The sequence below is a fragment of the Salmo salar genome, chromosome ssa03 (assembly GCF_905237065.1).
Source record: "Salmo salar chromosome ssa03, Ssal_v3.1, whole genome shotgun sequence".
Classification (NCBI taxonomy): domain Eukaryota; kingdom Metazoa; phylum Chordata; class Actinopteri; order Salmoniformes; family Salmonidae; genus Salmo; species Salmo salar.
This window is the reverse complement of record NC_059444.1, coordinates 59,243,369-59,314,675: the sequence shown is the minus strand read 5'-3', so window position 1 is coordinate 59,314,675 and position 71,307 is coordinate 59,243,369. Positions and strand designations below refer to the sequence as shown.

At 47.4% G+C, this 71,307-nt stretch overlaps 3 protein-coding genes across 4 annotated transcripts in view; 2 read left to right on the top strand and 1 right to left on the bottom strand.

Annotated features, from left to right (window-relative positions):
• Nucleotides 1-16,919: 16,919 nt before the first annotated feature.
• Nucleotides 16,920-61,846, top strand: LOC106600788 (rho GTPase-activating protein 23). Its single transcript, XM_045716055.1, has 26 exons — nt 16,920-18,223; nt 25,236-25,433; nt 31,623-31,647; nt 32,162-32,248; nt 33,125-33,203; nt 35,775-35,829; nt 37,481-38,743; nt 38,911-39,061; nt 50,658-50,813; nt 51,545-51,656; nt 51,790-51,829; nt 52,082-52,219; nt 52,457-52,765; nt 53,004-53,065; nt 53,182-53,300; nt 53,428-53,546; nt 53,773-53,925; nt 54,232-54,310; nt 54,451-54,524; nt 54,695-54,784; nt 55,016-55,141; nt 55,298-55,339; nt 55,685-55,778; nt 58,237-58,268; nt 58,497-59,950; nt 60,420-61,846. Exons 1-26 carry the CDS (start codon nt 17,996-17,998, stop codon nt 60,493-60,495), a joined length of 5,361 nt encoding a protein of 1,786 aa, XP_045572011.1. The 5' UTR covers nt 16,920-17,995; the 3' UTR covers nt 60,496-61,846.
• Nucleotides 61,847-65,560: 3,714 nt separating this feature from the next.
• On the bottom strand, nt 65,561-67,515 carry LOC106600790 (protein HEXIM1). The gene has a single exon (XM_014192448.2). The coding sequence runs from the start codon at nt 67,151-67,153 to the stop codon at nt 66,023-66,025; it is 1,131 nt and encodes a 376-aa protein (XP_014047923.1). The 5' UTR covers nt 67,154-67,515; the 3' UTR covers nt 65,561-66,022.
• Nucleotides 67,516-71,186: 3,671 nt separating this feature from the next.
• Nucleotides 71,187-71,307, top strand: part of LOC106600791 (1-phosphatidylinositol 4,5-bisphosphate phosphodiesterase delta-3-A) — a 25,176-nt gene continuing 25,055 nt past the window's right edge. The window contains exon 1 of one of the 2 annotated variants that reach the window (XR_006769177.1): nt 71,187-71,307. This exon is cut by the window's right edge and continues 629 nt beyond it. The gene's annotated coding sequence lies outside the window, so the exon portion shown is untranslated. The other variant, XM_014192451.2, reaches the window with a different exon arrangement.

The window sequence follows — 71,307 nt, the reverse complement described above, 5'->3', positions numbered from 1 at the left end:
TCAAAGTGTGTTGGGTCCTGTATGGCTCAGTTGGTAGAGCGTTGCGCTTGCAACACCAGCCCTGTGGGTTCAATTCCCGGGGCCAACCATACGTCAAACTCTTAACTTTCTGCTAAATGGCATATATTCTATAATGTCGTGACCTGGATGTCTTGTTACTCCCACATTTTCAGTGACCAGAACGATCCCTCCCAGTGTGTCCCATAACTGGCATGTAGAAGACCTTCTGTTAGTAGTTTGCTGAATGGGAAGTTTGTGTACCACACGGATCAGGGAGGATCCTCCTGGTGTGAATATGCCAGATCATCAAAATGCTGTTGGAAGTGGATGAAGTGTGAGCTGTAGACAGTGAATTACTCTCTGTCTGTGGTACTGATTTCCTCACGGCTAGTGGACTCACTGACCCCAATCAGCATTTCATCCATTGGTCTGGCTCTAACACACACACACACACACACACGCACAAACACTCACACACAGCACTGCTGCAGGATATACTTATATACTGCACGTGTGCAAACACAGAACATGCTCATACACTTTCTCGCTGTCTCTATCTCTCGCTCTCTCTCTCTCTCTCTGTCTCGTTTTCTTGCTCTCGTCATGTGTTCTGTAATGCTTGTTGTCCCTGCAGTGAGCCAGTGAGCTTGTTCTGACAGGCGGGTTGACAGTGTGGAGCAAGGGGCTGGGATGAGCAGGCAGGCTGATGAGAAGATTAGGAGGCTGGGCAGAGAGAGCCTACTGAGCTGGGCTGGTTGCCTGGGGGTAGGGAGGATAGGAGAGCCTTCCAGGCAGGCAGACAATTAACTCCTCTTTCTCTCTCCTCTCTCTCTTTCTTTCTCTCCTCTCTCTCTCCTCTCTCTCTCTTTCTCTCCTCTCTCTCTCCTTTCTCTCCTCTCTCTCTCTTTTCTCTATTCTCTCTCTTTCTCTCCTCTCTCTCCTTTTCATCTCTCACTCCTCTCTCTCTCTCTTCTTTCTCCTCTCTCTTCTCTCTCTTTTCTCTCTCTCCTCTCTCTTTCTCTCTCTCTCCTCTCTCTCCTCTCTCTTTTCTCTCTCTCCTCTCCATTCTCTCCTCTCTCTCTTTCTCTCCTCCTCTCCTCTCTCTTCTCTCTCTCTCTTTCTCTCACTCCTCTCTCCTTTCTATTCTCTCCTTCTCTCCTCTCTCTCACTCCTCTCTTCTCTCTCTCCTCTCTCTCTTTCTCTCCTCTCTCTCACTTCTCTCTCTTCTCTCTCTCTTACCCCTCTTCTCTCTCTCTTTCTCTTTTCTCTCTTCTCTCTCCTCTCTCTCTTTTCTCTCTCCTCTCACTTACTCCTCTCTTCTCTCTCTCTCTCTCCCCCTCTCTCTCTTAATTCAATTCAATTCACTTTATTGGCATGACGTAGCAATGTACATATTGCCAAAGCTTATTTTGGATATTTACAATATAAAAATAAATAATAATGAGAATCAAAATTGTCAACGGGACAACAGTAACAACAATAACCAAGGGTCAAAATAACCCTACATTCAACAATAACAATAAGCATACAGTAGAGGACATGTGCAGGTTGATTGGTCTGTCAGACACTGTCCCTCATCTTATGGCAGGCAGCAATGTAGTGCGCTGCCAACCCACAGCTCTCTGCATCCTCCCTCAACAGGACGGGTAGCCTATCCTCATCATCCTCATCTCGCTCTCTCTTCTCTCTCTTCTCTCTCTCTCACTCCTCTCTTCTCTCTTTCTCTCTCTCTTCTCTCTTTCTCTCCTCTCTCTCTTTCTCTCCTCTCTCTTCTCTCCTACTCCTCTCACTCCTCTCTCTTCTCTCTTTCTCGCTCTCTTCTCTCTCTCCTTTCTCCAATCTCTTCTCTCTCTCTCTTTTCTCTCTTCTCTCCTCTCTCACTCCTCTCACTCCCCTCTCTCTCTCTCCTCTCTCTTTCTCGCTCTCTTCTTCTTGTTCTTCTCTCTCTCTCTCCTCTCTCCACTCTATTCTCTCTCTCTTCTCTCTCTCTCTTTCTCTCCTCTCTCCTCCGTCGACTTTGATCTCCTCTGTACTGCCTTATTTGGTCATCTCTAAATGCCCACATTTTTCAACTTGATGTCCGTGTTTGTGTAGTCCTGGCAAGTCTCTTCTAAAGGGCTCAGTTGTCACAGTCTAAATAGTCTTTTAGGTGGATGTTGTGGACTGTATTCCATCTTTCTGTTCTATACTCAGTGTTGAGATGTAACTTAGCTTGAGTTTTGGAGCTGTACAGACAGAGCTCTCCTAAAACAGACTGAATGCTATGCATTGGACTCTCTCTGTCTCATGCTCTGGTCTGTCTGTTGTCACACATGGTCTTCAATTATTACATTTGAGATGTTGTCAGAGCTAAGGTTACTGTGAGTGAGTGAGTGAGTGAGTGAGTGAGTGAGTGAGTGAGTGAGTGAGTGAGTGAGTGAGTGAGTGAGTGAGTGAAAGTGTGAGAAACCAAATTGAGACACCAAATAATGCATGCAGAGCAGAATTAGGCCGATACCCGCTAATTATCAAAATCCAGAAAAGAGACGTTAAATTCTACAACCACCTAAAAGGAAGCGATTCCCAAACCTTCCATAACAAAGCCATCACCTGCAGAGAGATGAACCTGGAGAAGAGTCCACTAAGAAAGCTGGTCCTGTGGCTCTGTTCACAAACACAAACGGACCCCACAGAGCCCCAGGACAGCAACACAATTAGACCCAACCAAATTATGAGGAAACAGAAAGATAATTACTTGACACATTGGAAAGAATTAACAAAAAAAAACGAGCAAACTAGAATGCTATTTGGCCCAAAACAGAGAGTACAAAGTGGCAGAATACCTGACCACTGTGACTGACCCAAACTTAAGGAAAGCTTTGACTATGTAGAGACTCGGTGAGCATAGCCTTGCTATTGAGAAAGGCCGCCGAAGGCAGACCTGGCTCTCAAGAGAAGCTTTAGTTTTGGAGCTGTGTGCACACTGCCCACAAAATGAGGTGGAAACTGAGCTGCACTTCCTAACCTCCTGCCAAATGTATGACCATATTAGAGACACATATTTCCCTCAGATTACACAGACCCACAGACCACGAATTTGGATAAACTCCTATATGTACTGGGTGAAATACCACAGTGTGCCATCACAGCAGCAAGATTTGTGACCTGTTGCCACAAGAAAAGGGCAACCAGTGAAGAACAAACACCATTGTAAATACAACCCATATTTATGTTTATTTATTTGAACTATTTGCACATTGTTACAACACTGTTTATAGCCATAATATAACATTTTAAATGTCTTTATTCTTTTGGTGTGTAATGTTAACTGTTAATTTTTTATTTGTTTATTTCACTTTTGTTTATTATCTATTTCACTTGCTTTGGCAATGTAAACATATGTTTCCCATGCCAATAAAGCCCCTTGAATTGAATTGAATTGAATTGAATTGAGAGAGTCTTGTATCTGACCTTTGTCTGCTGTGTAGAACATAGAGACTTTCACGATCTGAAGGGGCTGACTGCTGGAGGGACCCGTCTCTCTGAGTCTATGCCAGCCTCCATCTTCTACCCACAGCTAAGCTCTTCTCTGGCATGCAGGAAAGGCCACTAACACACAGTGACAGAGGCTAAAGACACAGAAAGACCATCAGGCCTGGCATATGTATCTCATCAAATTACACATGGAAATATAAGGCAGAGCCTGTGGCGTGTAGAACCGGCAGGGGTGGTGTGTACTGGTCTGGACACACACACACACACACACACACACACACACACACCCACGGCTGGCTGGGCTGTACAGCGTTCCTTCTAACAACAGGAAGGAGCGCGCAGCTCTACTGAAGATGAGACGATAGTGAGGACGAGGAGGGCTTATCCTGCCGTTTTCAAAACATGCCCAGGGAGAAGGACCTATCTGGGTGCCATCTCTGTGCCAGTGGAGGATAGGGCACGGCTGGATCAGACGCTGGATCAGGGGGGCGGAGCCCCGAAATCTCTGTGTCATCTCTGCATCGTCTTGTCACAGTGTCCAGTGTGGGTAGTGGGAGCTGCAGCAGCTCAAGTCCAGACTAGCACAGCGTAGCACGATCACGTTCCTCTTCGTCCTGGTTGCCCTGGTCTCTGCTTCCTTCTCCCTTGGTCTGCTGTGGAGTCGCTTGTGAACGACAATGAAACTCCAGCTCTGAGTTTTGGCAGATAGGTTGACGGGTCACTTAATTAGAGAGCGAGAGAACAGAATGTTGAATGGGGAAAAGCCTTGTGAAGAGGAAAGGGCAGCGAGTTGTTCGAGTTTAGTGGTGTGTTCTGTTCGCTGGCTGGGCGCTGTGCTGTTGTTGCTGTCCCACACTCCCTAGGAGGTTGTCCTCCACTCCAGCAGATGTGCTGATAGAGAGAATGTGTGGACTGGTGCAGTGAATGAAAAACAAAGAACTGAGAGAGATGGGAGGACTGGATATGGTAGAAAGAGACAGAGAGAGATGGGAGGATTGGGTATGGTAGAAAGAGACTGGGAGAGATGGGAGGATTGGGTATGGTAGAAAGAGACTGAGAGAGATGGGAGGATTGGGTATGGTAGAAAGAGACGGAGAGAGATGGGAGGATTGGGTATGGTAGAAAGAGACGGAGAGAGATGGGAGGATTGGGTATGGTAGAAAGAGACTGGGAGAGATGGGAGGATTGGGTATGGTAGAAAGAGACTGGGAGAGATGGGAGGATTGGGTATGGTAGAAAGAGACTGGGAGAGATGGGAGGATTGGGTATGGTAGAAAGAGACTGGGAGAGATGGGAGGATTGGGTATGGTAGAAAGAGACTGAGAGAGATGGGAGGATTGGGTATGGTAGAAAGAGACTGGGAGAGATGGGAGGATTGGGTATGGTAGAAAGAGACAGAGAGATGGGAGGATTGGGTATGGTAGAAAGAGACAGAGAGATACAGTTGAAGTCGGAAGTTTACATACACTTAGGTTGAACTAGTTTTTCAACCACTCCACAAATTTCTTGTTAACAAACTATAGTTTTGGCAAGTCAGTTAGGACATCTACTTTGTGCATGACACAAGTCATTTTTTCAACAATTGTTTACAGACAGATTATTTCACTTATAATTCACTGTATCACAATTCCAGTGGGTCAGAAGTTTACATACACTAAGTTGACTGTGCCTTTAAACAACTTGGAAAATTCCAGAAAATGATGTCATGACTTTAGAAGCTTCTGATAGACTAATTGACATCATTTGAGTCAATTGGAGGTGTACCTGTGGATTTATTTCTAGGCCTACCTTCAAACTCAGTGCCTCTTTGCTTGACATCATGGGGAAATCAAAATAAATCAGCCAAGACCTCAGAAAGAAAATTGTAGACCTCCACAAGTCTGGTTCATCCTTGGGAGCAATTTCCAAATGCCTGAAGGTACCACGTTTATCTGTACAAACAATAGTACTCAAGTATAAACACCATAGGACCACGCAGCCGTCATACCGCTCAGGAAGGAGACGCGTTCTGTCTCCTAGAGATGAACGTACTTTGGTGCGAAAAGTGCAAATCAATCCCAGAACAACAGCAAAGGACCTTGTGAAGATGCTGGAGGAAACAAGTACAAAAGTATCTATATCCACAGTAAAACGAGTCCTATATCGACATAACCTGAATGGCCGGTGAGCAAGGAAGAAGCCACTACTCCAAAACTGCCATAAAAAGCCAGACAATGGTTTGAAACTGCACATGGGGACAAAGATCGTACTTTTTGGAGAAATGTCCTCTGATCTGATGAAACAAAAATAGAACTGTTTGGCCATAATGACCATCGTTATGTTTGGAGGAAAAAGGGGGAGGCTTGAAAGCAGAAGAACACCATCCCAACCGTGAAGCACGGGGGTGGCAGCATCATGTTGTAGGGATGCTTTGCTGCAGGAGGGACTGGTGTACTTCACAAAATAGATGGCCTCATGAGGGAGGAAAATGATGTGGATATATTGAAGCAACATCTCAAGACATCAGTCAGGAAGTTAAAGCTTGGTCGCAAATGGGTCTTCCAAGTGGACAATGACCCCAAGCATACTTCCAAAGTTGTGGCAAAATGGCTTAAGTACAACAAGGTCAAGGTATTGTGTGCGAGCAAGGAGGCCTACAAACCTGACTCAGTTACACCAGCTCTGTCAGGAGGAATGGGACGAAATTCACCCAACTTATTGTGGGAAGCTTGTGGAAGGCTACCTGAAACGTTTGACCCAAGTTAAAGAATTTAAAGGCAATGCTACCAAATACTAATTGAGTGTATGTAAACTTCTGACCCACTGGGAATATGATGAAAGAAATAAAAGCTAAAATAAATAATTGTCTGTACTATTATTCTGACATTTCACATTCTTAAAATAAAGTGGTGATCCTAACTGACCTAAGACAGGGAATTTTTACTAGGATTAAATGTCAGGAATTGTGAAAAACGGAGTTTAAATGTATTTGGCTAAGGTGTATGTAAACTTCCGACTTCAACTGTAGATGTTAATGAGAGAGTGTGAGAAAGGAGAGTGAGCGGTAAGAAATGTGAACATGGGCCTTTTTCCCACCTAAAAACAGTGCTCACACCCACCCTCTGCTCACGCTGTGTGTATGAGTGTGTGCGATAGCGGGAGTGTGTGTGTGTGTTGGATATATGTCTTCCTGTGTGTACAGTAAGGACAAGGATCTCTCCTCTCCTCCATCTTCCTCCTCCAGTCTTTGGTGCGTGGTAGGAATGTAAAAACCATCTGATTTCGAATGGAAACTCCAGTGGTGTGTGGTGTGATTGACCATCAAGCTTGACTGTATTAACATTCAGACCCTGCCTGGCTCAGAGTATTATACACTCCATCCATCGGTGCGAGTCCTCCTCCATCTTGGCTCATTGCTGGCTCCACCACGCCCATGCCTTTGGCCCACTGCCCAGTGTGGCTCCGTGATGAGCCAGGCAGGTCCAGTTTCAGTCTCTGCCCATGCCGTGGAGGGAAACAGAAACGTCATCCCCAGCCCAAAGTTATAATTTCCATCTGTTAATTACATAGAGGCTCAGATGGGCTAAATATACCGGCAACCGGGGCCTGGGGGAGGGGGGATCCCAACCCTCTTCCCAGACACAGAGGGGGTTGGAGGGGGCACAGAGGCCTGCTGGAGCCCTGTGGCTTTGGGAGCTCCACTCTACTTCTGAAACACGCTGGGAAAAAAGAGTGAGAGAGAGAGAAAGAAAGAGAAAAGGAGGGGGGTGGGGGGCTGTGATTGCAGCGGAGGCCAATCGTGATGCTCTGATTGCTCCCAGTGGTTGGGGGGGGGGGAGTAGCTCTTTGCCAGATGTTGTCGTTCCTCTGTTTAAGTTACATGGTACAGTTACATGGTACATAGAATACACACAGGGAGACGGATGTTAATGCTGAAACATAATCAAGGCAAGACAAGGTTCTGTACCTGACAAGACCCAGCCGCTGCCTCTCACAGCAACCTGCAGACAGTACTAGATGTAGACTCTAGTGGTGCACGGGTTCTGGAAGAGAATGACCTGTAGACTTATTGATGGGAGAGCGAGTTGGTAGATGTAATGTTATTGATGGTGGTCGGGGTGAGAATTGTCATTGTGCCTGTCACTGTTGCTATGGCGACTCCAGAGATTGATGGCCTCCAGAGGTGTAGTAGCAAGAAGTGATGTGGATGGTCGTCAGGCGAGATGGTCACCATGGTGATGGGCAGGGGTTTGCAACGTTGTCGACGGCGACCACAAGAAGAGCAGCCGCTGCACTCAAGTGGAAAAACGAGCACCGAGAGAAACAGAACGAAAGAAAGACATGCTCAGAACATGGGTGTATTTTTAGAGCAGAATCATTTCACAGTTGAGTAAAAACAGGTCAACTTGGACACGTCCCGTCTTGTGCCTTTCCAGTTACCCCTTCATCTCTTAGATGTGATCGTCTCGGTGAACGTGACCAAACTCTCCTCATAAACAAACCGCTTCAAATGAGGAACCAGTTGGCTGAAGTGTATCACTCTCTCTCCACTTAGTGTGCGGTAGTTGTTGGGGAGAGATGGAGAGAGAGAGAGAGAGAGAGAGAGGGAGGGAGAAGAGGAAGAACGAGACAGGAAAGCCCAGGAGGGTTGTAAAGGGAGAATGAAATTCTCATATCATCTCCTTTCTCTCTCTCTCTGTTTCTCTCTTGTCTGTCTCTCTCTCGCTCTCTCTCTCTTCTTTCTCTGTCTGTCTCTCTGCATGTGTGTGTATATGACTAATGAGAACATGGAGTCAGATGATTCGAGCACCAGAACTCCCTTGGTGGCATTGAAGTGCTGCTCAGCCAGGGAGAAGGTTGATGTGGCTGGGTCTCTCACCTCAGTCTCCTCCCCCCCCCATCCTCCTTCATGTACCAACAGCTCATACTAGTTAATTATTCATCAACCTAATGATAATGCTCCATGGGGCGAGGCCTGCACACCACATTTAAGTGCAGTGGGTGTGCCGTAAAGCAGGGCTTTTCAAACTGGGGTCTGTGGCACCCTAGGGGGAATTTTTTTTAATGCTCGCTGCAATAGAATACCATCGTGCATGCCATTTTTATGTCTCTGCATCCAGTATAAGAGAAGTTAGAGGTAGTTTCACGTGCCGATGCTAGCTAGCGTTAGCGCAATGACTGGAAGTCTGCAGGAACAGTTAGCAAGCTATCCGACACTGGGGAAGTAGACAAATGACTTCATTGCAAAATCTCAAACTATCCCTTCAATATGGAGGAAAGTACAGTCATTGGAGCTAATTACATGTTTTTTTCTATATAAAAAATTCTAAGTGGTCATTTTCGGGATGGAAAAACGGATAGAATACCATCTTAGAGAACTAACAATCAAATCTAGACAGTCAGGGAGAATTGAAAATTCAGGGCACATGGCCATAGATGTTGTTATAATGTTTGAGCAGAGGAACACAGCATTAGCCATGGCAAAATGCTTAGAATTTCTGGAAATTAGCTTTAAAACTGTAAAATGTCTCTCAGCTCCATGTCAAACGGTGTAGAATTGCTTGAAATTTGCTTTAAAACTGCAAAATGTTCTCATCTCAATTGAATTTGTTTTCGAAATTGCTTTACTAAAGCAACATTTTCTCTACACTGCCAAGATACCTCTCTAGCTAGTTTAGAGTTTACACTTCCTTTATAAAACTGTCTACCAAATCTATTCATTTTTAAAATGTTGATTACTTCTACTTGCCAATAGCATTCACCTGATGATAAGAAAATATGTGATTTATTTTTTGCTAACATATGATGGGGGGGCCCTGGGTCACTGGTTTGGCTGGGCGGGGGCCCTGGGTCACTGGTTTGGCTGGGCGGGGGCCCTGGTTCACTGGTTTGGCTGGGTGGGGGCCCTGGATCACTGGTTTGGCTAGGTGGGGGCCCTGGATCACTGGTTTGGCTGGGCGGGGGCCCTGGATCACTGGTTTGGCTGGGCGGGGGCCCTGGGTCACTGGTTTGGCTGGGCGGGGGCCCTGGGTCACTGGTTTGGCTGGGCGGGGGCCCTGGGTCACTGGTTTGGCTGGGCGGGGGCCCTGGATCACTGGTTTGGCTGGGCGGGGGCCCTGGGTCGGGGGCCCTGGATCACTGGTTTGGCTGGGCGGGGGCCCTGGGTCACTGGGTCACTGGTTTGGCTGGGCGGGGGCCCTGGGTCACTGGTTTGGCTGGGCGGGGGCCCTGGATCACTGGTTTGGCTGGGCGGGGGCCCTGGATCACGGTTTGGCTGGGCGGGGGCCCTGGGCTAGAACAGTTTGAAAACCCCTGCCATAGTGTGGATGTGTATCTTCCCAATCACGGCACACATCCTCCAAGCTATTCCAACCCCAAGTCATCATGCAGGCATCTTCCAGTACAGTACAGCCAGTCGAGGAATTCTGACCACACTGAAGGCTATACTTAACAAACCCAGCCACAGGAGAACTCCATATTTAGGGATATTAGTGCCCTGTGTGTGTGTGTGTGTGTGTGTGTGTGTGTGTGTGTGTGTGTGTGTGTGTGTGTGTGTGTGTGTGTGTGTGTGTGTGTGTGTGTGTGTGAGTGATCATATCTGTCTCATTCTGCTCTCCATCTGCCTGCTACTTCTCCATCTTTTGTTTCTGCTTTACATCTCTCTCTCTCTCTCTCTCTGTCTCTCTCTCTGTCTCTCTCTGTCTCTCTCTCTCTCTCTCTCTCTCTGTCTCTCTCTCTGTCTCTCTCTGTCTCTCTCTGTCTCTCTCTCTCTCTCTGTCTCTCTCTCTGTCTCTCTCTGTCTCTCTCTCTGTCTCTCTCTCTCTGTCTCTCTCTCTGTCTCTCTCTCTGTCTCTCTGTCTCTCTGTCTCTCTCTCTGTCTCTCTCTCTGTCTCTCTCTCTCTCTCTCTCTGTCTCTCTCTCTGTCTCTCTGTCTCTCTCTCTCTGTCTCTCTGTCTGTCTCTCTCTCTGTCTCTCTCTCTGTCTCTCTCTCTCTCTCTGTCTCTCTCTCTCTCTCGCTCTCTCTCTCTGTCTCTCTCTCTGTCTCTCTCTCTGTCTCTCTCTCTGTCTCTCTCTCTGTCTCTCTCTCTGTCTCTCTCTCTGTCTCTCTCTCTGTCTGTCTCTCTGTCTCTCTGTAATCACTGTATGTGTGGCAATGCGTGCATTTGGTGGTTTGTGCGCCTGAATATGTGTCATTGCTTGTATGAGTAAGGGGAATCCGGGTGGGATGGATGTGTCTGTGAGAGTGTGGATCAGTCTGGGTTGGCCCAGGTTAGAACTCACATGGTCTCACATGGTTCAACTATTAACAGCATGAGGTCAACACACACACACACACACACACACACACACACACACACACACACACACACGTAGAATGCATCCATAATGTGCTGTCTGCGTTCCTGTGGGGGAGGTCGAGGGTCAGGTGGGTCTGATTTGTTTCTTCCCAGTCTGCTGGAGAGGTGGGGCGTGTTGTGTCAGTCAGACAGTCATGCAGTCGGACAGGGCCGGGCGGGGAGGGACCACCTAGCACCTCTCAGCTGTGTAGATGGGTTAGAGGGGAGGGGGAGGAAGACGTAAGAGGACTCTGCTCTTGTTTCCCCAACTTCACCTGCCGCTGGCCTCCTACCACTCTTTCCTCCTCACAACAGGTGTGACCTCACCCCTGATCTCCCGTCAGAGTACCCTGTCCCAGCCCTAGCCGTAACCATTAGAAAGGGAACCTAAAACTGATTGTAGACCAGTGCTTACATCCTGTGCATTACCTCACACCTTCAGACTAACATCATCTTTTCCAAGCACATCCAACCCCTGCACTGAAAACACTATAATGACACAGCCATCCTACTACAGTAGAACTAACTGTGTGTGGCTTTCCACTCTGTTCTCACTGCCCCGTGTCCCTGTCCCTGTCCTGTCCGTACCACCTGCCATTGAGCTGCATGGTATGTCTGCCCTCTAGTGGTTAGAGAGCTGTAACTGCGCCCTGCGGACACTCAGCCTTTGGCCTCTGTGTGTCGTGGATTTGCAGGAGATTAGAGTTAAAATTAACCTGCTTAAAAGAGGCCGGTCCTTTTTTATCCGTCCACTGCTGGGAGTAATGGTCGTCTGTCTAGACTGTTCTGCTATCTAATGTTTTCTGGACTGATGGGCAGAGTCCACCAGTCAGCCAGCCTCTCTCGTTCTCTCTTCCTCTCGTTTTCACTGTGCTTACTATACGTCTCTAGCTACACACAGGGAGTTATAGTGACAGTGGAAGGCTGTGTAGAGTGGTGGATTCCTCTGGGCTGGCCATGACTCTTACCTGGAAACATAGACCTAGAGCAAACCTCTCAACACACACACACACACACACACACACACACACACACACACACACACCTTCATAGCCACCTTGTCCTCAGTGACCCTAGTTTCTTCTTGTTAAACTCTTGTCTCGGTGTCTGTGTTTACTGAAAACATCCCCCTGTTTTGTCCGCGTAGTCATTTGTTTGATCTCTCTCACTGACACAGAACGTCTCACTCTCTCTTTAACACAGCTCAACGGCTGGGTCGGCAGGTAGCTTAGTGGTTAGAGCGTTGGACTAGGAACCGAAAGGTTGCAAGATCGAATCCCCGAGCTGACAAGGTAAAAATCTGTCATTCATAGGCCGCCATTGTAAATAAGAACTTGTTCTTAACTGACTTGCCTAGTTAAATAAAGGTTCCAAAAAAAATTGCACACACACACACTGTTGGTATCTCTATGTAGCTCTCCAGTGGTGGAAAAAGTACCCAATTGTCATACTTGAGTAAAAGTATAAAAACTTGTGAAAGTCACCCAGTAAAATACTACTAAAAGTATTTGGTTTTAAATATACTTAAGTATCAAAAGTAAAAGTATACATTTCATTTCAAATTCCTTATAATAAGCAAAGCGGACGGCACCATATTCTTGTTTTAAAATGTACGGATAGCCAGGGGCACACAATTTGTGTTTAGTCAGTCCTCCAGAACATAGGCAGTAGGAATGACCACGTGTTCTCTTGATAAGTGCGGGAATTTCACAATTTTACTGTCCTGCTAAGCATTGAAAATGTAACTTTGGGTTGTTAGGGAAAATGTATGGAGTAAAAAGTGCAATATTTCTTTAGGAATGTAGTGAAGTTAAAGTTGTCAAAAATGTAAAGTATTTTTACTTAAGTACTTTATACCCCTGCATCTCTCTGATATAGATCCTGCCTGATGTCTTGCTCGGCTAGCTGTGTGTATGAGGGTTGTTTTGGCTGGTGGTTCTCAGTCAGTCAGTGAAGAATGGGAGTGGGCCTGCTCTGCTCTGCTGTGTCCCCATCGGACTGTGTCCCCATCGGGCTGTGTCCACATCGGGCTGTGTCCCCATCGGGCTGTGTCCCCATCGGGCTGTGTCCCCATCGGGCTGTGTCCACATCGGGCTGTGTCCCCATCGGGCTGTGTCCCCATCGGGCTGTGTCCCCATCGGGCTGTGTCCCCATCGGGCTGTGTCCCCATCGGGCTGTGTCCCCATCGGGCTGTGTCTCCATCAGGCTGTGTTAGTTAATCTGCTGGCCGGTGGTGTCGGCGTCACTATGAAGGGGATTATCTACTAACTAATCTGTCTGTGAGCAGCCGCTCCCTCCGCTTTCTCTCTCTCTCTCTCTCTCTCTCTCTCTGTCTCTGTCTCTGTCTCTCTCTCTCTCTCTCTCTCTCTCTCTCTGTCTCTGTCTCTGTCTCTGTCTCTCTCTCTCTCTCTCTCTCTCTCTCTCTCTCTCTCTGTCTCTGTCTCTGTCTCTGTCTCTCTCTCTCTCTCTCTCTCTGTCTCTGTCTCTGTCTCTGTCTCTGTCTCTGTCTCTGTCTCTGTCTCTCTCTCTCTCTCTCTCTCTCTCTCTCTCTCTGTCTCTGTCTCTGTCTCTGTCTCTGTCTCTCTCTGTGTGTGTGTGGTGCTCATGGCGGGGAGGACGTTGGGCCAGGGCGGCTGTATGGTAGGGTGGGGGCAAGAGGCGAGCAGCGTGGCGTCTCTCCAGAGATTAGCGGCGTGTGCCGTTTGAATCTCACACTCTTTGATTTCAGGACTTCAAGGGCTTTAGGGGCGGATGAGAGGTTACGATGACGAAGAAATGAAGACGACGAGCCACAGACAGACAGGTGTTCCCTTTCTCCCGGGATGTTCAGGAGCTAGTGGTGTTTAGGCCTCATCCAACCACAACGTAGCAGGAATGTTTACCTGTGCGCCAATCGGCAGCCAGCATGGGTCTCTGGAGACAGCGGTGGTATTGTGACAGCGCACGGTGTGTGACTACTTTGTCCTCCGTGTGAACTGTAACTCAACACCTTTTCTCTCCGCTCTTTTGTTGCTTGCTTCTCCTTCTCCTGTTTTTGTAAATATCTCCACAGGTCACTAGAGAGAGGGAGAGGGGGAGAGGGGGAGAGACAGTGATCTTTTGTTCCCAATTGGGCTTGTCTGTTATTGGCAAAACTCCACAGCAAAATTCAGTACGAGTCTCTCACAATGCTGCACTTGTGATAAGCAGATCGCTTTCATTGATCGAACCAGGTAAGCTCATCGTAGGGTGGCACCAGCTTATGATGTCATACACACAGTATCCCCTATCAAGGCCAGTCCTCTTCTGACGCTTCCATCTGGCTGTGGTCTTTTTCTGAATGGGACGTCCCCCCTGAGTGATCTGCTCCTGGTGTCTCTCCTTCCGCTCCTGGTGTCTCTCCGTCCGCTCCTGGTGTCTCTCCGTCCGGTCCTGGTGTCTCTCCGTCCGGTCCTGGTGTCTCTCCGTCCGCTCCTGGTGTCTCTCCGTCCGGTCCTGGTGTCTCTCCGTCCGCTCCTGGTGTCTCTCCGTCCGGTCCTGGTGTCTCTCCGTCCGCTCCTGGTGTCTCTCCGTCCGCTCCTGGTGTCTCTCCGTCCGCTCCTGGTGTCTCTCCGTCCGCTCCTGGTGTCTCTCCGTCCGGTCCTGGTGTCTCTCCGTCCGGTCCTGGTGTCTCTCCGTCCGGTCCTGGTGTCTCTCCGTCCGCTCCTGGTGTCTCTCCGTCCGGTCCTGGTGTCTCTCCGTCCGGTCCTGGTGTCTCTCCGTCCGCTCCTGGTGTCTCTCCGTCCGGTCCTGGTGTCTCTCCGTCCGGTCCTGGTGTCTCTCCGTCCGCTCCTGGTGTCTCTCCGTCCGCTCCTGGTGTCTCTCCGTCCGCTCCTGGTGTCTCTCCGTCCGGTCCTGGTGTCTCTCCGTCCGCTCCTGGTGTCTCTCCGTCCGCTCCGGTGTCTCTCCGTCCGCTCCGGTGTCTCTCCGTCCGCTCCTGGTGTCTCTCCGTCCGCTCCTGGTGTCTCTCCGTCCGCTCCTGGTGTCTCTCCGTCCGCTCCTGGTGTCTCTCCGTCCGCTCCTGGTGTCTCTCCGTCCGCTCCTGGTGTCTCTCCGTCCGGTCCTGGTGTCTCTCCGTCCGCTCCTGGTGTCTCTCCGTCCGGTCCTGGTGTCTCTCCGTCCGCTCCTGGTGTCTCTCCGTCCGGTCCTGGTGTCTCTCCGTCCGGTCCTGGTGTCTCTCCGTCCGGTCCTGGTGTCTCTCCATCCGCTCCTGGTGTCTCTCCGTCCGGTCCTAGTGTCTCTCCGTCCGCTCCTGGTGTCTCTCCATCCGCTCCTGGTGTCTCTCCGTCCGCTCCTGGTGTCTCTCCGTCCGCTCCTGGTGTCTCTCCGTCCGGTCCTGGTGTCTCTCCGTCCGCTCCTGGTGTCTCTCCGTCCGCTCCTGGTGTCTCTCCGTCCGCTCCTGGTGTCTCTCCGTCCGCTCCTGGTGTCTCTCCGTCCGGTCCTGGTGTCTCTCCGTCCGGTCCTGGTGTCTCTCCGTCCGGTCCTGGTGTCTCTCCGTCCGCTCCTGGTGTCTCTCCGTCCGGTCCTGGTGTCTCTCCGTTCGGTCCTGGTGTCTCTCCGTCCGCTCCTGGTGTCTCTCCGTCCGGTCCTGGTGTCTCTCCGTCCGGTCCTGGTGTCTCTCCGTCCGGTCCTAGTGTCTCTCCGTTCGGTCCTGGTGTCTCTCCGTCCGGTCCTGGGCGGGTTCTGCTTGGCGGTCTGTCAGAACCCAAACCTCCGGTCTGACCACAGGCTGAACACAACCCCTCACAGTCACAGCCCACAGTCACAGCACAGCCCACAGCCTATAAGATTTTAGTCTTTATGAGAGCGTAATTACACCCCAGCAATGTATTTATACACATGTGTGACTCAATGGACCACGTGTGTGTCTGTGTGTGGAAGGAGCGTTCCCTTTTGTGTAGTGTGTTTGTGTACAGTTTGTACGTCTGCACATTTTGTATTGTGTATAGCTGGTGGGTGTTTTGTATTGTGTATAGCTGGTGGGTGTTTTGTATTGTGTATAGCTGGTGGGTGTTTTGTATTGTGTATAGCTGGTGGGTGTTTTGTATTGTGTATAGCTGGTGGGTGTTTTGTATTGTGTATAGCTGGTGGGTGTTTTGTATTGTGTATAGCTGGTGGGTGTTTTGTATTGTGTATAGCTGGTGGGTGTTTTGTATTGTGTATAGCTGGTGGGTGTTTTGTATTGTGTATAGCTGGTGGGTGTTTTGTATTGTGTATAGCTGGTGGGTGTTTATCACAGGAGGTTGGTGACACCTTAATTGGGGAGGACAGGTGGTAATGGCTGGAGCGGAACAGGTGGAATGGTATCAAATAGATCAAACATGGTTTCCATGCGTTTGATGCCATTCCATTCGCTCCGTTCCAGCCGTCATTATGAGCCGTCCTCCCCTCACCAGCCTCCACTGATGCTTATTGTATTTCAACATACACTAGGTGAGCCTGCAAAGTGTATTTTCTGTGTGTGTCTGGAGAGCACGGTGTGTGTGTGTGTGTGTGTGTGTGTGTGTGTGTGTGTGTGTGTGTGTGTGTGTGTGTTTTAGAGAGTGTGTACCATGTGTGTGTGTTCCGGTGTTGTGGTCGTGTTGGTGCTTGCCCTGCTGTATGGCAGCAGGTGAAACCAGTCTAACCTCATCTGTAACAGGTCTATGCAGTGAGTTTCTAGAGAGAGGATCAGGGCAGGAAGCCTTAGCTCTGTCAAACTCACCATGGTCACCTGCCTGCCACTCAGGACCCCTGGATGTTTGGTGAGAACTCTGCTGTGTGTCTCACTGTTTGTTTTAGTGTTTGTGTGTGTGAATTCATGACTTAGTGTGAGGGAGGGTGGGGGGGGGTCGGTATCAAATTGATGTCCAATTGCAGCTGTTTTATTCTGGTCTGCCTGGCTGGCGGTGGGGCTGCTGGGGTGAAGCGGCAGCCTGTTGCTCTCTGTCTCATTTCTTTGTGTTTGAAATCTGACTTTTTGAGGGGGGGCCCCTGAGGGGGGGCCCCTGGGGGGGGGCGAGAGGTGGTGGGGGGGGTTGAGTGCTGTGTCACTGTGTCTGTGTCTCTTTCACACATACATACACAAGCGCCACTAAATACCCTGTACACACACAGGGCAGGACAGAGCCACAGGGACCTGCTGTTGGATTTAGGCAGACCACATCACCAGCCTACAGTTAAACTCCATCCGGACTTCAAGAGTGGAGCACAGTGTCGGGGCCCGGCCCTCAGTGTTCACAGTGTACATGTTGGATGTGTGTGTGTGTGTGTTTTTGGCTCTCTCAAAGTGGATTTTGAGTGACAGATTGGAATGATCGTGGAGTGACGGATCACACGGAGCGGAGTACAGAAAGGAGGGAACAGAGGAGGGAGAGCGTGAACGAGGGACAGAGACGGAGCGAAGGATGAATTGGTAGAAGTGAAGCCGGACAACGAGCTGGAGGCTGACAAAAGAAGGGGAAAAAAGAGATTTGAGAAGAGAGAGACGGGGAGGGCGGGAAAGAGAGCGAGGGAGGGAGGAGAGACAGAGGAGCCAGCCCTCTAGCTGTGACAGTTTGTGTGTTAGGGGGGTTGACAGACACAGTGGCTTTGTGTCCTGCTGAACACCACTGAACAGGACACTGCTGTGCTGGGAGAGGAGAGGCACTGTCGTTTAGTCTGTCAGTCGCTCTGTCAGTCAGTCAGTCAGACCGTCTGTCTGTCTGTCTGTAGGGAAACTAGACCTCTCTGCTACCACTCTAGCGTACATCTGCTCTCCAGGACTTCTTTAAAATCATTTCAGGGCCCAGGACGCCCCACCACGGCATGCGTGCACCCCCCACCGTGTGTGTGAGTGTGTGTGCCTTGGAAAGCTCCTTCACGTCCTTGGAGGCCAGGAGTTTGAGACTGTGATGTGGAACTAAAAGCATGCATCTTGGAGATGTGCCAGCATCAGGATGGAGAGGAACACCGAGGAGAACAGGGGACTAGACTGAACTGAATTGGTTGGAACTATTGGGATTTTTTCTTTTTTCTGGGATGATCTTGGTCCATCTGAAGAGCTACTCAGCCCTCTTGGCTTCTGCTTTCACTGATTGTTTTATCTCAATGGAAGTATGACTTGGTCAGAGAGGATGCAGGTGTTACACTGACACCTGCGTCGTTTACTGGAAAAGAGCGTGTTTGTGCGACAGTGTCAAGACTTTTCCCCCTCCTGTGTGTGGCCCATGTTGGGTAATCTCTGTGCCCCCATGCCCGCGGCTATGCCCCCCTACCCTGCTCTACCAGCTAGGTCAGAGTGGTGCTTCCAGAATCCCGTAGGGGTGGACTGTAGTGCCGCCGAGCCTCGCTGTATCTGGTTGGCAGTGCTGCGTGGTGCCCCCTTGCCCTCGCCCCCCACCATGAGGCCAGTCCCGGTCGGCAGCCGTGCCCAGCAACGTTCTCACCAGCCGAGGGTAAGGACTGTGCCCAGTGCTCACCACACCCCTGTAAGGTGGAGGTTTGTGGGTCTACCTCAGAATCTCAGTTGAGGTATCCATATAGTTATGTGGAACTGGGGTTTTGCTAATTGTGCAATGTGTATGCTTGTTTATGTGTTAGCGAGAGAGAGCTTCTCCTCATGTGTTTTTCTCTGTCTGTCAGAGGAGGTTGGTGGCACCGTAATTGGGGAGGACGGGCTCGGGGTAATGACTGGAATGGAATGAGTGGTTTCCATGTGTTTGATGCCACTCCATTCGCTCCGTTCCAGACATTATTAAGAGCCGTCCTCCCCTCAGCAGCCTCCACTGGTGTGTATGTGGCAGTGTGATGCTGAATGTGAGCGACAATAATGCAGTAATCATTAAGCATCAGCTATAGTTGTGTTGTCCTCTTTAGGGGGTTGTGCCATATTGACTGTTTCCCCCTGGAGGGGCGGTACTAATTAGTGAGTTAAGGCAGATGAAGGGGCTTGTTATGTGGCAGTTTGAGAGGGGGTGGAGGGGCAATGCGCCCTCCAGGCCTGCAGAATCTCTCATCCATGTGCACTCAGTGTGTGTGTGTGTGTGTGTGTGTGTGTGTGTGTGTGTGTGTGTGTGTGTGTGTGTGTGTGTGTGTGTGTGTGTGTGTGTGTGTGTGTGTGTGTGTGTGTGTGTGTGTGTTGAAGCGCAGTGTGTGTTTGCGTTCTCTCTCTGTCTCTCTCTCAGACGCGCAGTTGAGAAATGGCGACTTGGGGAATGTGGGCAGGCAGGGGAAAGGGCAGCCAGGGCCAGGCTATAGTATACAGACACAGCTGGAGTAAACACACTGTCTGTGTACAGTCATGTGTACAGCATCAGTCCTGGAATCTCAGCCTGCTCCCTCTGTAATTGTGTTGACCAGGATAGTAACACCAGTAATGTGTGCAGCATCAGTCCTGGAATCTCAGCCTGCTCCCTCTGTAATTGTGTTGACCAGGATAGTAACACCAGTAATGTGTGCAGCATCAGTCCTGGAATCTCAGCCTGCTCCCTCTGTAATTGTGTTGACCAGGATAGTAACACCAGTAATGTGTGCAGCATCAGTCCTGGAATCTCAGCCTGCTCCCTCTGTAATTGTGTTGACCAGGATAGTAACACCAGTAATGTGTGCAGCATCAGTCCTGGAATCTCAGCCTGCTCCCTCTGTAATTGTGTTGACCAGGATAGTAACACCAGTAATGTGTGCAGCATCAGTCCTGGAATCTCAGCCTGCTCCCTCTGTAATTGTGTTGACCAGGATAGTAACACCAGTAATGTGTGCAGCATCAGTCCTGGAATCTCAGCCTGCTCCCTCTGTAATTGTGTTGACCAGGATAGTAACACCAGTGCAACAGCATGTGGCTAAGGCCAGTTAAATGCCACAGCGATGATGTCATTCTAATGTTGCTCAATGGCCAGGTTAGTGAGGCCTTAACGCACAGCACTCTCAGTATCTCTCTCTGATGGGAGTAGGCACATTTTGACACATCCAGTACCCTGATAGACTTTACTGTTGCCTGTATGCCACCGAGTGTAGGGTTTAAGGAGAGTTTGGGTTATTATGGCTAGGATCTGTGGACGTATACTGAACAAAAATATAAATGCAGCATGCAACAATTTACAGTTCACTTGGCAGCCAGGCCTAGCCAATCAGAATATGTTTTCCCCCAGAAAATGGCTTTATTTCTGTCACGAACGTTTAAAGGAGTGGAACAAGGCGCAGCGTGATTTGAGTTCCACATATTTTATTAAAGTGAAACTGAGAAAACAACAAACGTGAAGTCGTGGTGCTCAACACACTAACACGAAACAATATCCCACAAAGCAGGTGGGAAACAGGGACACCTTAAGTATGATCCCCAATTAGAGACAACGGACATCAGCTGCCTCTAATTGGGAACCATACCAAGAGCACCAACATAGAAATGAAGAGACTAGAACACCCCCTAGTCACGCCCTGACCTACAACACCAAGGGCTCTCTATGGTCAGGGCGTGACTATTACGGACATGCAGATTAAAAGCTCAAGTCAGACAATTGCATTGGTTAGACAAACAAAAGAGGATAATTATGCAGATAGTAATGTAGTGCTAGCCTCGGCACTCCAGTCCTACCTATTTCCCCCGTGGGGTGTAGGTTAGAGATCGTTTTGGGGAGGGTGGGTGAGGGGGGTGTGTGTTACTGGAGATTCATATTCAGCAGAGTTGCTCGAGGAGAAAACCCTGTTTAACTGATGTGACATCAACTGACTTGATCTGACAGAGGGCTCAGACAGGTTATTGAGCGCACACACACACACACACACACACACACACACACACACACACACACACACACACACACACACACACACACACACACACACACACACACACACACACACACACACACACAGACACACACACACACACACACACACACACACACACACACACACACACACACACACACACACACACACACACACACACACACACACACACACACACACACACACACACACACACACACACACACACACACACACACACACAGAGACAGTGGAATTCAGGCGGTTGTGTAAAAGACAGAGACGTTATTGTTGAAGCTGTGCGTCAGGTTTGCTGAATGACTGTTTATCCTCTATTGTGAAATACTGTATGTGTTTAAGTGGCTTTCATGGTGCGACTGGCCTTTTCAACTGTACCGACACACAGTCAGATGTCGGCTGTCATGCTAGTTTGAACTAGGATGTATTCAGACTTGGAGAGGAGCCGGAGTAGAGACAATGATACAGGTGGGAGGGCCTTTGATACACAGTAGATGTGGCTAGGGCCCCTGGGCTCTTCCTGATCTGACCAGGAAGAACTATTGAACCTTAAAGTAGCAGTGCTTGTCACTTCAGTTTGTATCCCTTTCTCTTCTCCCTTCCCCCATCCACCCATCCGTCCAGCTCTCAGACCAGTGCTACGGAGCGGACAGTGGGTCTCTGGATTAAAAGCGTGTCAGCGTTTGTAACCTCTGTAAAGCCCAACTTTTCAAACGGGATGCAGCTCTCAGCTGTTTGAAAGACCATTGTTCCCCCAGTGTGTGTGTGTGTGTGTGTGTGTGTGTGTGTGTGTGTGTGTGTGTGTGTGTGTGTGTGTGTGTGTGTGTGTGTGTGTGTGTGTGTGTGTGTGATAGAGGTCTTTCAGGCATTCCTTTCCTTCACCATCATTTGCAACCACTGAACTAATATAGCTTAACAATCACTTCCTAACTGTATCATCTTTAGGCTGGGGATGTACTGGCTGATATGGACATGGATGTTAGAGTAGTGGTGAGATGGACACCTGTCTGCTGCCTACCCCAATAGCAACACAATGTGGATGTGGTTATATAGACGAATAGGAATGATGGGAAATATTGTGTATGGTTTCCTGGTGGCCCCATATGGCATTTTAATATGAGTTTTCATTATGGTGCCGGTAGATGTGCTAATTATCCTAGTGGCATGTGGCAGGGCTCTGTATTGCGTAATTCGTGTATCATGATTAGCCTATTCATGTGAGCTTGTCCTAGATATCACTACTATATAACTATGGCTGTACACACCGTTTCTATTCATATACTGTCCATAGTGTCTTTACACACCACTATATGTATGTACAGTATATTTATATACATATGTGTATATATATATATATTTATATTCCGGTCTCTGACATTGCTCGTTCTGATATATCTTAATGTCTTTGTTTTATTTTTATGGATTATGTGTGTATTGTCGTGTTATTTCTAGGTATTACTGCACTGTTGGCTCTAGAAACACAAGCATTTCGCTGCACCTGCGATAGCATCTGCAAATCTGTGTACGCGACCAATACACTTGGATTTGATTTGAGAGATCTAGGCAGATGTCAGAGAACTGCAGAGTGAAATGCCAAATGTTCCCCTTTTGGATTGGCTAGACTAGAGAAAGGGTTCCTCATCCAGAAGGTTGGTGAGAGAGGGGCCCAGGAAAGACTATTTGATATAGACTAAATACAGTCAGGTTTTACATAAACTTACATCTGTCTGTCAGCTTAACCAATGATGTTAGATCTCATGTCTGGAGTGTAACCTAGAGGCTGGAGTGTAACCTACTGTAGTTAGAGGGAGACTAGTGGGGGGGGGGGTTAGTGTAGAATAGTCAGGCAGTCACAGATGTCCCACACACTCAGGGTCAGGCAGGCAGGCTGACAGGCAGTGGGAATCATCTCTGGCCCGGAGCTCCAGTCTCTGTGTGTTTGGGGTAATCACAGGGTTTGGTATTCTCAGCGCCGGGAGGGGCTGTGCGGTCGAAACCAGCGTGCTGGAACCTGTCTTGGCCCAGCCTGCTCTCGCTCCTTCCTTCTCCACTCGCTCCTTCCCTCCCTCTCTATCATTCTCTTCTTCCATCGCTCTCCTCACCCCCTCCTTGCCAGTCCCCGTCAGTGTGTGTTTCAACATGCCTCAATCCAACCACTCCCTCTGGAATTCCCTCTTGCTAGGCTCTTTCTTTCTCTCTTCATATCTTAAGCCTGCTCTTTCATTTTTACTCTCTTTATTTTCCTCCCTTCTCTTCCCTCCCCCTCACTTTCATGCATCTCTCATTTAAACGTTCTCCCTTGTTATTCTCATGCCTCTCATCTGTTTATGAAATGTGGGAGAGTTGCTTGGGCATTGTGAAACGGTGAGAAGGTTACATCATCACCTAGATGGAGAGCTGTGCATTGAGCGGGAAAGAAGAGAGGAGGACAAAGAGAGGATGTGTTGTAATGGTCACTCCAGCTGGATCATATGGCAAGAATGTATATGTGGTGATGGTGGAAGGGAGGAGAGGGGAGAGCGGTAGAATGGAAGGGAGGGTGGGGGGGAGCGCTGACCCCCAACCCCCTGGGGTTTTGTATTTATAGGTGCTCTGTACGCCTGCTTATCCCTCCTCTATGGTACCACACTTCCTGTCCCCAGCCTGCCACTTCCTGTTGTTGAGCGGGCTGGGTGATTGGCCCTGCGAGGTCAGAGTAGTGTGGAGGGGGGAAGGGGCACAGGAAGTGAAATATAGGGTTTGTGTTGGGGGTTAACCCCTTACACACGTGAGAACTAACCTACATGGATAGGGCTGAATTGAAATGTTTTTTACAGAAGAAATATGGAAAGCATATCCATAACCATGGTAGCAATTAAAAGGGAAGAGTTTGGAGATTATGGGAAAACTATTAGACCAAAGGTGAGGACAGTTCATCTGACACATGACTGAATCCAAACATTACACTATTGATTTTATGTACGTTTTACTTTTACTGTATTTTTTGCCGCATTTATTTATAACAAAATCTGAAAATACTCTGAAGACATTCAGTAACATGATAAGAATATTCCTGGAAAATGTGGGGTAGGTGCAACATAAGACATAAAAAGAACAAGGGTTTGAGTGAGAGGACTAACTGGAGTCTCCAAGTGCCCAAACACCTCTCCAAAGTGTACACAGTTCCTAAGTCATGTCAATGCACTTTATGACTCAAAGAAGAGTTGTCAACTATAAGGTGCTTTTTTTGAGCTCTCCTAGCTGTGCCAGTGAGGAACTAGAGCAAGTACACTTGTAGTCGTTTTGGTTGGAACACAACCCTGCATCCCCGCCATCACACAATTACTGTTGTTGTTTACGCAATCCAAAAACGGTCCATTTATAAATCACAATGGAAATGTGAAGTGCACACTTGTATGACATCAAAGCGGTATTTATTCTAACTTTCAACCTCTCGTCTTTCAAAATACGTCGAGTCCTCTTCGTTTACAGCGCTTCCCTCATTCAGACAATGACAAATTTGCAAAAGATGCACAATTAGTGGGAGAGATGGCGCCAACTTCATCACCAGGTGCTCAGGTTCAGAACGGCTGTCAGTCAAAACCCTTAAAGTGCTGTCGAAGTGGAGACCCTGAGCTCTGATGTCATGTATAGCATGTTACTGTATAGCCACTGTGTTCCAATTTAGTCACTTGTCAGTGTCCAAATCTGCCATTTTCAACACGTATACTGGTCCGAGTATGAAGGGCTACATCCAGCTGGGTGCCAGCCGTGCTCACCACTCACCTACTAGCATTAAAACATATGGACACACACACACACACACACACACACACACATACACCCTCAGAGTGGAGAGTCAGGAGGAGAGACACCGGTACAATTAAGTAACTGTACTTCCATAGAGAAGAGTCCATAGGTGCAGGCTCATCTACATTTAGGAAGGTTGTCTCCCTCCCATTCCTGTTTGGTCAGGTGGTTGTGTTTGAATGACATATGTGGGTTGGAGCAGCAGAATCAGGGTGTTAGTTCTCACGTGTATCTGTCATGTTTGGTATTTGCCTCCTTTGGGGAAAATGAGTGGAAATCTACTCAGAATCACCCTGACCCTTTCACACCACGCTGGTGCACTATGACCTGACCAAGGTCAATCCTGATTTATTACAGACATTCCTTAATTGTCTAGAGTTCCTGAGCAGGACGGAACACCCCGCTCCCCTCCGTCTAGAACTGGGCTCTTCCTGACAGCGGCCGCACCCCCCCAGAACCCCCTAGTGGTTTATGGGACATTGTTGTGGTGCTGGGTGCCATGTGGGGACTGCCTGACCCTGTGAGCCAGCTGTGCTCCCCTCTCACCGACTAGCATTAAAACATATGGATACACACACACACACTCATTGTCCGCCAGTCTCCCAGGACAGAAACAGACACATTCCTATTCTTGCCTGCAGGGGAAGTCACTAATGAAGTAACCAGCAGCACATTAAGTGGTGATGTCACTCTTGGGCCTGGCTCTTGTAGTATGGATGTCGTTTGACCTTTGTTCCAGTTCCATAAAGTTCTGAACGTTTTTCCTGGGAATACTTGGTGGAAGGAGGAACTGGTTAAGTACTGATGGAGTGTTGGCTGTTGGAGTGACATAAGTGATTGTTTTGGGGATATGACCTGAGTCTCATGTGTTTTTATTCTCTCTCTGTTCAACAGGCAAAGGGGTGGAGAGATGGGCTCTCCTCGGCCGGTGACAACCCTCGGCCTGCGATGGGGGCGAGAGGAGAGGGGGTCGGCGTTGGCTGGCAAGGCCCCCGGACGCTACTACTCCAGAAGACCTCACAGGGCTTCGGCTTCACGCTGCGCCACTTCATCGTCTACCCACCAGAGTCTGCCCTGCACACCAGTCTCAAGGTACCACCACTGGACACAACACCAGACAGTGACAACTGGGGCTTTAAAATAATAATCCACTCAAATCTACAAATTCTTATGATTTACATTGTTAAATAACACTAATATGTGAGAGCAACATATGTTGTGAAGGAAAATTGCATTTCGTCGTTTATAATAAATTAGGAAGCAAAAAAATCATACCTGTAGAAATCTGCAGAGCTCAAGTCGACTACAAAACCCATAACGCAATGCTCTCTCTAGAAAGGCTGGCTGGCTAGCTAAAAAATTGCTGCACACCATAGTACCAAAGTCAATATCAACATGTGAAGTAGTTACAGTAGCTAGTTGTAAAATCCCCGAAACAAACTACACTATCAATTTTGGCATTTTATTAGGATGCCCATTATCTGTTGCGAAAGCAGCAGCTACTCTTCCTGGGGTCCACACAAAACATTAAACATGACATAATACAGAACATTAATGGACAAGAACAGCTCAAGGACAGAACTACATCCATTTCAAAAAGGCACACGTAGCCTACACATCAATACATACACACAAACTATCTGGGTCAAATAGGGGAGAGGCGTTGTGCCACGAGGTGTTGCTATATTTAGGAGTTACTATATCATCATGTTCGACCTGGAAGAGAACGCGTTTCTAGCGCAAAGCTGTGTGAGTCCGGTTGCTATGGCAACCCGAGGAGAAAACAGGTTTGTGCCATGGTAGTTGAAGGAAGAAAGGATATTAATTTGACGGTGCACTGTGAACTTTGAGGACATTTCAACAAAATATAGACTTTGTCGTGACGATATAGACAGATGGATGTGTTCTACACAAGTATGCCCCTATTGGCTTATTTGGCGATATGGAGTGTTCAGGTAATTGTTTTAAAAGCGTGATGAAATGTGATAGTTTGTTATCCCTATTTCCAGTGACCAGAACCGTATCATGATGAAGTACCTCGTCACATTTCATTTCTAGGGTGGATTATCCCTTTAAGACTGAGCCAATCATATCACATGGGAAGTAAGGCTGAGTCAATCAGATCGCTGGGGCAGTAAGACGGGACCAATCAGATCACAGGGCAGAAAGAGCGTAGATCGATCCGAACACAGGAGCAGTAAGATCAAGAGAATCAGGACACAATGGGGGACAAGCCAAGCATAGCCAATTAAATGCAGGGATTGAACAAGCGTAGCCAATTAAAGTATTGGTGTAGACTCATATGAGTTAATCAGATTAGGGACATAGACAGATGGATGTCATAAGAAGAGCCCTGTCATTAGAGTAGAGATGGATAAACAAGCGAAGGACAGAAGGGCAAGGGTGATACACAACCTCTATACTCCTGTAGGACCGATTTACAGAGAGAGAGAATTCCATTAAGTCTGTTTTACTGTCTATGGACAGACAATTCTACCACTGCCAGTGTACCTTTTGGCTCACGTATACCTTTTTCCAAAAAGAGGACACTGCTGTAAGAGACAGTACAGGGACAACAACGGCGTTTTACTGAAAGATATGTCCTGTCTTTACTATACAGTCATTCAGCATCATAGAAAACAATCTCATCAGAAAAAGCATCATCCCGGTGGGTGTTTTGTTTTGTTTTGTTCTCTGAGTTGTCGGGGCAGACAGAGCTACAGATGTGAAATATAGCGACGAGGGGGGGGGGGGGGTTACAGCCAAAACAAGGGCCCTATTATGATGAACCCCCTTCAACCGCCAGCCCAGCAGCTGCAGTAAGGACAGGACACAGTGTGTGTGTCCCAAAAATGGCACCCTATTCCCTATATAGTGTACTACAGCTCTATGGGCCCTGGTTAAAAGTACTGCACTATAAAGGGAATATGGTGCCATTTGTGACATAGCAAGTGTCAATAGGCAAAATTGGCACCCTATTCCCTATATAGTGTACTACAGCCCTATGGGCCCTGGTTAAAAGTAGTGCACTATAAAGGGAATAGGGTGCCATTTGGGACACAGAAGTGTCAATGGGCTCTGTTGTCCTGGCCTGCCTGGTACCACTCTCATATTACCCCTGCCTGGACCGGCAGTACCATGTCCTCTACCAGGACCACCACGGACAATGAGCCCACTGCTGCCTGTCCTGTCCCCAGGGTCACATGCTGCTGTGAGGGGCAGCGAGTGGCACAGAGAACGCAGCCCTCTGTCCCTACCCATCTGAAGGGTCCTCAGAGGGTGACTGCCCATCATTAGGGCCCCATCAAAGACCTGTATGATGTGACTCCCTTCATCATGGATACATGCCTGATGATTGTCCTAACGGACTGATCAGTGCATGCATGGTAGCTGTCCCTAACCCTACATCTATATCCACAGAGAGAGAGAGAATCAGAGAGAGATGTAGAGATGAGGATAGTGCATCTCCGTCTCTCGGTCCTCAGCCCCACCACAGGCCCACATGTGTCCAGACGGGTGGTCAACTCAGCTGGGGAGCCTCCCTGGCTCCTGGCTCTATTCTGGGGCGGCAGCCCTCCTTTCTCTGGCCATAAACCCCCACTATTGTCTGTGGAGGCAGGAATGAGCCCACTCAGCTCTGCCTAAAGCCAGGCAGGAGCCAGTCACCCCAAACTGTCCACTCAGCTCAGTGTGTGTGTGTGTGTGTGTGTGCGCATGTTTGCGCCTACATCAGTCTATCACTCTATCAAACTGCACCTATGATAGACAGACTGAGTGCTCAGTGCTGCCCTCGTCTGTCTGATGCATACAACTACACGTGTTTGGCTCTGTGTATGAGATCACCACCTGCAGACAGTCAAACCTGTCTGAGTGTCTCTGCTGTGTGTGTGCTGAACGTTAGGAGCTCATAAACCAGAACAGGTGTGTTTGTCTGAGAGACCTGGCTGGGATACCACTGAAGTCACTCTTCACATGCTAATCAGCTTGTAAAAGAAGAGCTACATGGTTCACGTGTCATGTAGCTTACCATGCTAATAACCTTCTGAGAATCCGGAGGCAAACGAGTAAACTCCTATTGCCTTCCATTCTTCTTGCTAACGTGCAATCATTGGAAAATAAAATTGATGACCTACGATTAAGATTATCCTACCAACGGGACATTAAAAACTGTAACATCTTATGTTTCACCGAGACGAGGCTGAACGAAGATACGGATAATATAAAGCTAGCGGGAGTTTCCATGAACCGGCAGAACAGAGACGCAGAACAGAGACGTGTCTTTTTGTCAATAACAGCGGGTGCGCGATGTCTAATATTAAAGAAGTCACGAGGTATTTTCTCGCCTGAGGTAGAGTACCATACGATAAGCTGTAGACCACACTATCTACCAAGAGAGTTCTCATCTGTATTATTCATAGCCGTCTATTTACCACCACAAAGCGAAGCTGGCACGAAGACAGCTCTCAACCAACTCTATAAGGCCATAAGCAAAGAAGAAAATGCTCACCCAGAAGCAGCGCTCCTAGTGGCCTGGGAGTTTAATGCAGGCAAACTTAAATCAGTTTTACTACATTTTTACCAGCATGTCACATGTGCAACCAGGGGGAAAAATTCCTAGACCACCTTTACTCCACACACAGAGACGCATACAAAGCTCTCCCCTGCCCTCCATTTGGCAAATCTGACCATAATTCTATCCTGCTGATTCCTGCTAACAAGCAAACACTAAAGCAGGAAGTAGCAGTGACTTGCTCAATACGGAAGTGGTCAGATGACGCGGATGCTACACTACAGGACTGTTTTGCTAGCACAGACTGGAATATGTTCCGGGATTCATCCAATGGCATTGAGGAATACACCACCTCAGTCATCGGCTTCATCAAAAAGTGCGTCGATGACGTCGTCCCCACAGTGATTGTACGTACATATCCCAACCAGAAGCCTTGGATTACAGGCAACATCCGCATCGAGCTAAAGGCTAGAGCTGCCGCTTTCAAGGAGGGGGAGACTAATTCGGATGCTTATAAGAAATCCCGCTATGCCCTCAGACGAACCATCAAACAAGCAAAGCGTCAATACAGGATTAAGATTGAATCCTACTACACCGGCTCTGACGCTTGTCGGATGTGGCAGGGCTTGAAAACTATTACGGACTACAAAGGGAAACCAAGACGCGAGCTGCCCAGTGATGTGAGCCTACCAGATGAGCTAAATGCCTTTTTATGCTCGCTTCGAGGCAAGCAACACTGAAGCATGCACGAGAGCACCAGCTGTTCTGGATGACTGTGTGATAGCACTCTCGGTAGCCGATGTGAGCAAAACCTTTAAACAGGTCAACATTCACAAAGCCGCTGGGCCAGACGGATTACTAGGACATGTACTCAAAGCATGCGCGGACCAACTGTCAAGTGTCTTCACTGACATTTTCAACCTCTCCCTGACCGAGTCTGTAATACCTACATGTTTCAAGCAGACCACCATAGTCCCTGTGCCCAAGGAAGCGAAGGTAACCTGCCTAAATGATTACCGCCCCGTGGCACTCACATCGGTGTGAGGTGCTTTGAAAGGCTGGTCATGGCTCACATCAACAGCATCCTCCCGGACACCCTAGACCCACTCCAATTCGCATACCGCCCCAACAGATCCACAGATGACGCAATCTCAATCCTACTCCACACTGCCCTTTCTCACCTGGACAAAAGGAACACCTATGTGAGAATGCTGTTCATTTACTACAGCTCAGTGTTCAACACCATTCTGCCCATGAAGCTCACCACTAAGCTAAGGCTGGGACTTAACACCTCCCTCTGCAACTGGATCCTGGACTTCCTGACGGGCTGCCCCCAGGTGGTAAGAGTAGGCAACAACACGTCTGTCACGCTGATCCTTAACACTGGGGCCCCTCAGGGGTGTGTACTTAGTCCCCTCCTGTATTCCCTGTTCACCCACGACTGCGTGGCCAAACACGACTCCAACACCATCATTAAGTTTGCTGACGACACAACAGTGTTAGGCCTGATCACCGACAACGATGAGACGGCCTATAGGGAGGAGGTCAGAGAACTGGCAGTGTGGTGCCAGGACAGCAACCTCTCCCTCAATGTGAACAAGACAAAGGAGCTGATCGTGGACTACAGGAAAAGGCGGGCCGAACAAGCCCCCATTAACATCGACGGGGCTGTAGTGGAGCGGGTCGAGAGTTTCAAGTTCCTTGGTGTCCACATCACCAACAAACTATCATGGTCCAAACATACCAAAACAGTCGTGAAGAGGGCACCACAAAACCTTTTCTTCCTAAGGAGACTGAAAAGATTTGGCATGGGTCCCCAGATCCTCAAAAGGTTCAACAGCTGCACCATTGACAGCATCCTGACCGGTAGGCACTACAGAGGTAATGCCATCCAGGACCTAAGCTTCCTGCCATCCAGGACCTATATAATAGGCGGTGTCAGAGGAAAGCCCATAAAATTGTCAGAGACTCCAGTCACCCAAGTTATAGACTGTTTTCTCTGCTACCGCACAAGACCATTTACATAACCCCCCCCCTTTTGTACACTGCTGCTACACGCTGTTTGTTTGTTACCTATGCATAGCCACTTAGCCCCCACCTACATGTACAGATTACCTCAACTAGCCTGTACCCCTGCACACTGACTCGGTACCGGTGCCCCCTGTATATAGCCTCGTTATTGTTATTGTTATTGTGTTACTTTTTATTATTACTTTTTATTTTTGTCTACTTGGTAAATATTTTCTTCTTCTTGAACTGCACTGTTGGTTAAGGGCTTGTAAGTAAGCATTTCATGGAAAAGTCTACACTTGTTGTATTCGGCGCATGTGACAAAGTTTGATTTGATATGTTTTGCACAGAGACAGACACTGCATGAACAAGAGCTTAGGGGACACGTTGAGCATTTGGCAGCTTCCATTCACACAAACAATCACACGTGCACACCAGAGGAGGCTGGTGGGAGGAGCTATAGGAGGACTGGCTCATTGTCATGACTGGGATGGAATAAATGGAACGGTATCAAACGCATCATACATATGGAGACCACATGTTCGACTCTGTTGCATTTTTCCATTTCAGCCATTACGATGAGCCCATGTTTCCTCACCCAACTCCACCCTTCCTAATACCTGTGTCATTCTGGTTTCCTGGAAAGAGGTGGACGTTCTGTGAACAGGTGTTTAGGTTACCATGGAGCTTTGTTCCCTGGGTGACATTGTCTGTATGGGCCTGGATATCAGTGTTGATGTTGTTTTTCGTTGTCTTCACAGGACGAGGAGAACGGGAATGGAAAGGGTAAGTTGTCTCCCTCACTCAACACCATCACCACTAGACTCTGGTCTCTCGATGATGTCACCGCCCCTCCTAACCAGGGTCCCCCTCTAGCTACACTGCTCCCCCTGCAGGAGAGAGCCCCACTGCTGCCGATGACCTTGTGGCCCCAAAACACTGTTCCTAGAACAGTTTGATTCTTTAGCTTGTAATGCCCACTGTTAAGAAAAGGGGGAGCGAACCTGAACTTGGACCTGTGCATAGAGTTGTCCTTTTATTGAGTCTCAATTGGATTATTGCCAGTATTTATGCTCATGTCATGATATTGACACGTATAGTATATTCCCACTAGGCTCACACTGGTTGAATCAACGTTGTTTGCACATCATTTCAAAGAGATTACGTTGAACCAACATTGAATAGACGATGAATTGACGCCTGTACCCAGTGGGCAATGATTTATTTAATAGTTATCATCGGGTCCTATTTAATAAATTGAAGAATGAAGTGACAGTAACATACTGTATGTGCCATGTAGGGAGAAGTAGGTTGGAGCCAATGGACACCATATTTGTCAAGAATGTGAGAGAGCGAGGTCCCGCTCACCAGGCTGGCTTGTGTACAGGTAAGGAAAATGTCTGTTTTGAAAGAGAACTAGAAAGAGAGGGACGGGAAATTGAGTGTGTGCGGGAACAGTCTGATTTGCAATGGAAATAACCTTAGGAGCGTCAGCCATGATCACTCATGGATGATGGGAGGGAGAGAGAGGCAGGTGCTTCCAATGATTCAACAAGGATACCAGACCATGTTCAGCAAAAACACACACACACACATTAAAGTTGCATTATCTTCTTAGGAAATTAGTAATGATACTGATGAGAACAGAATGACACAGACTGACAAATACCCAGCCGTGTAAGTTGGAACTAATTAGAGACGTTTTCCTGTTGTGTCTTGCAAGCTAAGCTGTGCAGCATTCCGCCCCCTGCAGCCCAGCCAAGCTAAACCATTAGCCCTATATAAATATATACACACACACACACACACACACACACACACTTGCACCATCAAAACACATCCACACACTAACACATAACGAATGACTCATCCTTTCTCCTGCCAAACACACAAACAGATACAGGCATTTTGCCTCAGGCTTATGATCCGGTATATCAACACAACAAACCCCTAGGCGACACCGTGTACTTCCTGACTTCACAGAACCTACTGCAAGCACATAGTTCTATATTTCCATACACAAATCCTCAGTCCCTATCTCAACCATCCCCCACCCATCCCCCAGCAGGAAGTCTGGGTCTGGGGTCTCCCTGACCTGACCTACCAGGATATCCCTCTGCAGGAGTCCTGTGTCTGGGGGGGTCAGTGATGGGGGTGGAGGGGTTGCTCTCGTTCTTTTTTAATTGAGAGTGTATCACTGAATATCTGTGCTGTGTTTGGTCATACTGGGATTTAAATATGTATGTACGTATGTGTGTTGCAGGGGATCGGCTGGTAAAGGTGAATGGAGAGAGTGTCCTGGGGAAAACCTACTCCCAGGTGATTGCCCTCATACAGAACAGGTAAGAGCCACTGTACTGCGTGTGTGTCTGTGTGTACCCACAGTATGTACAGCGCATTCGGAAAGTATTCAGACCCCTTGACTTTTTCCACATTTTGTTATGTTACGGCCTTATTCTAAAATGGATGAAATAGTTTTTTGTCCCCTCATCAATCTACACACAATACCCCATAATGACAAAGCAAAAACAGGTTTTTAAAAATGTGTTAAATCCACTTCAATCAGTGTAGATGAAGGGGAGGAGACCGGTTAACGAAGGATTTTTAAGATAATTGAGACATGGATTGTGTATGTGTGCCATTCAGAGGGTGAATTAAAAATAAACTGAAATGTCACATTAACATAACTATTCAGACCCTTTACTCAGTACTTTGTTGAAGCGCCTTTGGCAGCGATTACAGCGTTGAGTCTTCTTGGGTATGACGCTACAAGCTTGGCACACCTGTATTTGGGAAGTTTCTCCCATTATTTTCTGCGGATCCTCTCAAGCTCTGTCAGGTTGGATGGGGAGCGTCGCTGCACAGCTATTTTCAGGTCTCTCCAGAGATGTTAGATCGGGTTCAAGTCCGGGCTCTGGCTGGGTCACTCAAAGACATTCAGAGACTTGACCCGAAGCCACTCCTGTGTTGTATTGGCTGTGTGCTTAGGGCTGTGGTCCTGTTGGAAGGTGAACCTTCGCCCCAGTCTGAGGTCCTGAGCTCTCTGGAGCAGGTTTTCATCAAGGATCTCTCTGTACTTTGCTCCGTTCATCTTTCCCTCGATCCTGACTAGTATCCCAGTCCCTGCCGCTGAAAAACATCCCCACAGCATGATGCTGCCACCACCATGCTTCACCGTAGGGATGGTGCCAGGTTTCCTCCAGACGTGATGCTTGGCATTCAGGCCAAAGAGTTTAATCTTGGTTTCATCAGACCAGAGAATCTTGTTTCTCATGGTCTGAGAGTCCCTTAGGTGCCTTTTGGCAAACTCCAAGCGGGCTGTCATGTGTCTTCCATCTGGCCACTCTACCATAAAGCCCTGATTGGTGGAGTGCTGCAGAGATGGTTGTCCTTCTGGAAGGTTCTCCCATCTTCACAGAGGAACTCTGGAGCTCTGTCAGACCAAGGCCCTTCTCCCCTGATTGCTCAGTTTGGCTGGATGGCCAGCTCTAAGAAGAGTCTTGGTGGTGGCCACTGTTCTTGAAGACCTTCAATACTGCAGACATTTTTTAGTACCCTTCCCATTTACATTACATTTACGTCATTTAGCAGACGCTCTTATCCAGAGCGACTTACAAATTGGTGCATTCACCTTATGATATCCAGTGGAACAACCACTTTACAATAGTACAGCTATATCTTTTTGGGGGGGAGGGTAGGGGGGGAGGGTTAGAAGGATTACTTTATCCTATCCCAGGTATTCCTTAAAGAGGTGGGGTTTCAGGTGTCTCCGGAAGGTGGTGATTGACTCCGCTGTCCTGGCGTCGTGAGGGAGCTTGTTCCACCATTGGGGTGCCAGAGCAGCGAACAGTTTTGACTGGGCTGAGCGGGAACTGTGCTTCCGCAGAGGTAGGGAGGCGATCAGGCCAGAGGTGGATGAACGCAGTGCCCTTCTTTGGGTGTAGGGACTGATCAGAGCCTGAAGGTACGGAGGTGCCGTTCCCCTCACAGCTCCGTAGGCAAGCACCATGGTCTTGTAGCGGATGCGAGTTTCAACTGGAAGCCAGTGGAGTGTGCGGAGGAGCGGGGTGACGTGAGAGAACTTGGGAAGGTTGAACACCAGACGGGCTGCGGCGTTCTGGATGAGTTGTAGGGGTTTAATGGCACAGGCAGGGAGCCCCGCCAGCAGCGAGTTGCAGTAATCCAGACGGGAGATGACAAGTGCCTGGATTAGGACCTGCGCCGCTTCCTGTGTAAGGCAGGGTCGTACACTGTTTCTGTAAAAAAAAAATATATACATTTGCAAACATTTCGGGAAAAAACAGTTTTTGCTTTGTCTTTGAGGTATTGTGTGTAGATTGATGAGGAAAATGATTTATTTAATCCTTTTTAGGATAAGGCTGTAACGTAACATAATGTGGAAAAAGTCAAGGGGTCTGAATGCTTTCCCGAATGCAGTGTATGTGTGGGTGTCGTTTATGTACGAGACATGTCTCGTGCCGTTTACTTTGCATTTTCTATGTATGTATAGCATGATTCTGGAATGTGGAACATGTTCAGTTGTGTAAGTCTTCCTTGACTTGTGTGAGTATTTCCTCCTAAAGAGAATAGCCTGGAGCAATGAGTGTCCAGAACACATCCACTGAGAGCAGTAGAGTCACCAGGGTCATCGTCAACAGGGTCTCCTGTGACATGGTTGCTGATCAACTCCTCTCAAAGCAAAACAAAACCCCCTCGTCACAACAGGGGGAAAGTCTTCTCTTACTGTAACATGATAGAGTTTGGAAAAAATGTGGAATTATATTGTTTTTCCTACCCTTACATCTGTGTTCCTTTTTCCCTTCTCCCCTTCCTCCCTCCTTCTCTCCCCTCTCTTCGGTTCCCCCTCTCTTTGCCCTCTCTTCCTCTCTCCTTTCTTCTCATTCTCTCCACAGTGAGAGTGTGTTGGAGGTCTCTATAATGCCAAAAGATGAAGACGTGCTGCAGCTGGTAAGTGTGAGTATGATATTTCAACCATACTACACCCTAATAGAAATACTCATAAGTTAATACCTGATGAATTCTTTGATAAATTCGTTGATTTAAGAATACTAATACTAAAGAGAGATAACATCTTGGATGTTCCATTGCTTCGAGTCGAAATTCTCAGCCCTCAGGAACTAGCTAGGCCGTGACGCAGACGCTTTCTAGTCTGTCGTTAGATTACAGCACACATTCATTCACGCAAATTATCCAAAGTTCTGTGGAAGCGTCACATGAAAAGCAGCTACCTACACACGCGCACACACACACACACACACACACATTTTGCCTCAGTTCATAAATTGCTCCACCACTTACTCACATGACCAGACATGCAGAGCATGTCACCGCCTCTCCTCTGGACCAGGAGGAGCAACCCAGGGGCACAACGCTGACACAACCTCCCAGACCTGGGCGCCCGACCTGGGCTTCTCTCTCACACACACAACCCCCTACCCACCAAGCACCCTGTCTTTCCCCTTCCAAATACTGCCCCTCCTTCAACCCCACTACCACTCCCCTACCCCTCCACTCCTTCACCCTTCTCTCCTCTCACTCCGCCCCTCACCACGGGCATGGGTTGCATTCCAGTGGTGACATCACCAGCTCTAGCCATGCCCCCTTCCACCCTCCCACAGGGTAGAGTGAGGGAGAGAGAGAGAGTGAGAGAGGGAAGAGGAGAGGGAGTTTGGAAGGGCTTGTCTGAGGACAGCACACTGAACAAAGAAGAAAGTTCGACAGACAGCAAGAAAGAACAGCGAGAGAGACAAAAAAAAGGAGTGTAAAGAAGAAGTCGAGACATAAACTCGAGAAAGGAGAGAGAGGGAGAGCGCGGTAAATCGTAGCAACGGGAGTGTTAGTGTCTGTGGGAAGCAAACAGACTCGTGCATTGAGGAGTTCCCCTCCTCTCCTCTTCGAGTGACTTCAAGCCAGTATAGAGCCTGAGAGACACTGCCAGACTGAGTGTGGGCCTGCCCTGCTCTCTGAGGTAAAGCCTGAACACTTCCTCTTTAAGTGTTGCCTTTTGATATGAATTCATTTTGGGCAAAGAGGTTTTAAGTCTGTAGCTTTGTAGTTTCTTAATCGCTGTTGCGGCTGTAGCTTGAGGGGCTAAACGCTGAACAACACTTTAGATGTGTGGTGTTGTTGCGGGTGTATTGGATCAAGCTAGCTGTAACAGTGAGATTCTGTGCTTGTTTTGATAGATCCAGATATGTTGTTGTTTTAAGTCAGTGTTTTGTTATAGTGGTATATTTGGAACATTGCTCTGTGTCTGTGTGTGTGCAGATGGCTGCTGTGTTGTGGCTCTTGCTCAAGGCGCGTGCTAGTGCCTGCAGCAAACTAGTAGCTGTGTTTGTGTTGGAGGCTGAGTTGGGGCCCCTAAGAGTCACTATGGCTGAGCAGACTGAGGTGGTAGGAGGATGAACACAGATGATTCTAGACGTCGCTTGCTGTGTAACATCATAGTTAACAAGGAGCTTTAGTGGAATGCTGTGCCGGTGAAACCTGTGACTGTCAAAGCAATTGTATCGCTCCTTCCTCCCCTCTGACCTCTGTTCGTCACCTGAACTCCTCCTGTTTGTGTCTCACCTCTCTCCCTCTCTGTCTCCCCCTACAGGCATACTCCCAGGATGCCTACCTGAGGGGCAACGAGCCTTACACAGGGGGAGCCCGGAACCTTCCGGTACCCCCGCCCCTCTGCTACGCTCCCCGCGCCAAGTCCCAGCCTCCCACTGGGTCCCCGGCCCCCATGGGCCAGAACCAGCTGGACAACTGGAGCCGCTGGGCAGGCTCCGCCAGCCCTTTGTCCCCCCTGGACAACCGCTCCACCGTGGGCAGCCCGGCCAGCTGGCAGGAGGGGCGGGGCGGACAGCCGGTGGGCCACAGTAGCCCCCCCCACAGGACGGAGGAGATCCAGTACGGTGTGACCGGGCAGCAGCCTACGGGACAGACCAGGGGCCGCTCCTACTCCTCATCTTCCTCCTCAGGAGGGCCCCTCAGCAGCCCTCTGCGTGTCCACTACGTCAACCACAATGCCACCGCCACCACCGCCTCCTCTCAGCCCCGGAAGGGCAGCCAGGCCTGGGCCAGCCCTCCCCAGCCCAGCCCCAGCCACAGCCATCACTGCCAACAGGCCCTGTCTGAGTGGTACTACAGCCAAGCTGCTGAGCAGCGCCAGGACCGCAGTGGCAGCATGCACCAACGCCACCGCAGCTATTCTCAGGACAGGCTGTGTGAGACAGGCCCCGGGCGCCACCGCCGGGGTCCGGGCGGCTGGCCCCACAGTGCCTCCCAGGACACCCTGATGCTACTGCAACAGTCAGGCCCCGGCCCCCACGGGGACCCTTCTTGGACCTACGGAGACTGGGAGGGGGCCCGGGACCAGAGTCACCCCTCCTCCTACGGCAGCAGAGCCCGGTCGGAGAACCTGCTGGTACAGTACGACCGCTATGGCCGCTCGCTGGAGATGCTGGGGTCGCCCCGTTTCGAGAGGCCCGCCTGGCTGCAGCAGGCCTCACAACAAGCACCCAGAACTGAGGCCTATCAGAGGCAGGGGAACCATTGTGGTGTCGCGCCGGCCCCCTCTATGGGCCGACAAGCACAGCCGCACCACAAAACCCAATCACAGTCCCACCCACATACCCAGCCCCAACAGCCAGCCCCTCAGAGCAGACGTCTGCCCACCGGACAGAGCCTGGACGACCAGCCAGTAGGTTACCGCAGCTACAGCCCCTCCTTCAACCGCAAGACAGGCCGCATCATGCAGCAACCCTCCTTCAGGGACCCCTCCTACCTTGGACCCCACCTCAGCTGGGCCCCCACCCCCCAAAACCAGCCCCCCGGAGGGTGTTGTTCCATCCCCCCTGGCCTCCACCACCCCTGAGCCCCTTGACAAGGCCTACCGCCCCACCAACCATGAGAGAGGGGCAGTGGAAGGCCAGGTGGAGGTGGTAGCTCAGACCCAGGAGGTCAAACTGAGACAGAAACCCCCCACGGGGCGAAGGAGCGCCCACGCCATGCGCCACCCCCACTACACCTTGCCTGTAGATGGCACGGAACCCCCTGTGTTCCCCCCCTGACCCCCACAACGCTGCCCCCGCCCCTCGCCCCTCAGGAGATAGTGCCCCGCACCGTACCAATGGCAACCTGGCCCCCCTGTCTGTAGAGGATGACGCAATGGCCTCCATTCCCTTTATAGGTAAGCACCTCCACCACCACACAGTCCTCTTCCTCTCCCTACCCCTCCATGTGACTTGCAGACCTCATCACTCCCACTTCTGTTTAAGACACAAACATATTCCTCCTGATTGATCTTACTGGAAACTAACTGTTTGTAAAAACAGACAAGAAGCTTACCAGAATGATTGACCAGAAAGATGGGAGGACGTAGACTATGACTTGGCCTGTATTTAGAGAATAGAAGTGGTCTGCCTATGTGGCCAGGCTCCGGGCTTTTCCTCACTCTGTCTCCAGTCTGTGTCTTTGTTTGTGTTGGGTAATACTGGCACTTCCCGCAGACAGTATTAATAGTGTTTGATTGAATCATAATTTACGGGACTTCACTAACCCCCCCCCCTCTCCCCTCACCCAGTCTCTCAGATTGCCTTTCCATTCACAGGAGATGAGGTGGAAGCTGACTTTATGTCTCACAGGCGTGTGTGTCTGTGATCAGAGTATGTCTGTCTGCCCACATGTCTGTCAGTCTGTCTGCTTTCACAACAGGGAGAATATTTCTCTCTCTCTACGTCACTGCCATGAATTCTCTTTCAGTTCCAGCTACGTTGGGCAGCAGGTAGCCTAGCGGTTAAGAGCGTTGGGCCAGTAACCAAAAGGTTGCTGGTTTGAGTCCCCCAGCCGACTAGGTGAAAAATCTGTCGATGTGCCCTTGAGCAAGACACTTAACCCTAGTTGCTCCGGATAAGAGCGTCTGCTAAATGACAACAACGAAATCATAATAGTATATATGAATTGGTTGGAAATCTAATAATAACCATAACTTTTGGCATTATGCCTGGATTTACTGAGATGACCCTCTGGGCTTTGTAACTGTTTGAATGTTTGTGTATTTGTGTACTACGTGTGTGTTCTACTGTAACCACACATGTGTATGTATGTATGTACAGTGTGTGTGTATGTGTTTGTGAGAACAGAACAGGAGGTATCTGGTCGTGTCTCAGCTCGTTGCCTCTGCTCTGGTGCTGAAAGAACACATGATGAACATAACAGAGCCTCACTAAATAGCCAACTGCTCCAACATGTACAGTACTAATCAACAGACCATAGCCTCTAGCCCTACGGTCAAACCACAGGCAACCAACCAACCACAGCTAAGGCACGACCTGGCCAGGGCCACATGCAGTACCTATAGGAAGTCTACACCCCCTTGAACCTTTTTCACATTTTGTTGCGTTTACACAGTGGGATTGAAATAGATTTAATTGTGTGTTTTTTTTGCCATTGATCTACATAAAATACTCCACGTCAAAGTGAAAAGAACATTTTGCCAATTTTAACAAATGAATAAAAATGGAATAACTCAAATATGCTTGTTGCATAAGTATTCACCCCCTTTGTTTAGGCAAGCCTAAATGAGTTCAGGAGTAAAATGTGGCTTAACAAATCACTTAAGTTACTGGACTCTGTGTGAAATAATAGGGGTTGACATGATTTTTGAACGACTAACCCTTCCTCTGTCCCCCATACATACCACATATGTATGTATACTGCTCAAAAAAATAAAGGGAACACTAAAATAACACATCCTAGATCTGAATGAAAGAAATAATCTTATTAAATATTTTTTTCTTTACATAGTTGAATGTGCTGACAACAAAATCACACAAAAATAATCAATGGAAATCCAATTTATCAACCCATGGAGGTCTGGATTTGGAGTCACACTCAAAATTAAAGTGGAAAACCACACTACAGGCTGATCCAACTTTTATGTAATGTCCTTAAAACAAGTCAAAATGGGACTCAGTAGTGTGTGTGGCCTCCACGTGCCTGTATGACCTCCCTACAACGCCTGGGCATGCTCCTGATGAGGTGGCGGATGGTCTCCTGAGGGATCTCCTCCCAGACCTGGACTAAAGCATCCGCCAACTTCTGGACAGTCTGTGGTGCAACGTGGCGTTGGTGGATGGAGCGAGACATGATGTCCCAGATGTGCTCAATTGGATTCAGGTCAGGGGAACGGGCGGGCCAGTCCATAGCATCAATGCCTTCCTCTTGCAGGAACTGCTGACACACTCCAGCCACATGAGGTCTAGCATTGTCTTGCATTAGGAGGAACCCAGGGCCAACCGCACCAGCATATGGTCTCACAAGGGGTCTGAGGATCTCATCTCGGTACCTAATGGCAGTCAGGCTACCTCTGGCGAGCACATGGAGGGCTGTGCGGCCCCCCAAAGAAATGCCACCCCACACCATGACTGACCCACCGCCAAACCGGTCATGCTGGAGGATGTTGCAGGCAGCAGAACGTTCTCCACGGCGTCTCCAGACTCTGTCACGTCTGTCACATGTGCTCAGTGTGAACCTGCTTCATCTGTGAAGAGCACAGGGCGCCAGTGGCGAATTTGCCGATCTTGGTGTTCTCTGGCAAATGCCAAACGTCCTGCACGGTGTTGGGCTGTAAGCACAACCCCCACCTGTGGACGTCGGGCCCTCATACCACCCTTATGGAGTCTGTTTCTGACCGTTTGAGCAGACACATGCACATTTGTGGCCTGCTGGAGGTCATTTTGCAGGGCTCTGGCAGTGCTCCTCCTGCTCCTCCTTGCACAAAGGCAGAGGTAGCGGTCCTGCTGCTGGGTTGTTGCCCTCCTACGGCCTCCTCCACGTCTCCTGATGTACTGGCTTGTCTCCTGGTAGCGCCTCCATGCTCTGGACACTACGCTGACAGACACAGCAAACCTTCTTGCCACAGCTCGCATCACACTACCACTAGAGTGAAAGCACCGCCAGCATTCAAAAGTGACCAAAACATCAGCCAGAAAGCATAAGAACTGAGAAGTGGTCTGTGGTCACCACCTGCCGAACCACTCCTTTATTGGGGGTGTCTTGCTAATTGCCTATAATTTCCACCTGTTGTCTATTCCATTTGCACAACAGCATGTGAAATGTATTGTCAATCAGTGTTGCTTCCTAAGTGGACAGTTTGATTTCACAGAAGTGTGATTGACTTGGAGTTACATTGTGTTGTTTTTTTTGAGCAGTGTATTATCCCTCAGTCAAGTATTGAATTTCAAGAACAGATTGAACTACAAAGACCAGGGAGCTTTTCTAAAGCCTCATAAAGTAGGGCAGTGATTGGTAGATGGGTAACAATAACAAATCAGACATTGAAAATCTCTTTATGCATGGTCAAGTTAATAATTATGCTGTGGATGATGTATTAAATCACCCAGACACATCAAAGATAGTCGTCCTTCTGACCTGAGCTACAAGACAGGAATGAAACTGCTCAGGGATGTTACCATGAGGCCATTGGTGATTTTAAAACAGTTACAGAGTTCAATGGCTATGATGGGAGAAAACTGAAGATGGGTCGACAACATTCTGGTGACTCCACAATACTGACCTAAATGACAGAGCGAAAAGAAGAATACAAATATAAAGAATAAAAATATTGCTTATATATGCGATAAGGCACAAAAGTAATATTGCAAAAAAACACGGCAAAGGAATACACTTTTTGGCCTAAATGCAAATCCTTATGTTTGGTCCAAAACATCACTGAGTAACTGCCTCCTTATTTTCAAGCATGGTGGTGGCTGCATCATGGTATGGATATGCTTGACTTCGGCAAAGAGTGACCAAGTTACAGTTTTGACTTAAATCTGCTTTAAAATCTATGGCAAGACTTGAAAATTGCTGTCTAGCCATAATCCCCAACACCTTGACAAAGCTTGAAGAGTTTTTAAACGGATAATAGGCAAATGTCGCCCAATCCAGGTGTGCAAAGCTCTTACAAGACTCACAGCTGTAATCGTCTGCCAAATGTGCTTCTAACATGTATTGACTCAGGGGCGTGAATACTTAACTAATCAAGGCATATTAGTGTTTTATTTTTCATTCATCTTTGACTTTAGAGTTTAGGGTATTTTGTGTAGATCGTTGACAAAAATGACAATAAAATACATTTTAATCCCACTTTGTAACACAATAAAACGTGACAAAATCCAAGGGGGGTGTAGACTTTCTCTAGGCAAGGTAGGCTACTCCCTCAGATGGTCGGGACAACAACCGAGGTCAGCAAAGTGCAAAGCAGATTCAAATGAGCTGCGTCGGAAACTTGTACCTACGTTTGAAATGGAGAGATAGATAGATGCCCTCAATGTGGGGCCAAGCCGTGACGGAACATAGAGAGAGAGGGAGACCTATAGATGAAACGATTTAATAGGGAAGAGAACCAGAAAACAGAGAACCTTCTTGCTCCTTCTCTTCCCTCCTGCTCAGAGCAGCTGAAAATTTACCGAAACTAGGCAGTCAGGGCGGCAAGCTGAGGCACGTTTCATGACCAAACACTGAAACTTAAAACTTCTCTCTTGCTGTTTCTCTATCTCTCCGTTTTTTCCTCTCCCTGATAGGATCTGTGATCTGGTTGTTTGGGAGCATGATTTAATAGGCTGCTGTTCTGTTGACTGTAGATGATGAGGCCGTGTAGTAGACAGACACACAAAAGCACAGAGTCTGTGCTGTCCAGGATGGTGGTTGGATTCTCTTGCCCTCTAGTATCGGTAGTTTGACTTAGCGTTCTCTATATGGTGCTTCCACTCACTGTAGTCTCCTTTTGAATAGTGTTGGTAGCTTGCGGTAATAAAACCAATGAAAGGAATTACATATTGGAGCATTTTTACTGTAAATCCTAGTATTGGGTCTTATTAGGATGGCAGGTTATACTGTCCCCCCTGAGCCTCCTTTTTGGGGGAACCCAGTGTTGTAGATGGTAGGACAGGAGGCCTGGTGGTAGTGGAACCCCCTGTGAGGCATAGTACAGTAGGGATCCAGACTGTCTCTGTCACACTGCCAGCCTCGGGCATTGCACTCTGTGCCCACAGCCCTCAATGCTGCCTTTGTGTACCACTATGCCCTCCCCACAACAGACACACAGAGCCACTACCCTCCACCCAACACACACACACATACACACTCACACTGAGCTGGCCAAAACATGGCCTATTCTCTCAAAGAAATCTCTCTTTCATCCTCTCTCTGTGTCTCTGTGTGAGCGGGTGAGGTCATGGTGTCTCCTATAGAGAAGGGGAAGTGGTAGTAGGCTATAGCAGTGTGCTGTGGTAGTATAGAGCCCTGCTCCATTCTAAGGCCAGTATTGTGGTGGCTCCCACTCAGGGCTCCTCTCTCTACTGGCTCTGCTGTGCTGGTTCTGTTAATGATGGCCTTTGTTAAACCCACAGGCAGCGAGAGCGGCTATTTCTGGGCTCGGCTGTAAACAGGCAGATTCCACAACCCAGATTGGGAATGTTTCCGCCTCTGCCCCTTCTCCTACTGCCTCTGTTGGGCTGGCCCTAGCACCGAGACTGATACAGAGAGAAGAGGAGGGGTGAGGGAGATGTGAGAAACAGAGGGAAGCAGGTGGAAGACAGTGAAAGTGGAAGCAGATAGGAATGAAGGGGAGAAAATGATGTCTGTGGAGAAGTATGTATGTCAGAGAAGAAACATGGGGGAGAGAGGGACGAGTCTTGCATGGCAAGTTATGTTTTGAGCACCTTGTAACAATACAAGAAAGCATAACATTAAGTTTCAAAAGTTCATGTTAAGCCTATAGGGGTTGGTTTCGAGTTGAGAGCCAAGTCGGTTTTGAGCCGTTGCTTCCATTTGAGACTGAAGATCTGCTGCCCTCTGCTGTTTAGTGAAGGTACTCAGACAGGCGCAGCAGCCGTGGTTATTAGTGAGGACAGCATTAGGACCTGAAGCTACAAAAGTTAAACATGGGCAAAACCCTACCCTTCCCTCTCTACATGCAAACACTAGTCTGGTCCATAATCCTCTGTGTCAGTCAGAAAGTGTGTTGTGGCCTGCTGGTTTCACATCCCCTTGTGTGTGTTTTAGAATGGTTGAGATGAACGCTGTATGGTTGTCTTGGACAGGGTTGGGTAGGTTACTTTCTAAATGACATCCGTTAGTTACTAGTTACCTGTCCAAAATTGTAATCGGTAATGTAACTTTTGGATCACCCAAACTCTGTAACAATCTGATTACTTTCAGTTACTTTTAGACTACTTAAGAGGCATTGGAAGAAGACAAAAATGAATTGAACGACATCTGTTGCAGGATAAATCAACTTTAGAGTTTACATAGCTGGCCATACATGGATGTTGCGTTTTACTTTATGGTGTATGTAGGCTTCTTTAAACCCATTGCTTTGTAATTTAATACAGATAAGTTTCAAGTTTTGATGTCACACGCACAACAGTGAAATGCCTTTCTTGCGAGCTCTAAACCCAACAATGCAGTAATCAATAATTAGTGCAAAAGATAACAAGGTAGAACAAAAACACACAAGAAAAAAAATCATAAATAAGAAGAACACTAGAAAGTAAGAAGCTATATACACGGTCAGTTCCAGGGTCAGTAGCTATATACACGGTCAGTTCCAGGGTCAGTAGCTATATACAGGGTCAGTAGCTATATACAGGGTCAGTTCCAGGGTCAGTAGCTATATACAGGGTCAGTAGCATACAGGGTCAGTAGCTATATACACGGTCAGTTCCAGGGTCAGTAGCTATATACAGGGTCAGTTCCAGGGTCAGTAGCTATATACACGGTCAGTTCCAGGGTCAGTAGCTATATACACGGTCAGTTCCAGGGTCAGTAGCTATATACAGGGTCAGTAGCTATATACAGGGTCAGTTCCAGGATCAGTAGCTATATACAGGGTCAGTAGCTATATACAGGGTCAGTAGCTATATACACGGTCAGTTCCAGGGTCAGTAGCTATATACAGGGTCAGTTCCAGGGTCAGTAGCTATATACACGGTCAGTTCCAGGGTCAGTAGCTATATACACGGTCAGTTCCAGGGTCAGTAGCTATATACACGGTCAGTTCCAGGGTCAGTAGCTATATACACGGTCAGTTCCAGGGTCAGTAGCTATATACACGGTCAGTTCCAGGGTCAGTAGCTATATACACGGTCAGTTCCAGGATCAGTAGCTATATACACGGTCAGTTCCAGGGTCAGTAGCTATATACACGGTCAGTTCCAGGGTCAGTAGCTATATACACGGTCAGTTCCAGGGTCAGTAGCTATATACACGGTCAGTTCCAGGGTCAGTAGCTATATACACGGTCAGTTCCAGGGTCAGTAGCTATATACACGGTCAGTTCCAGGGTCAGTAGCTATATACACGGTCAGTTCCAGGATCAGTAGCTATATACAGGGTCAGTTCCAGGGTCAGTAGCTATATACAGGGTCAGTTCCAGGGTCAGTAGCTATATACACGGTCAGTTCCAGGATCAGTAGCTATATACACGGTCAGTTCCAGGATCAGTAGCTATATACAGGGTCAGTTCCAGGGTCAGTAGCTATATACACGGTCAGTTCCAGGGTCAGTAGCTATATACAGGGTCAGTTCCAGGGTCAGTAGCTATATACAGGGTCAGTTCCAGGGTCAGTAGCTATATACAGGGTCAGTTCCAGGATCAGTAGCTATATACAGGGTCAGTTCCAGGGTCAGTAGCTATATACAGGGTCAGTTCCAGGGTCAGTAGCTATATACAGGGTCAGTTCCAGGGTCAGTAGCTATATACAGGGTCAGTTCCAGGGTCAGTAGCTATATACAGGGTCAGTTCCAGGGTCAGTAGCTATATACAGGGTCAGTTCCAGGGTCAGTAGCTATATACAGGGTCAGTTCCAGGGTCAGTAGCTATATACAGGGGTCAGTTCCAGGGTCAGTAGCTATATACACGGTCAGTTCCAGGGTCAGTAGCTATATACAGGGTCAGTTCCAGGGTCAGTAGCTATATACAGGGTCAGTTCCAGGGTCAGTAGCTATATACAGGGTCAGTTCCAGGGTCAGTAGCTATATACAGGGTCAGTTCCAGGATCAGTAGCTATATACAGGGTCAGTTCCAGGGTCAGTAGCTATATACAGGGTCAGTTCCAGGATCAGTAGCTATATACAGGGTCAGTTCCAGGGTCAGTAGCTATATACAGGGTCAGTTCCAGGGTCAGTAGCTATATACAGGGTCAGTTCCAGGATCGGTAGCTATATACAGGGTCAGTTCCAATACCATATTTACAATGTGCAGGCATACTGGATTGATAGAGGTATATATGTATACGGGTAAGGTGAGTAGGCATCAGGATATATGATAAACAGTAGCAGCAGTGTAAATGAAGATTGTATGTGAGTGTGTGTGCGTGTGTAAAGTCAGTATAAATGTGTGTGCATGGTATGTGTATGAAGTGGTGTCAGTGTGTGTGATCGTGTAGAGTCCTATGAGTGTGCATAGAGAGTGCAAAAACATATAAACAAGGTTCTATTTAGCAGTCTTATGGCTTGGGAAAATGAGCTGTTCAGGAGCCTGTTAGTGTCAGACTTGCGGAAGCAGAGAGAACAGTCTGTGACATGGGTGGCTGGAGTCTTCCTTTCACACCGCCTGATACAGAGGTCCTGGATGGTAGGGAACTCAGCCCCAGTGATGTACAGGGCTGTCCGCACCACCCTCTGTAGCTCTATGCTGTTGGCATACCAAGCAATGACGCAGCCCGTCAAGAAGCTGTAGAACTTGAATTTCAGGGCCCCAACCTTTTTCAACCTCCTGAGGGGGATGTGTGTGGATCATTTGAAGTCCTTAGTGATTTGGATCCAGAGGAACTTTAAACTCTGAACCCGCTCCACTGCAGCCCCGTCGATGTGGATGGGGGCCTACTCGGACCCCCATTTCCTGTAGTCGACGATCAGCTCCTTGGTCTTAATGACGTTGAGGGAGAGGTTGTTGTCCCGGCACCACACTGTCAGGTCACTGACCTCCTCCCTGTACGCTGTCTCATCGTCGCCGGTGATCAGGCTTACCACCGTCGTGTCGTCAGCAAACTGGATGATGTTATTGGAGTGGTGCGTGGCCTCGCCGTGGTGGGTTTACAGGGAGTACAGGAGGGGACTAAGCACGCACCCCTGTAATACGATTAGGTTATATCGTGACATAAAAAAATAAAGTCTGTCAGATTTCCAGTCATTCCAATTAATTGAATACCCCTTGATCTTCAAGAATAGGACTTGGAAATATAGATTAGCCAAATAGTTTTACCTGAGCATGACGCAAAAACAAAGGAGTTATTAGCCTACTCTGTTAATCATTTTGTTGTTTCGAGCTGAAAAAGAAATGCTGCTCTCATGGAATGGCATGCTTTGAGCACTGCCAAAAAGTGCTATTTACATGTGAAAAATGAATGCCATATGCTGCATTTGCTTTAGGCCTAATGTTTACGTTTCTGTTGGGGACACTATGATATCTGAATCATTTGTAGCTGTTTAAATCTATCAAAAGTGTGCAAGTTTGAGCATGTCTGTTAGGCCCATGGATTTAGTTTTTATCAGCACAAATTAGATTGAGCAATAAAAGCCCCACTTGTGGTCTTCTTAAATTATGCTTGTTTTTGACAGTATGTGGAGCACAATACCACGGGGGAGTTTAGAAGGGAAGAAGTCCCTCAAACTGTTATTCCAAATGCTGGAATCTGCACCATGCAGCTGTTGCAAGAGTGATTTTTTTTCACCTACTGGCTGTCCACCAGTCGCAAAAACAATACGTGATAAGCAGCTTAAACCTCTAAAATTCAACCATTATTGGGTTAAAATACACAGTCATCTACAACGACGACAATCCGTAAGAAACAAGTAGCTCGAGCAGCAGTGTGTGTCACATCAATGCGTTATGTATGTAGATATCGATTATAGGTGGTATCCGTATCGCCGTAGGCTACACCGCTGCTGTCGTCCTTATCGCCAAGCCTTTATTCAAGTAGGATGTATAATCTTTGGATGCTGACAGCAGTCGCACCATTGGAAGACAGCTTGGACTGAAACCTACCAAGGCCTATTCCTGCTCTTTTCCCGCTATCCATCAAACGCATTTGGTGTGATCATCATAGGGGTCTCTGACTTGTGGTCAGACTCGCTCAGGTGGAACAAACTTAAACCTGCGCCTTTTTCAATGCTGATTTCAACGTCTTTGAGAAAACAGAAAGGTGTCATAAAGATTTTTTTTCGGTAACGTCCTTTCTGAATTTAAAAGTAATCCTACAAGTAATCAGCTAGTTTTTAATCATCTAATCATCTAGTTTTTTAAAGGAATCTGTAATCTGATTACAATATTTTTGCTGGTAACGTAACGGATTACAGTTTTTTTTTTGTAATCGGTTATATGTAACACGTTACATGTAATCCATTACTCCCCAACCCTGATCTTGGATATATTACTTATGGTTGTTTCATGTATTTCTGTCATTCAGAATGAATGCTTTCATTTTGAAAACGCATAGCAGCTAACCAAGACATTATCACTGCAAGCAAGACATAGTTTCCTTTTTTTGTGTGTGTAATGCACTCATACAAACGAACACAGTGAATCACACACACCCTTACACATACTTCTCAACCCACTAGTTGATAAAGAACTGAAACCTAGCGTTTTTACATGATACCGAAGCCTTTTCCGTTTCCATTTGAAGAACTCTTCTCATGGAGGCAGCAGACACAGGTACAGCGTAGGGTGTTGGTTTAATCTCCCTTTATGCCATTTTACTTTCCACCTTATTATTTTGTCTATTGTCCGTGTGTGTGTGTTTTTACGCAATAGAGCTGTAATATTGCTCATTTACAGTTACGTTATTGAAGTTCTAAATTGCAGTTTTGCCTTTAGTCTTTTCTGAGTATTTTCTTCCACTTTCTCTTTGAGGATGCTTCATAGAACACATGTTATAATCTGTGGGCATTGTGTTTATGTGTTAGGAGGACAAAGAAAGTGAGTAAGTAGTAATGTGTCTTGTCAATGGTTCTCAGAGAAGCTGAGCATTCCGTGTGAAAACAGTATCTTTTTCCTTTATAGTAACCCAGTGGTGGTACCTCATTGCTCTCCCTTCCTTCAAATCCTCGCCCCTCCTCCCTCTATCCCTCTTCTCCTCCCTCTCGTCCTCTCACCCTTGATTCCGCCCTTCCCTAACCGTCCCTCTACTTCCATTCCTCCCTTCATCCTATCCTGTCTCCCGCCTCTGCCTTTTTCCTTCCCTCTCCTCCTCCCTCTATCCTTCCCTCTCCTCCTCCCTCTATCCTTCCCTCTCCTCCTCCCTCTATCCTTCTCTCTCCTCCTCCCTCTATTCTTCCCTCTCCTCCTCCCTCTATCCTTCCCTCTCCTCCTCCCTCTATCCTTCCCTCTCCTCCTCCCTCTATCCTTCCCTCTCCTCCTCCCTCTATCCTTCCCTCTCCTCCTCCCTCTATCCTTCCCTCTCCTCCTCCCTCTATCCTTCCCTCTCCTCCACCCTCTATCTTTCCCTCTCCTCCTCCCTCTTTCCTTCCCTCTCCTCCTCCCTCTATCCTTCTCTCTCCTCCTCCCTCTATTCTTCCCTCTCCTCCTCCCTCTATCCTTCCCTCTCCTCCACCCTCTATCTTTCCCTCTCCTCCTCCCTCTATCCTTCCCTCTCCTCCTCCCTCGATCCTTCCCTCTCCTCCTCCCTCTATCCTTCTCTCTCATCCTCCCTCTATCCTTCCCTCTCCTCCTCCCTCTATCCTTCCCTCTACCCCCTCCCCCTTCCCCCTCCATACAGATGAGCCGACGAGCCCCAGCGCTGACCTCCGTGCCCGCCACGTGCCCGCCTCCTCCGTGGTGTCCAGCGGCATGAGCTCAGCTCCCGCCATCATCACCAGCCCCGCCTCCCCCACCTTCACCTTCCCTCTAACCAGGCTCTTCTCACACGACTGCAGTGAGTGCCCCCCTTGAGCCGGACTACCCCGGACCGACCCCCCTGCATGCAGCCATACCAGAACCCGGCACACCTCTCTGCAGTGTCTGGTACCATGCTAGCAGACATGCCACCTCCACATCTATGGAGAGAATGGCTTACTGTACACAGGATGCTCCTTTGTTTCTCTGCATGAGTTGATTGACAATTTTTCCATGGCGAGGAGGTATAATGGCCTCCAGTAAATAGGCCTTGTGTACTTCTTTGTGCTTGGTAAGATGCATGCGCGCCCTAAAGCAAATGTAGTCACTCCTCGGTGGACTAACTGCCTAGGCAGATGCATGTGCGTCATTGAAGTGAATGGGGTTACTCTCTACTTTTTGGAGAAAGTGTGTTTTGTACCAATAGGGTCCACATTTCCTCTCTATAGACTAGAGCATGAAGTCCAGTGGTCCTCGTACACCCAGCTTTAGTCCAGTCTGTCCAGTCTGACAGACCGACTCCCCTTGCATGACGGTAGTGAGCGAAGTGACCTGAGAAGACCTAACCTAACCTGACTCCATCCTGCCAGCCCACCTCTTCACCCGCTACCTCACCCCAGCCACCTCACCCAACCACCCTCCACCTCTCTGTCAACCGCTCTCCCACGTCTGTTAACCCCACACTCCTTAACATCCTCTGACTACCATTACATCTACTTTCTTCTCTTTCTTTCCCTCTCTCTCTCACTCGCTCCGTCTCCCACTGAGCAGGCAGTATTAAATCCAGTCGCCGTTCCTCCTATCTTCTAGCCATCACCACGGAGCGCTCCAAGTCATGTGACGAGGGACTCAACACCTTCAGAGAGGAGGGCCGCGTCTTCTCGTGAGTAATGGATCACCGGGGGGAGACGCGGGAATCGATTAGGAGGGATTCATCTGAATCATATGATCAATTCATTTCGTAGTAAATCTTGCAGTAGTCATTTTAAATGAACCCTCCGTTTTATTCTCCGTAGGAGGCTGCCAAAGAGAGTGAAGAGTTTCTTCACTGATGGGGTGAGTTTTTCCTTGTTTCACAATAATAGTTGGTTGTACCCTACACGTGACTACACTGCAGATTGCAGAGGACCTTCCATTTCTGGCAGCTAGGAGAGTGTGTCTGAAACCATTTAGTTTTTTACTGTGTTTATCCCAAAAATCTGTCGCGGAGTGGTGTGTAACTTTTGACCGTGTGTGTGTGTGTGTGTGTGTGTGTGTGTGTGTGTGTGTGTGTGTGTGTGTGTGTGTGTGTGTGTGTGTGTGTGTTAGTCTCTGGACAGTCTGGGGGCAGCGGAGGAGGCGCGCTCCAAACGCCACTCCACCTCAGAGCTGGGCAGTATCAGCTACAGTGACATATGGAGAGAGGGATGGCTGCACTACAAACAGATCCTGACGGAGAAGGGCAAGGTGAGAGAGAGGGAGAGGAAAGAAAGAAAGAACGAGTAGAGGAATAGGACCTACTGCAGTTTAATGAACCATTTCTTCTCTCTCTGTCTTTTCTGTCTCTCACTCCATTTCTTCTCTCTCTGTCCTTTCTGTCTCTCACTCCATTTCTTCTCTCTCTGTCCTTTCTGTCTCTCACTCCATTTCTTCTCTCTCTGTCCTTTCTGTCTCTCACTCTCTCCATTCCGTTGTGTGTTACAGAAGGTGGGTAGCGGCATGCGTCCGTGGAGGCGGGTCTTCTCGGTGTTGCGCTCCCATTCGCTCTTCCTTTACAAGGACAAGCGGGAGGCGGTCCTGCGGGGCGCCACTCTGGGAGGCGATGCCGACGAGGAGCAGCCAATCAGCATCCGGGGCTGCCTGGTGGACATAGCGTACAGCGAGACCAAGCGTAAGCACGCGCTGCGTCTGACCACTCAGGACTTTTGTGAGTACCTGCTGCAGGCCGAGGACAGAGAGGACATGCTGGACTGGATCAAGGTCATCAGCGAGAACAGCAAGACCGACAATGAGGTGGGTCAGATGGCACCACTCTCACCTCTCAACTGACCTTTCCCCTCTCAACTCTGAACCTAGAACCCTCTGACCTCTCAACTCTGACCCTACAACCCTCATATCTTATGTCCCACACTGCCTTCTGTTTATAGCTCTCCTGTAACATTATTGTACATGTCACCTTTCTTCACTGGTGTTGCTACAGTGTATAAGGCTGTATTGATGAGAGACTGGACCGTGTGTTTGTCTGTCTCAGGAGCTGGGATTCTCAAGACAGGCTCTGATCAGTAAGAAGCTCAATGACTACAGGAAACAGAGGTGAGGGACACATGCCTCTCACTATACAGCAGTAGTGTTTGATACATCCATCTTGCTTGTCCTGCCTGGTAGAGTCAGTTTGTAACAGTCTTCTCTCTGTCTCCCCCTGCCTCCAGTCCAACAGGCAACAAGCCGGACTCCTCTCCCAGGGTGTCCCGTGCCAAGCCTTCCTTCCTGCTGGCCAAGATGGAGAACGCTGCCGGGGCGCCGCGCTCACCCAAACCTGAGGGCAAAGGTCAGAGACAGGATGGAAATGGATGTTTGTTCTGACTCTGTCTGTCTGTCTGTCTGTCTGTCTCTCTGTCTCTCTGTCTCTCTGTCTCTCTCTCTGTCTGACTCGCTGTCCCTCTGTCTGTCCCCAGATGAGAGCAACCCCCCTAAGTCGCCATGGGGGATCAACATCATGAAGAAGTCCAAGAAGTCAGGGCCCAAGGCTTTTGGAGTGCGGCTAGAAGACTGCCAGCCAGCTGCCAACAACAAGGTCAGCCAGAGCCTCCCTTCCTCTAATCTTATCATATTCTGTAAATGTAGCATTTTGTGTGTGCTTATATGCCCTGTTAAAGTATTTATTGAAAATGAATGGCATATGGACATGTATGGGTCAGTGTGTGTCTACTGTTTACTATGATGTATCTGTGTGCTGGTAAGGTATGTGTGTCCACTCCTGTCCGACCCTCCCCTCTCTGTCTGTCTGTCTGTCCTCCCAGTTCATCCCGATGATCGTGGAGATCTGCTGTGGGCTGGTGGAGGACATGGGTCTGGAGTACACCGGCATCTACAGGGTCCCAGGAAACAACGCAGTGGTGTCCAGCCTTCAGGACCAGCTCAACAAGGGATCGGACATCAACCCTGCAGAGGAGGTGAGCGGAGCAGGACCCTAGTCGCACGCACGGGCACACACACACACACACACACACACACACACACACACACACACAACCTAATGTACAGTAAGCAATAGGCACAGTAATCCATGACTGGATTAGATAGAGACACTATATCTAGTCGTCTGTGGGATGGTGTTAAACAGCATCAGTGGGGTACAAATGTTCAGCAAAGGGAAAGGATGGTATGACTATCAACTATTCTATCCAACCGTGTCTCGAAAGGCCCTTTTAGTATTGCCTCTGACCTCTCTCTCTCTCCCTGTTCTTACCGCTTCACAGAAATGGCAGGACCTGAACGTGATCAGCAGCTTGCTCAAGTCTTTCTTCAGGAAACTTCCGGAGCCTCTCTTCACTGATGGTGAGTCCCCATTTTTGTTAGATGAACCGTCAGTAAAGGCATGAATAAACTCTCATTCATCCTCCTTTTAACAGTTACAGTTGAATGTTCGTTTTTATTTCAATGTTCTGTAACTGTTCATGTAACTCTTATCCTCACAGATAAGTACAATGACTTCATCGACGCTAACCGGATGGAAAATGCCGGGGACCGGCTAAAGACCATGAAAAAACTGGTATGTGAACGTTGTCTGAACCCGTTCTTCTGTTTGCATATCCGGTATAGTCTTTCCCTGGAAGGATGAGGGATAACAGATTACACAGAATACTCAGAAGTGTTGACGTATTTCTCCTTATCGCTCTCTCTCTCTCTCTCTCTCTCTCTCTCTCTCTCTCTCTCCGTTAGATCCGTGACTTACCGGACCATTACTACCACACTCTCAAGTTCCTGGTTGGCCATCTGAAGACGGTAGCTGACCACTGTGAGAAAAACAAGGTCTGAATACGGCTATCGTAGTGTTGTAACGCGAACGGCTTATTATAGGCTGCGTCCTAAATTGCACCCTATTTCCCCATATAGTGCCCGGCGTTTGTCCCGTCCCCAATGGCACTTTATTCCCTATGTAAAGTGCCCTACTTTTTACAGAGTCACAGTAACAGATGATAGTAACGGATGGTGAAGGAAGCCGGATTTATAATGAGATGTATTGTTTCTGTGTGGGTGTAGATGGAACCTCGTAACTTGGCCCTGGTGTTTGGGCCCACGCTGGTGCGGACGTCTGAAGACAACATGACAGACATGGTGACTCACATGCCTGACCGCTACAAGATAGTAGAGACGCTCATCCAACATGTGAGTGAGCCTCTAATCCCAACCAATGACAAACCTGTTTACTGGCTTCATGTTAACTCTCCTCCGATGAGCTGGCGCTACCCTGTCGGAATATCTTCTCACAGATATTTTCTTTCTCTCTGTCTCCTCTCTCTCTCTCTCTGTTTCCTCCCACAGTATCTCTGGTTTTTCAGTGAGGACCTGGACAAGGATGAGAAGGTGCAGTGGGACTTACTCTGCAAACTGTGGAAACTATGTGGGGACAGCTGTTCAGTTCACACGGTCATGTTGGAGCTCACAGTGTGATCTGCTCCAGTAAACAGCCCAAATAGGATGTGCTATGATACAGTATATCTTGCCTATGCGTCATTGCCTGCGTCTCATATTGCACCCTATTCCCTTCGTAGTGCACTACTTCTTTTACCAGAGCCCTATGGGCCGTGAAAAAATAGCGCATTATATGGAGGATGGGGTGCCATTTGGGACACAGTCACTGATTCTGATGCAGGACTTAAATCCAGTGTTCATGTGTTGTTTATGACTCGATGCCTTTCTCCCCTTCAGACTCCAGTAGACACGAAGGACCTGGTGCCTGCCCCCAATATCGACCACTTGCTCTCCAACATCGGCAGGACCGCTCTGCTAGGGGAGGCGTCAGGTGAGGGCCCGCCCACCACTGCCCAAATACATCCAATCACAACCTGCACTGAGCTACTGACAGCCTGTGCAGACCAATCACGGTTCATACTGCGGCCGAACTGGCCAATCAGTGACTGTCAATAATCATTGACAGCCACACAGTTGAACCAATCCCATACAATCAGGATATAGGCATGACATACATTTGAAATGATTTGCCCTTGCCGAGTTTCTCTCTTTCGATCACTAGACTGTGCTTCTTTCCTCTCACCTGGTTTTCTTTTCTTCTTTATTACTCATCTTTCACTTTCTCTTCTACATCGCTGCATCCCTCTCTTAGCTGAGCCTGTGGAGCAGCCACTGCGGTAGGATGGGATTTCCCCTGCCAATTCCTGTGTGTGTTTGTGTGTGCGTGTGCATGTGCATGCGTGCGTGAGAAATAGTGAGTTTGGGTGTGATGGTGTTTGTTAGTAAAAGGTGGGTGGGTGTGTTTGGTATGTGTCAACATCTTCAGAGGAAGTTGCTCTCGGCTCCCTCTCAGTGTCCGCTTGACTAAGGCAGGAGTTGTGTGTGAGGATGACCCTGTACTGTCACCCAGTCTGACTAATGGATGAATGACTTTGTGTTCTCTGTCACTGAGAGAGAAAGCCCCTCTACAGTGGTCTCTCCATCTGTCTGTCCTGTTTACCTCACCTGCTCCACTCATTCTGTATAGGACCTCTCATGTGTTACTCTGGGGTGTGTGTGTGTGTGTGTGTGTGTGTGTGTGTGTGTGTGTGTGTGTGTGTGTGTGTGTGTGTGTGTGTGTGTGTGGTAAACAAACAAAGAATAGTAAACAAACAAAAGATTTGACCAACTGGGGATATTTTGTTGGTCCCCACAAGGTCAAATGGGGTTTAGGGTTAAGGTTAGGTTTTAAGGTTAGGGTTATGGAAAATAGGATTTCGAATGGGACTGAATTGTCTCCCCACAAGGTTAGTTATACAAGACTGTGTGTTTGAGTGAGAGCATATATGAGTGAGACCATTTGAGTGAGAGAATGTGAGTGAGCATGTGAGAGCGAGAGCTTGTGAGTGTGAGCTAGTGTGAGCTAGTGAGTGTGAGTGGTGCTAGTGAGAGCTTGTGAGTGAGAGCTAGTGAGTGTGAGCTAGTGAGTGTGAGTGAATGAAAGTGAGAGCTAGTGAGTGAGCGGTAGTGAGTGTGAGTGAGAGCTAGTGAGTGAGCGAGACCGTGTGAGCTGCGACGTGTGAGCTAGTGAGTGTCAGTGAGCTAGTGAGTGAGAGCTAGTGAGTGAGAGCTAGTGAGTGTGAGTGAATGAAAGTGAGAGCTAGTGAGTGAGCGGTAGTGAGTGTGAGTGAGAGCTAGTGAGTGAGCGAGACCGTGTGAGCGCGACCGTGTGAGCTAGTGAGTGAGAGATAGAGAGAGCTTAGTGAGTGTCAGTGAGCTAGTGAGTGAGAGCTAGTGAGTGTGAGTGAGAGCTAATGAGTGTGAGTGAGAGCTAGTGAGAGAGAGCTAGTGAGTGTCAGTGAGCTAGTGAGTGAGAGCTAGTGAGTGTGAGTGAGAGCTAGTGAGAGAGAGCTAGTGAGTGTGAGTGAGAGCTAATGAGTGTGAGTGAGAGCTAGTGAGAGAGAGCTAGTGAGTGTCAGTGAGCTAGTGAGTGAGAGCTAGTGAGTGTGAGTGAGAGCTAATGAGTGTGAGTGAGAGCTAGTGAGAGAGAGCTAGTGAGTGTCAGTGAGCTAGTGAGTGAGAGCTAATGAGTGTGAGTGAGAGCTAGTGAGAGAGAGCTAGTGAGTGTCAGTGAGCTAGTGAGTGAGAGTGAGAGCTAGCGAGTGTGAGTGAGAGCTAGCGAGTGTGAGTGAGAGCTGATGAGTAAGAGCTAGTGAGTGGGGGTGAGAGCTAGTGAGTGAGCGGTAGTGAGTGAGTGTGTGACCAAGTGTGTGGTGATTGAAAAACCCTTTACTCAACCTTGTTTTCTGCCTTCCCTCCTCCCGACGCTTCCTTCACCAGTTGATGTCATCAGTGTTTGCCGTGATTCCTTAATGCTGTTGTTTTTCCCCACCCTCGCCCCTCTCTCCAACAACCCTGGTCACATACCAGTCAGTTTGATCAACTCCATGACATTCGGTGGTTTGTGATGACACGTTGTTCTGTGTGTTAATGGTGTGTGACCAGTGTCTGTAAGGTTCTGTTCCCCGGGGGAAGGTGACGGGTAGAGGGTGGGCACAGAGGATCTACAACTCTCTCCTAATTTGGATTGGTGTTACATTAGAGCAGTCATATTTCCTGTGTTATAACAGTGTCAAAATGGTGTGTTTTAAAAGCTCTAGCTAGCTAGATAGCAGAAAGGTTTGTTTTCTGAGCAGCAGCTCTGTGCCCCCCCATCACTGCCATTCACGCTCCTCCTCCCCTCAGATGTAACACAGACCAACTTTACAGTGTACCTTCCCCTCTGACACTCTCTCTTTGTCCTCTCTTAGACTCAACCAACAGTGACTCAGCTAAATCTAAGGTAAGGCCTCAGATAGCCAACTATGCTGTTTTACACCTTTTTTTTACATCTGGCCACTCATATCACACAGGGCACCTTCACAGACACAAAATAATCTTCTTCACTACCACAACAAAAACATTCAAAGAGCTGAAGCAAGTAACAACATTTTTCTTCACACCAGCTAGTTATGGTTGAGGTTGTGTAAATCATCCGACCTTTGACCTATGTGACTTTGTTTTGCCTCAGGGGTCGTGGGGGTCAAAGCGAGACCTCACTGCCAAGGACTTTCTGACCCTGTCCATCATGTCCGCCGTCACCGGACGCAAGCGCAGGAATCGCCACAACGGCCGCCTCGTGGGCAGCAGCACAGACGACGACTCGGAGCACGAGCCAATCAAAGCCAGCCACCTGGGGGCAGAGGAGGGAGAAGAGGCGGGGCTGGTGGTGGCAGGAACAGACACCGCCCCACGAGCAGAGGGAGAGGAGGAGGAAGATGATGAGGAGGAGGAAGAAGAAGAGTCTGTAGTAGAGAGAGTGAGAGAGAAGGTAGAGGAGGTGATAGTTCCCAGCATGCCATGCGGTAGTGAGAAAGAGAAAGCAGGGCAGACGGTGATGCTGCTCCCTGAGGAAGAGGTGGCGACAGCAGAGGTGAAGGGCAGGGTGTGGCGGGGGCCAGAGGACGCTCGCTCTATCGTCTCTGGTTACTCCACCCTCTCCACACTGGGGCGGAGCCTGGCGTCTGAGGGCCGGTGCGATGAAGCTGACGACGAGCGCAGCGAGCTGGTGAGCGAGACGGACAATGAGAGCGGATTCGCCTCGCGCTCCCTTACCCAGGAGAGACCTGAGAAACACCCCCCTGCATCCATTACACCCACCCTCACACCCCCTACCCCCCCACAGCCCCCCACAGCAGCACAACGAAGCTTCCTCTACACACACTACAAACCCCACCCTGTCTCCCCCACGACCCAGCAGACCACCCCCACTCCATCCACACATACTCAGGACCCTGGGGAGAGGAGCGAGGGTGGGGCGCGATCCACCACCCCCTCCTCCTCCTCCTCCTCCACCACCCACAGACTACACCCCCGGCCCTCCTTCAACTCCCACAAGCTGATCCAGTGTGACACGCTGGCCAGGAAGAAGCTAAAGGACAGAGGGAAGACCAAGGCTCATTCTCTGGACCTGCTGGACCTCCCTGGGCCTTCAGGAGAGGAGGGAGACGGGGTACCAGGGGCCCAGAGGGACCGATCCAGGACCAACCCTTCCTCAGGGAGCAGCCAGGAGAGCCTACGTCCACCCCGGCCCAAAGAAGCCCTGCCCCCCAGCGAGGCTGCCTCTTTCACCCCCAGCGGGATGGGTCAGGGGCGAGGGTCTCTGGCTGACCAGGTGCGTGCGCGCCTGCTCGGCTCGGCTGATGACCTGCGTATCGTGGGGCTGAGGAAGCCACTCTCCCCGGAGACGAGGAGGAAGAGACGGGCCTGGAGAAGACACACTGTGGTGGTCTCACCTACCGAGTCGGGCGACAAGAGGCCTGCGCTAGCCACCAAGTTCCCCATGTCACTGGCCACTTCCAACCAGGGCAAACCACAGGGATCACCCCTCGACCACCAGGAGCTTGACCCAAGACACCCTCTTCCCCTGGGCCAGAATCCCCCCGTCACACGCCGAGCACCCGCCTCCAGGTTCCATCAGTACCTGTAAGTATGGACAAAGACTGATAGGCCTGTAAGTTACAAGGCCCCTGGCCTCCCTCTCAAAGTCTCCCTCCCCTGAGCTGCTGAGCTAGGGCTACTGTGTTAGAGGGTCAGATAGTGCTGACCCCGAGTCAGTTGCATGATGGCAGTGGGTAGTGGACAGCAGAGCCACAGACAGACACAAGGGGTCTTGTGACAGGTCTGAGAACAGTTTCCGGACTCCAGTCTACTCCGTTTGCATGGCAAGGGGCATTCCAGTATTTGCCAAAGCTTATTTCTTTTGTGTGTTTTAAATAAAGAATAAAATAATGCAAAACTGCAATGGGGCAGCAGACACACAGACAGACAGACAGACCTCATCACAGTTGATATTAAAGCCAAGAACTCTCCCTCATGCAGGCAGCAGACAGACAGTGTGTTACTGAATAATAGGATCCTTCCTGTCCTCTCTGTTGCTTCCTGTCTGACACAGGAAGTGGGTTGTCCTCTCCCAGTGCACAGGGAAGAGCATGCCAAACCAAGCCTACCCAGGGTTCCTCACAGAGTGACACTTTCAACAGGACTGTGAGCTCTCTCTCTCTCTGTCTTTTACACTCACACACACACAAACACACACACACTAGCTGAGAGATCAGCACATACACTATAAGAAGAGTACAAGCAGTATTGGAATGTTAATTTTAAGGGAGAACTCTGTCTAACCTTTGGCCCCAGCACTGACTTCTATATCAGTCTTCCTTAATATTCTGTTACTATGACGACCACAGAACAACTGGCTCTAACACTCATCTAGTTGCCAACACACAGAAATAACATAACACACGCACACACACACACGCTCACACAGCAGTAGTGGTCTGTAACCAAGATGTTTGTCTGTCTTCGTTAATGTTTGTCTGTCTGTACATATGTGTGTTTGCCTGACAATACTCGTGAGTATGTTTGAGTGTGCAGGTGTTTATGTGTTGAACTATTTTGTAACATTTGTAAAAAGCCTTGTTAAGTTAACCTTGTAAATATATATATTACATTATCTTTATTTTAAAAAATTGTTTTATGGTTTACATAAGTGCACACAGGTGCACCATAATTTCCTTCAAGATGTTACTTGAAATGTTTCCCTTAATATATAATTTTGTTTTGTTTTATATACAGTAAATATTCTATATATATTTTTTGTATGAAAAGAATAAGTACTTTTATTGTGATTTGACTTCTCGGATGTACTTGTTTCTAAAACAAACAAAAAAGAAACATCCTAAAGCCTGTTCCTTGTTTCCTCACAGATGGCCTTTCTCTGTGACTCACAGTACTATGCAGAAAAACTTTCTCTCATTTAGCAAAGATACAATAACTCATCCAACATTAACATTCTCCAGTCAAAATCCTTAGTTCTGGCCGTTGAAATGCCTCTCCGTTTCATGGCTGGATAGCATCCATTTCCGCATTTGAAGAAAGCAATGTACTCTCCCCTTGCTGACACTACTATCTACCTTATGCTGACAATGCTTATCTTATTTGGCAGCAAACAGGGCTTTATCTACCATAACCTAATTTAAGTCAGAATAATGTTTGTATGCATCTCAGCTCTCTTATCAAAGAACGATCACATACTGTCCTTGCATCAACTCTATCATAACTGTCTTTTCAATTGGATTAAGTATTAGTTGGTAATAATTTGCTTGACCAAACCTGCCTATGTGTACCAGAGGAAACGTTTGTTTTCATTTTATGGGTGACCGAGAAAGCGCAAAATATTGACAACATGCCCTGTTAAACGTCAAGGATTATAAATGCAACCTGCATGTTACACAAAGTTACATTTTGTAAAGTCTGTCAATTATATTGTATTTGTTATATTATCAGGAATATTTCAAGTATTAAACCATCTACACATGATTTTTCATGTCATATATTACATTTCCATAAGGTTAGACTCAAGTGAATAACCACTGTGAGTGGGGTGCTTCAGAATTCCTGGATACAAATGACTGATTGCAGAAATGTGGTTACCATAAGTAGCCATTTTGGGGTCTGCTGTGTTTCTAGACTGACATACCATTCTCTTCGCCATGGTCCAAGATGAGTTTCCATTTCCCAAATACTCTTTATTAACTGTCCCTCGACCAATGTCATATGGGACTTATTCTTTGGTTCCCCCTTTGCCTGACAGGATTTTTGTCATCATAAAATGTCATTGACTTTTAGTTAGTCTTGTCTTACCTCAAGAGTTGCCCTACAAGTGCCTGATTTCTAGAGTGTTTTTGTTCTGCAGTGCCATGGTCAGACCTCACCTCCCCATTAACCCTCATTATTCCAGACTCTCAAAGCCAGAAGCCTCAACCTTCACATCTAGTTATAAGCCAGACTGAATCCATTCTCTTCTCATTGCTGTGCTTACATCTTATCCGCTGACCCAAAGACGTGTATCATACATACGAGCAGCCTCTCTGGGAGGCCATTAAAAGCACACTGTGTCTGGCCAAGGACTTGTCTATGCAGTCTGTTTGCATGTAACAAGCACTAACAAAGAGCGGAATACCTGATGCTGTAAGGAGAGGGGAAGTATAGTGCTCTCACCTGCTTTTCTCACACACAGAGGTTCTTTCATGTGGACAGTGTTTTGTATGGTACACATAACAAGCCTAAGTAAAGGGTAATCAATACCTAGAACAGGGTAATATGGTACCAACTCATTTGCATTAGATTTTGTTTGATGAACTAACTGTATACATTTAAACTGTCAGTCAATAGGAGACGTACAGCTGAGCTTAACAGAGCTGAACCAAACTGCTCATGCCTTCATCAAAAAGATAAATACAAACATTTTAGAAAATTTGGTCAACACTCAATGTGTGTTTAGCTGTCTGTTTCTTGAAATGTGATATACCTTATGTTTGTTATTATGTCTGATAATATTTTGTACATATTGTCTTGATATGTAACATACTGTATTGTGTAAAGTACGTTTTGAATTGCTTTGAGTAAACAATCTTCTAAGAAAATTTCCTGACTAAAGGTTATCCACCTGGAACCATTTAATTCAATGGCATTTTGCTTCAAAGCAAGGTTATATGATGTAAATAAACAGAATTAAGTTAAAAAAAAATGTTTTGCAGTTGCTTGATAATTTTGGAAATGTTTAATGTCAATAGTATTCTGTGATCATTGCTGACATGTGCCATTCCAGGCAACAGTTTCAGATATTTCATTGAAATTGGGAAGGATGTCATTCCACATGAACAAAATGAATTCACAAACAAAAAAAATGGAACCAGGTTTGTGACACCACTGATTGGCATTCACCCAATGCATCCTGCACCACAATAAAAAATGCTGTACATTTATTTTCATCACGGATGAACCTTGGAACTACATTACCCATAATTATTCTGCTATAGAGCGCTCAGTCTTGCACCACACTTCCCTGCATGTATCCAGAGAGGACCTGACAACTCGAAATCGGTGCAAATTATATCAGATTCAATTAAGATTCCTGAAGTTGTGTATACATTTGTTTCAGTGTATTGTATGTCGGTAAACCTCGTTTGATTGGGGGAATTTAAGTGTGTAAATCTGCGTAAAACCTAGCTAGCTAACAAGTTAGCAAAGTCCTGCTAAAAACAAGGAAGTCGTTAGTTTGCTAGCTGGCCTAGCATGGTAAATATATGCATATTTTGACCAGCCATATAGCTAGTTACCAAACCTGCGTTTTAAACAGAGGTACGTTAACAATTAACTAGCTATCTAAGCACAAACAGCTCTAGCTGGTAAGCGATTTCATTTGCTCTGCCCACAGCCCACGTTGAACCACGGATATATTTGTCAAATGCATACGGTTGCAAACTAAGCATGAAAATGAAATACACGTCCTACTCATTATCTTGTAGCCATCACTGAAATCAAAATTCGTAGCAGCAGTCAAATGGCTGCCAGTATAAGCTCTAGACATTAGGATCAATACAACGTCGAAAGAGGAGCTCAGGAAAATGTGTGGATTCCAAGTAGGCCACGAGAAAAGCGAGAGTTAAATAATTTATTAAATCATACAACAATTTATCGCTGCAATCTTGGTATTTAATCATAGTTTAAACATACATAAAATGTACCATTTTGGAATATATTGACACAGAAGTGTATTTCCAACTTTGTGTCAATGTTCTTGACAACATTTTATCTCTGAGTCTGAAACCAGGCTAATTGGGTCAGCATTACTTATCTATTTTTCATTATTAGCTTTCCTCTCTTTAAATGGATAGTTCACCCAAATTACATATTGGTTTCCTTACCATGTAAGTCCATGGACAAGGTATGACAGCAATCCATGCATTGGTTTGTTTTACCTGGCCACTGTTTCATACATAAGTAACTTAATTGAGCAACACTCAATGTTGGATACTTTAGAATGATTTGGACCTGAAGAACAAAAAATACTAATTTCATTGACCTGCCTTGGATTTGTTTATGAATGGTAGGCTTAACATTCACATTGAATTCAATCTAATTGTATGAGTAATGAAAAAGTGACAAAGTTCTTCCCTGACATTCGTTGATCACCCTTGGCCCAATAAGTTCCATATCCCAAATTATACCATGGAAGTAGGGCAATGCAACTCCAATAGGACCCTTGCCTTGTTTAGAAAGACTATTTTAGCAGTCGGAGTCATGTGCTCAATGAGCTTTAGCCTGCAACATTAGGTCCATTTCACATACCACTGAGACAGGTCAAGAGCTGACCTATTGAGCGTTGGAGTACAAAATAGCTTTTGTAAGGATATCATGTCGTGAGACCTCACAAAACCATCAGCTACAGCTAGACATATATCCAGGGTTGGGTACAGACCCTGGTTCGATTCCAGACTGTATCACAACCGGCTGTGATTGGGAGTCCCATAGGGCGGCACACAATTGGCCCAGCATCGTCAGGGTTTGGCCGGGATAGGCCGTCATTGTAAATAAGAATTTGCTCTTAACTGACTTGCCTAGTTAAAATAAAAAATACTTTCTAAATGTAATCCTTTACTAGTTACCTGTCCAACATTGTAATCAACGTAACTTTTGGATTACCCAAACTAACTTAATCTGATTACTTCCCCTCAATTAGAATAAGTCTAAAAGGAGCTATCGAATGCATTTGGTGTGATCAGCATAGTGGTCAGACTCATTCAGGTGAAACAAACTTTAACTTGCACCTTTTTTCAATGCTGAATTGAATGTCATTGAGCAAAAATGTTTTTTAAAAGTAAATCAAGAAGTAGATGTCTTTTTCAAAAGTATTTCTAATCAGTTACTCCCCAACCCTGCATATCTAAATATATGGCTGTGTACATACAGCCTACTGTAGATTCTTGGCAGTTTTTGTTCACGAAGGGTTACATTATGCAACCTGCATATAATTTCTATAGTGATCATGAGTGAAGCAGTCACAACTTACCTGATTTGGTAATGGCTCATCTAAGAGTATAGTAGGATAGTAAGGGCACATCTGAATGAATCTGGAAAAACTAGGGTATTGAGCATATTCCATCACTTTACTTCTACCTAAATAGTGAAAAGAAATTGATGTAAGTCAATAGCTGTAAAATGGCTTGCAGATAATAGCCAAATACTTAGTTGGTATCAGGCAAAATCTTTATTTACCCCCTACGAAAAAAAAAAACAATTGTTTGCGTACATGTTAATTTGCACATTTAATTTTGGGAAAGTTATTTGAAATTCTCAAAAGAAGCATTTTTTAACAAATGTTACATTTGGACAAATAGTCCTGCTGATTTAACAAATTGTGGGATAGAGTATTTTAATGCATGCATACCAGGGAAACAAAAACGTATTTCCAAATACATTCTCTTTATAAAAAAGAAAATAATTTAAAATATATACATTACTTATTGAAAAAGTTTAAACAGGCGCCTTTACAGTCCAAATAGAAAAGAAAGCTCAAATATTGCAACGCAATTTACGGACTGTCACTGAACCTTCCAGAGTTAACAAACCGATTTCATAAAACTGGTGACAATTTTCTTAAAGTCCTGTTTAGTCCCCTCATTTCCATATTTCACCTGGTTCTATCCATTTCTAGTCACCTAATGTGACAATCTGCTCCCGCTCCTTGCTCTGCTGGTTATGCGGACGTTGCTCACTGTTCTGCGCCCTCAGTCTCTCCAATTCACCCTCCAATTCTCTGATCCGCGCCGAATCCGACTGGGGCACCTGGCTATCATCTGTGATGTCCGGATTGGTTACGCGCCGCAACCGGGTGTTCTCTTCCTCCAGACGGGACATGCACTTCTCCAGCTCCAGGTATTCTTGAACCAGCTCTTGCTTGGACATGTTTTGAAGACTCTCGATGTGGTATTTCTCGTAGGTCTCGGAAAAGTCTCTCTGAAGAAACTCCCCACCTGCGTTTCCAGGCCTCCCGATGCCATCGCTGCCACCACCGCTGCCGTAGTCCTCCTCCTCCTCCACATCGAAAAGCTCGTCCTCACTTGCGGAGTCCTCTGGGCGAGCACCAGTCCCCAACAGACGTCGGGGACCACTTTCGGTTTTCAGATCCGGTTCCTCTCGGTCGTGTTCATCCATAAGGAACTGCGTTGTATTGTAGGGGGCAACGGGCAACCCCTTCGCGAACATCTCTGCTCTCACTCGGGACGCCCGTTCTGTCTCTCGCTCGTCAAGCTTTTTCTTTTCTTCCCAAGACAGTTTAAAATAGGGCTTCCATTGACGCTTCTTTTTGGATGGTCGACGCCTGTGTTTCTTCTTGCCCTGACGAGCATCTACAGCTGCCCCGGCGGCTGGAGAGCCAGAGTCGGTCCTCTTCCCACACTCGCCTTGCACTTGACTCAGGGTCTCCTCGTGCGGTCCATCTCCACTATTTCCGTGGGCTACGAGGCCTCCCTCTCCGGCTGCATCTGCTCCAGGTTCCTGGCAGGGCTGTGTTGCTGCTGGGCACTTAGGAAGTGCATTTCCGGCAACGAATCTTGGGCACACCTCCCTCTGCCCGCCTTGCATTTGCCACAACTTGTCTGCAGGGATAACCCCGCCGTCACTCTCTGCTTGCTGCTGTTTATCTCCATATCGCCCCCTACCGCCAGTCTCGAGTCCACGGCTCTCATTGGTTTGGGGATGCTCCACAACTCTTCCTCTCCCACTTGATGGGGTATCTGAAGTTTTCAGGTGATGGGTCTTCTCAATGCTCGGTTCTGTCATCCTGATGTATGCTGGTGGGCTGTTCGCCTTACCACATGTCAACCGTTGTCTCTGTGCGAATTAAACTAAATGTTAATTAAAATATATTTTGCGAACTTTTGCTAAGTATACTGTTTGTCTTAATATGAGCAACATTTACTTGACAAGAAATGTTTAGCTAACTTTCGAAACGTTAACTATCGCTACTCTTAAAAACAAAGTTATGAATGGTAACACTTGTTACTTCTCGAATGATTCGTCAGAGCTACTGTAGCTAGCTAGCGAACTAACGTTAACTATTTCGGTGCCGCTAGCAATCCTTCTCAAGTTCGTATTTCATCTCCACAACAGTGACTGTCCAGTATGCGGCCACAGAAGGAGTTCGCGGTTTTATATAAACTCTACCACCGCCAGTGCGCATGCTGCTTTTCTTGACTCTACTTGTTTTGTGGTATCTGTAGTTCCAATGTAGGTAAATTACTAGCGAGACCGTCCATGACCAACTACCTAACCCACAATTCTAGTGCATGTATCGAAAGTTTAAGCCAATCAAGTTTTAGGATATAGGACCACCCTCTCATTGCTGCTATTGGACAAAATTGCATATTCACTGTTGCTAAGCTTAAACCATATTATTATTGGTTATCCTGAGAGTCAATCAAGTGCACATTGGGCCCAAGAGGAAAGCAGTCCGGGGCATTCTTTCAGACGCTACCATGTATAAATGGAGGGGGGGATTAGTGAACGTTTTGAAGAGTCTGTGAATTAATCTTCATTAATCGATATCCCACTTATAATATATACTACTATTAAATTATGACAGAAGAGTATGTCGTGGCTTTTGTCTATAAATGATTTTTTTGTTGAGTATCACTCCCACAATCATTGAGACAATCCTTTCTTTCTGAAGGTAATGAACCCGTCATCCTGAACAAACTAGTCCTTTTTTACAGACCGTGTAGAAAAACGATTAACTTACGGCTATGCACTATGTTCATTTTGTTAATACTTAAACAATTACATAATTATTTTATGTGGTTTTAAATAGTGTATGGTTTTTCTTTATTTGTTTTTTTATTATTCTCTCTGGTGCGGAGCGATATTTCCCTCGCCTTCCACTAATGCGCAAGGATAAGAGTGTGGAACGATGCGTAAAGAAGCGACATTTTATTCATCGAGAGCTAGCTAGCCAGTAGGAAGTCACACTCAATTGAACGGAATAACAAACAATGGTGAAATGTTAAAATAACACAATTGCCCACTTTTTAGAGTTACGTTTAAGCTTATTGTCGACGGTTAGTTATCATTTGATTAAACGTGCCTCTCTTTGACCCAGTTTCTATATTAAAAACTAAAGGCTTGCCGACTGAGGTTAGCTGGCTAGCTAATGTGCTGACTAGCGTCACACATGCATGTGCAGTGAAATATACAACTTTAGATCCAAATATTGAATGGTCTTGGCAAACGCATTCATACCCGTTAACATTAGCATATTGTAAAATATACGCTTCTCATTGCAAGCTGGTTGAAATCATTAATTAGCATGTAAGCTTGCTCGACCAGTAGCTAGGTACCAGGACCAATAATAACTAGTTACCTAGCCAATTCCTTATTTTTCATGGATGTTACCATAACCATGTTCTAACTAAGCAAACATCATGCACTAAAGTGGGAGTATCGGTGGACACAGTATTGTAATATAGCTAGCTGGCTAACATTCAAAACATGCAATCAAACTAAATGTTGAGCTAGCACTGATTTGTTAGCTAGTTAGTAGCATGCAGCTGCTAGCTAGGATAGCTGGTAGTTAGGTCTCTACTGTGGTTGAAATAGCTAGTCTGTTAAATACCTAATATCTCTGCATTAATGTGAGCAGCATAGATCACTTCAAACTGTGATAATTTAGTAATTACCTCTTCAAACACAGCATATTGCATAACAAATACACAGTTGAATGCATTATTTGCAAATCTCACTAAAAGTATGCACACAAGACAACAGAAATTACAGTGTCTGTATATTTTGACTGATATGCAATGTCCTTATTCTCTGCAGGCTAAAGATTCCACCCACATGGAGAGGGCACATTTCAGTGGCATTTTACATGGTTCCTACTTTGTATGTGATGGCTGCTGTAGGCTATATGCATGTAGATCTACTTTTCAGTGGGTAGGCATCCCCTCCCCTCATACCATAGACCCTTCTCTCAATCACATTCACTCTTATCCTGATTTTCTCCTAAATTGTCATCTTCAATCATTCCCCCACTCACAACCCCTTGCTCTCTCTTACAGTCTTTAGTCCTCTCTTTCATCTATTATTTTTGCTCCATTGCTTTCTCTTACTGAGCATCTCTCCCTTCTGTCCTCTTTTTTTTCTTGGTCCTTTCATCATAATCTTTCTTGGAGCAGTTGATGCAAGAGTTGGCTATGCCCGAATGTATAGGCCCAAACTAGGATGAACTTTAGCTATGAGGCGCTATTCCTGTGATGTGTTCTCTCAGTCAACCTGGTTAAATAAGGGTTAACTAGTTTGGTGTGAGGTGCTTGCTAGCTATAACTCTCAGAATTAAAAAGACTAATATATAGTAAATATGCCTTTGTAAGTTGTGCTAAATACATTTCTACATATGTAGCAAGCTCACAGATACAAAAATGTACCACACACTGAAAGTAGGCAGACCAGACGTTATTCAGTCCAAGGCAAACTTTTGGCAATTGACAGATACCAGCCAAACTTGTGTATCTATCAGCTGTCATATTACCCATTGTTTACTGAAAAGGGAGTGATTGCTGTGGGGGACCAGGGGGGAGGGTAGGGTTTGTCAAATAGGGTAGTGGGTGTTTACAGAGGCAGTGGCGTTCGATGGAAGCTCTAGATGCCTGGGCAGGAGCACAGCAACTCCTGGATCAGAGCCTCTGAGAGGATTATTGGAAATGAGTTAATCTCTCACCCTATATATACTGCAACATGGCTGGGTACAATTGAGAATGGGTCAAAAGATCTATTCTATAGCCATTTGGGATTTTCCCATAACATATCAGAGCCATATACTGTATTTAGATAAATATATGGATATGCATTATATTGTTCTATCCTTTGTCTCTGTTTTGATATTACACATCAAAGCTTACAGAGCCTGAATGGTTGTTCTAAAATGGATGCCTTTGGATCAGGTGTCATTAGTTATTAGGGGACCCAGTGCCATTCTGTGAGAGAGAGAGAGAGAGAGAGAGCGAGAGAGAGAGTGAAGAAGCTTGCATCTATGCTGTAGGGATAGGTCTGTAGATGGCCTGTGAAACATGCCTCTCTCCCCTAGGCCTGGAACCTACAGCTGAGCTCGCTCCTTCTCCTAATTATCCTCTTTATACCCTTATCGAAACCTAATTAAGTCCCAACCCCACGGGTTTGCCACTGCAGTATCGCAGACCAAGACCTGTTAATCTAATCCACAGTTAGTGTTTCCCCCACGGCTTACTTACAATGACATATAGCACATATTAACTCAAGTGCCCTTCAAAAGCATTTCTATTTGCACAAATTGACTTTGTATGTTAATAATATATGGATGCAGAAAAAGTAATAAATCATAATTTGGGCCCAGAGCTATTTGATCATGTTCATCACCACTGCAGCCTGGCTTTGAACAGAACAGCAGGATAGGCTATAGAAATAGCTTTATCTTCAGAATTAGGCCAGGCTACTTGCAGCCTCTGCGATATTATGAAACCGTTTAATCAATGTGTTAGAGGCATATTCAAAGTATACGGTTTATGCGTTTTGGCACTTTACTTGAATGATTTAACTGAATTTGGTTGTAATAAAGCGATAGCCAGATGATCCATTATTCTCATGACAGCGGCTTTCATACTTCAGTATTTCCTGCCTACACCCCACCCACCCATAATGGAGTTGAGATGACAGATTTGTACAACCATATATAACCGCTAGGTGGCGCCCAATGATAAGACTTTGAACGTGGGCTGCAGGTGGGTGGCGCTGTGTGTGTTAGTGGAAGTAGTAATGCAAAAAAATGCAGTGTGAACGAAGCCTGTGTTTGGAGTGCGAAACACTGCTTTATGCCACCCGTCATTTTGGAGGGAGGAACTGAGCTAAAGAACACTAAATAAATGCAGATTGTAGGCTATATAGGATTAATTGCAATTCTTCATGAA

Coding starts and splice junctions, on each gene's coding strand:
- LOC106600788 (XM_045716055.1), top strand. CDS start 17,996: ATGTTGGGTAATCTCTGTGCCCCCATGCCCGCGGCTATGCCCCCCTAC. Junction 32,249..33,124: donor CCAGGCTGGCTTGTGTACAG/GTAAGGAAAATG, acceptor TGTGTGTTGCAG/GGGATCGGCTGGTAAAGGTG. Junction 55,779..58,236: donor TCTGCTAGGGGAGGCGTCAG/GTGAGGGCCCGC, acceptor GTCCTCTCTTAG/ACTCAACCAACAGTGACTCA.
- LOC106600790 (XM_014192448.2), bottom strand. CDS start 67,153: ATGACAGAACCGAGCATTGAGAAGACCCATCACCTGAAAACTTCAGAT.